The sequence below is a fragment of the Alexandromys fortis genome, unplaced genomic scaffold (assembly GCF_014885135.2).
Source record: "Alexandromys fortis isolate MF-2015 unplaced genomic scaffold, M_Fortis_MF-2015_v1.1 scaffold_150, whole genome shotgun sequence".
NCBI lineage: Eukaryota > Metazoa > Chordata > Mammalia > Rodentia > Cricetidae > Alexandromys > Alexandromys fortis.
In genome coordinates this window covers 1,770,884-1,842,972 of record NW_026068027.1, presented here as the reverse complement: position 1 = coordinate 1,842,972, position 72,089 = coordinate 1,770,884, and the positions used below count along the sequence as shown (strand labels likewise).

General features: G+C 42.9%; 1 protein-coding gene across 2 annotated transcripts; it reads left to right on the top strand.

The window, feature by feature from the left end:
- The first annotated feature begins 40,275 nt into the window (after positions 1 to 40,275).
- On the top strand, positions 40,276 to 64,040 carry Cd163 (CD163 molecule). Of its 2 annotated transcripts, none has more exons than XM_050164140.1 (17): positions 40,276 to 40,416; positions 41,334 to 41,417; positions 42,460 to 42,780; positions 44,479 to 44,802; positions 47,322 to 47,642; positions 48,368 to 48,688; positions 51,407 to 51,721; positions 51,820 to 52,134; positions 52,854 to 52,949; positions 53,032 to 53,346; positions 54,943 to 55,266; positions 56,609 to 56,920; positions 57,256 to 57,285; positions 57,459 to 57,566; positions 59,134 to 59,223; positions 60,329 to 60,382; positions 63,862 to 64,040. In XM_050164140.1, the coding sequence occupies exons 1-16, from the start codon at positions 40,371 to 40,373 to the stop codon at positions 60,349 to 60,351; spliced, it is 3,345 nt and encodes a 1,114-aa protein (XP_050020097.1). In that variant the 5' UTR covers positions 40,276 to 40,370; the 3' UTR covers positions 60,352 to 60,382; positions 63,862 to 64,040. The 2 variants fall into 2 exon arrangements, with proteins under 2 accessions (XP_050020097.1, XP_050020096.1); XM_050164139.1 differs by having other exon boundaries at positions 60,246 to 60,382.
- Positions 64,041 to 72,089: the final 8,049 nt, after the last annotated feature.

The following is a 72,089-nucleotide window of genomic DNA, read 5'->3' as shown; positions in this document are numbered from 1 at the left end:
AAACAGCCTGGTATTGACATAAAAACAGAAAGGAGGACCAATGGAACTGAATCAAAGACCCAGATATCAATCCATACACCTTTGAACACCTGATTTTTGACAAAGAAGCAAAAAAATACAAAATGGAAAAAAGCATCTTTAACAAATGGTGCTGGCATAACTGGATATCAACATGTAGAAGAATGAAAATAGACCCATATCTATCACCATGCACAAAACTCAAGTCCAAATGCATCAAAGACCTCAACATAAAACCAACCACACTGAACCTCATAGAGAAGAAAGTGGAAAGTACACTTGAACACATTGGCACAGGGAACCACTTCCTAAATATAACCCCAGTAGCACAGACACTGAGAGAAACAATTAATAAACGGGACCTCCTGAAACTGAAAAGCTTCTGTAAAGCAAAGGACATGGTCAACAAGACAAAACAACAGCCTACAGAATGGGAAAAGATCTTCACCAACCCCACATCAGACAGAGGTCTGATCTCCAAAATATAGAAAGAACTTAAGAAATTGGTCACCAAAAGAACACATAATCCAATTTTAAAAAAATGGATTACAGACCTAAACAGAGAACTCTCAACAGAGGAATCTAAAATGGCTGGAAGACACTTAAGGAAATGTTCAACACCCTTAGTCATCAGAGAAATGCAAATCAAAACAACTCTGAGATTCCATCTTACACCTGTAAGAATGGCCAAGGTCAAAAACACTGATGACAACTTATGCTGGAGAGGTTGTGGGGAAAAGGGAACACTTCTGCATTGCTGGTGGGAGTGCAAGCTGGTCCAACCCCTTTGAACAGCAGTATGGCGATTTCTCAGAAAATTAGGAAACAACCTACCTCAAGACCCAGCAATACCACTTTTGGGTACATACCCAAAGGATGCTCAATCATACCACAAGGACATGTGCTCAGCTATGTTCATAGCAGCATTGTTTGTCATAGCCAGAACCTGGAAACAATCTAAATGCCCCTCAACCGAAGAAAGAATAAAGAAGATGTGGTACATTTGCACAATGGAGTACTACACAGCAGAAAAAAATGACATCTTTAAATTTGAAGGCAAATGGATGGATCTAGAAAACATCATATTGAGTGATGTAACCCAGACCCAGAGAGATAAATATCATATGTACTCCCTCATAAGTGGATTTTTAGACACAAAGCAAAAAAAAAATCCTAAGAGAGACATACATGAATCTAATGTACATAGGAAGTAGAAAAAGACAAGATCTCCTGAGTAAATTTGGACCATGGGGATCATGGGAGAGAGTAGGAGGCAAGGGAAGAGGAAGGGAGGGAAGCATAGAAAAATATATAGCTCAATAAAAACAATTTTTTTAAAAAAGAAATTGAGTTTGCTTTACTTCCCCATTTTCTGCTTCACCAACAAGGCTGGGGGAGCTCTTATTTCCTACTCACCTGGTCCACTCAGTATGACGTCAGCAATATAAAGTGCTAGTGTGATAACTTGTGGAGGAGTCAGGCTCTCAAGATTCCTGTGAACTGAGTTATGATAAAGGGACGGGAAATTAATATGCTCATTGTGTAGAATAGTAAAGAAAAATAAAATAGTAACACTGCTGACTTTACCAGCTGAAAGCGAATTGCTTCTGGTGGTCCTTAGAAGGACACGTATTGGAAAATTTATTTGCACGATCAACAGCTGTATGCAATGTACCAGAAGGTACATTATTACATGCTTGAGTGAGGAAGCCACATCTGGCACAACAGCTGCAATTGAAGTCACTACATGAGTTTATGGTAATAAAACTGTCATCCACGGTCCACTGGTCTTCTGCGTAGATCAAATAGAATCATTAAAGAGAGGAGTGAAGGGATTTATGGGTGTGCAAGTGTGCATTGCTCCTAAGAAAGTGTGGTTAGTGTGTGTCGAGTAGTGTTTAAGTGGGTGGCTTTTTGGACTTCATTTTGCCTAAAGAGGTTTAGGTAGAAAATTGGTAATACTGATCGTGAAGCTTATCCTTAAGCTTCTGTTTCAGACGATTGAGAGAAAATGAATTTTCTTCTTGTTCAGAGGAAGACAGCTGACATGTGTACTCGTGTGTATTTACAGAACAGATAGACTAGATGGTTCCTAAATGTTTTCTACTTGGTGCAAGTCACCACTGGTTACAGTCAACAGTCTGAACCGGGTGTGCCTGGTTTAGTTTACTTTTTATTTTCTGCTGACTGCAGCCTGACTGAACTTTCTGAAGGAGTCCTTGGCTTTGGAAAGTTTCTGGCTTTCCCTGGTACTTTGTGACCTCCTGACCCCGCTCAGCAAGGGCTTCCAGGCAGCAACCTGAAACTTGAGGAGGGCAGCTGGGGAAGCGGCCCAATTCCCCACCCAGGGCTCTCCGAAGGCCTTCTGCTGGAGGCTGTGCCTCCCGGAGAGCTTGGAATATTCCAAACATATTTGTCTTTCAAAGTTTCATTCTAATTGGAGGCAGGTGGAGAGCCACAGGACACAAACTTTTTAAAGACCGCAATTTTCATTTGCTGTTGGGAAGGAAAGAAAGCGAGAGTAAGAAAACAAAGCAATTAAAAGTTTGGCAGGCCCTGAGGTAGTGCGGCTTGCGTCAGTTTGCTGTAACAGGGCCGCTCCTCCTCGGGGAAGCCCAGCCCGGGGCCGCAGTGATGAAGTCTGAGTTTGCTTCAGTTTGCATCACGGTGCCAAGCTCCGTTGTTTGTGAGAAGCTGTTCTCCCGGCCCAGGGGAGACACTCTATGTCTGCTCTCTGCCTTTCCGCGCCTCACGGATTGCAGGCCCTGCTTTGTGTGTGTGTGGGGGGGGTACCCGACACACTCTAGCCCCCCACATCACTGTATGAGCCTTCATCAGAGCCTAGTGGCTGCACACTGAGGCCCTGCCAAGCCTGTGTCCACTGCCTCATCTGAAGCGTCCTTCTCTCTCCATATGCACAAAGTTCCATGTACCCCACTTAGCATAGGCCCCAAAAGGCTAAGCCTAGGAATTTTGGTATCTCATGCCAATTAATTGGTAGGAAACACATTTTCCCAGTTAAATCTGCTTATTCCCAATATTCCTTTAAAGTCTGGTCCTCTTGAACAGAGGTATTTCATGTCTCCCCATGTACCAGGAACTGGACAAAATCTGCCTCTTAGAAGCCAGTTTCCTAGGAACTTGAATATCTGCTTCTAAAGGTATTTCTCTGTGACTAAAAGTTACTAAGTTAGGGCTGGAGAGATGGTTCAATGCTTAAGAGCACTGACTGCTCTTACAGAGTACCAGGGCTCAATTCACAGCATCCACCGGGCAGCTCACAACTGTCTGTAACTCCAGTTCCTGGGAATCTGATGCCCTCACACAGACACACACACACACAGGCAAAAATGCCAATGCATAAAATGCACATGAAATAAAAATAAATAAATCATAAGAAAGTTATCAAGTTAGATTTTTTTCAAAGCCATGAATTATGTGTCTCCTTTTATTCTTCTATGTAAAGCATTGCTGTTACTGCCACTTCTTCCTGTGCTGCCTGCCACAGCTGCCGGAGGGCTAGCTGCCAGGAAGTGGCTCTGTAAACTGAGCAGATCCAGAACGGAGTCCTCCACTTAGCCGTAGATTTTTCCATGGACAAAACACAGTAGGATGTTTACTTTCAACACAGCATGTGTGTTTCTGTTACACTTCTCAGTGTCCAAGGAAGGGCATAGCTGTATGAAGCTTTAAAGCCGTGGTCTAGAATGCTAATTTAGCAGACAAGGATGCTCAGAGAAGGAGAGCAAATTTAAAATGCAGAAGGGCACAGAGAAGACCCAGATCTGCTTCTCTTTGAGTTGTAAATTGAGGCGAGAGCAGCAGTAGACACAGAAAAATTGTGAAAACCAGGTTGTTTCCTGAGTCTTGTCAATAGTAGACGAGCAGGTGACAGATGTGTGCGTTAAACACTTTAAGCGTGACTATTCCTTTACAGGCATAGAAGCTGAGGTTTAGGGCCAGGATGTAATTCAGTTGGTAGAGTGCTTGCTTGGCATGCACAGGGCTCCGAGTTGCACGTCCAGCACTGCATCAAACAGGCATGGTGGTTCACAACTGTAATCCCAACACTCAGACCTTCAGGCAAGTGAACCATAAATTTCTGGTCACCCTTAGCTATACAGTGCACTGTGGGCTCGCTCTAGCTGTGGGTCAGCTCCAGCTGTGGGCCCGCTCCAGCAATGGGCCAGTTCCAGATACACAAGCATTGTTTTAAGTAGAAGAGGTTGCAGTTTAGAGAAGGTGGGTTGTTTGGCTGATGGCACGGGTTATTTGGAATTACATACATTGAAATCAGGCAACACTATCTTACAGTCCAGCCTGTCTCCAGTGAGACCCAGGTAAGTGACTTCATCCTTCCTAGGGGTCTAAGTTTCCCACAGAAAATGAAGTCTTAGAAGCACTGTTCCAGATTCCTCCCAGCTCTGTGTGACCTAACGTTCCTCTATCGAGAAAGGAAGGCTCTGCCGGCTCTGGTTATGAGACTGTGAAGCACCATCTTCGCCACCAACCTTCTGGACCCCTGTGCAGTCACATACTCGCTCTCTCTCTCCATTTTCCCCTTCTTCCCTCTTCTTTGATAACTTTGGTATTTTCTGTAGCCTGTTTGATCTTGTGCACACCCCTATTTTTAAAGAGCCTGTGGAATATTCCTTTGCACTATGTAAATATATGTCACTGGGATTGGATTAATAAAAAAGCTGACTTCCAGCAGCTGGACAGGTAGAGGTTAGGCGGGACTTGCAGAAGAAGGGGAGGAGTCTCAGAATCTTGAGGCAAAGCAGAGAGAAGGAGATGAACTAGCCACACTGAGAAAAGGTACCGAGCCACGTGACAGAGCATAGATAAGAAGCATGAGTTAACATGTAAGAGTTAGCTAGTAAGAAGCCTGAGCTATTGGCTGAGCATTTATAATTAATAATAAGTTTCTGTGTGGTTATTTGAGAATTGGCTGGCGGAACAGAAAAGTCCACCTATAAGGGCCAGTCTACCCCTTTTCTGAAAGCACAATGGTGGGCATGGGACCCTGCCCACCACTTCAGTGCATGAGGTCCAGCTACTCATTTTGTCTCCAGTCTCTGAAATGGGTATAAATCTTTGCTGACTCGGGATGAGGAGGCAGTGGTGTCAATACTGTGTCTGCTTCCGCACTTCAGGAGTGCTACAGAAGTTGGAGGTGAAGCCTCAAACCTAGATAATCAACATCAAGTTTCAAGAACACTTTTTTCTACCCAAAGAGTTTAAAGGAGAAGGAATCGCTTATGTGTGGTGATAATTTCTTTGTGCTTTCATAAATGAAGTTTGCCTAAAGATCAAAGTGCTGAGCTAGCCACACTAGTTAGCCACTGAGACCAGGCAGTGGTGGCGCACACCTTTAATCTCAGTCCTCAGGAGACAGAGGCAAGTGGATCTCTGTGAGTTCAAAGTCACCCTGGGCTACATGAGATTGAATCAGTCTAAAAGAGGAGCAGCCAAGCAGTGGTGGCTCACATCCTTTAATTCCAGCACTAAGGAGATGGAGACAGGAAAGGATATGGCTGGGTGGAGAGAGGAATATAAGGCAGGAGGAGACAGGAGCTCAGGATTCAGACTGAGGTTTCATAGAGACGGCATTGAGTCTGAGGACTTGTAGAGATGGGATACCCCATTCGGTCTGAGGATTTCATAGAGGTAAGAACTAGTGGCTGGCTGCTTTGCTTCTCTGATCTTTCAGCTCTCAACCACTAATATGTAGCTCCAGGTTTTTGTTATTAAGACCAATTAGAAATCGTGCTACACTTTTAGGTATAGGCCCATATTCTCCAGCACCTATATTAATCTATGTTAACCTGAATCCAAGAAGTATTACTGCTTACAGATTGGGAATCTATCTACCCAGCCAGCAGTCAAGGGACTGATGCTAATCCAGAAGCCGGGGTGGGGATCACTGAAGAACAGCTCAGTAAATACCCGCATACAGCTTTTCCTGCCTACAAAGTCTAGAATCGGTATCAAAACAGTGGCAAACCTGCACTCCTTATTTATAAATAATACACGTGGAAAAAGCTTGGCAATAGATATGAACACCACCAGTTTTCTTTCTTCAATGGAATTCTTCTATGAAGCTAATCAAAAGACTGGTGATTCGTATTTTAAAAATACAAAAACAATGCTGAAGTAGCTCCGCGATTCGTACATCAAGGTTTGAACTGGAAGAGAGGAGATCCATGGCTGTTACATAGCTCCCTATGTGTATAGGTGCTGCTTTAATATGTGGCCTTCTCACGCACGACACTTCTGGGCATGAGGCTGGGTGCAGCTCTGGCCGAGTCTGCTGGGTTCGTGTGTTAGCTGTCCCAGGCTGGGAAGGAGAGCATGCTGAAGGGCACCTCTCTCCATCTGGCCTTTCTGGAAGTCTGCCAAGGGGCTGGCCAGTTTAGGCTCCAGACCCCCAGGAATTTTTGACACACTTCCCTGAGGAACATCATACATAAGATTGATAAAACTAGTGCTGGGCCAGGCCCGAAATCCAGTGCACGATCCCCAAAATCTAAGCAGATTAAGCTTAGATTGCTTCCAGGGATGTGGGAGGAGTTACTGTCATGATTGAGAAAGTAAAGGGGGGCGGGAGTCCCAACTCAGAGGTAGGTAGAGTGCGTGCCCAGCTGGCACAAACCCTGGGTTCTCACCTGCCATTGCAGAAATATTAAATAAAACCATTTCAACACTGCAGTGCATTGGACAACATTTAGGATATGCTAGAGGAAAGGATATTTCAAGGAAATATTTCAATAAAAAAGGAAGCCACTTGAAGCCAGAAGCACTCTGGGCACACTGACCAAGGCCCCCAGAAAACACAGCCGAGTAGTGTTTTGGGGAAACTACGGCAAAACAAACTACAATGTGTCTTACATATACGTCCCTGCAGAAAATAAAAAGCCCCAAGCGGTGCAGAGAAGTAGTGCCTGCTGCGACTCTAACTCCCGTAGACATGACAGCTGAGAAAAAGTGAGGTTTGAGAGGAAATAGAACGAGTCGTTTCCTAAGTGTTGGGATTGGATAGATGCATAAAACTTGACAAATACATTTGAGCTTCCATTAGTTCTGTTAGTCTCGTTAATTATGTCAAAAAATTCCTGGCTGTCAGCCAGTGAAAACTGCAAACCAATTCTGCAGGTAAGTGACACAAGGCAGGGAGTAGGGAGAGGGAGAGGGAGAGGAGACCTTCAGAGTGACCGATCGCTGATGAACAGCACCCCTGAGCATGCTCTTGGCCTCAGACCGCACCGGCTACTCAGCTACCCACTGGCAGGGCCCAGACCCCCTCAGCTGGCCACTGCAGGCTCCTAGTCCACCGAGCAATTTGCAATGGCTGTGTCCGGTGCAAGGGGACTGGCACCCAGTGGGGGATATGGGCTTGCCTTGGCCTCCCTGGCCCTCAGGCTGGAGGGGCCATGGGGACAATCCCTGTCTGGGAGGGTGGAAAGGGCTGCAGGTTGTGGATCCTTCAGGGCTTCTAGGATGTTCTAACAGGATCTCAGCTTTAGTTCATACAGCAATACAAAGCTCTAGGAGGGCTTGGCTCTCCTAAGTAGCCGAGTGTGGTGGCACACGCCTTCCAGAGGCAGGGGGATGTAGCGAGTTCAAGCCCAAACCAGCCCTAAAGGGAGTGGAGAGAAAACTATGTGAACACTGACTTTCAGTGTGGAGTCTCTGAGGTGCTTCTGGCTCAGGTTCCAGCAGGCTCGCCTTTGTACACCAGCGGAAGCACAGCTCCATCTGGTGGAGGAATGGACAACCAGCCATGGGCTTTGGCCTGTTGTTTCTCCCCTTACCTTCTCCCTCTGTATCCTTCCTTCTCTTCCTGGCTCAGGATCAAGCCCAGGGTCTTGTATGTACCAGGCCAAGAAAGATTGAGAAAGGCAATCTCTAGCTCCAGGCCAGCCTGGACTACATAGATTCTGTCTCAAAAATAAATATCATTAAAATAAGTGTGGCTGAAGGGCACAATCGCTGTATCTAAGTGAACCATGCATGGAAACTCATTGGCTTAATGTTTAGATTAGGGAAGGGGGACCCCTAGCCTCAGGACGCAGTCAGCTCTGGGAGAAATAATCATGTGATCAAAGGCTAGGATAGGAAAGAACGCTGTGATAAACGGATGGTTAGTAATGCGATCGCGCTTATGTAATGGAACCCCCAAACAAAGTCCTCCCAAACGTCTGAGGACGTGTAGGTGGCTGAACCCGTGAGCCTTCCTGAAAGTGCTTTACCCAGGGCTCACGGAAGCACCTCCATCTCTCCCTCACTAAGTGTCGCTTTCTCATAGCCGTTTTTCTGAACCTGTGGCATAGCCTTAAGAGTTTGCTTGAGTCATGTGAGCTGCTTCACAGTCCGCGGCAAGCATAAGCCCCTACCTCAGTCTTTCAATTGGAAGACACGCCCAGTTTTGTAAACGCAATCCTCTACCCGTGGGACCTGGGACAATCTCAAGTTAGGAGAGCTAGTGGATATTTGCTGCAGAATCCTCTGACACGAGGAAGAGCACCTTTCACACCTGTCAGCAGGCGCTTAAATCTGTCGCCCTTCTAGCCCCTTCTCTTTCGGTTCAAGAAACTAAGATGGTCTTTCTTTTACACCAAACTTGAAGTTTCTTGCTTGTGATATAGGGTCACAAAATAGTCCAGTCTCAGGACTTCACACTGCACAATTACAAAGCAAGCAGGGGCAGTTTTATAAACTGGGCACAGTGGTGTTCCTGTGTTTTCCAGGATGAAGGAGCGACGTGAGTCCAGGGACAGCTGGGTTATATAAAAAGACACCATCTCAAAACAAAGGCCAGTCCCCAACAACACCGACAACGAAAAGCCAACAGAAGGTTGAAGACAGAATGCCAAATAAGTCAGTGTTGCTTGTTACTCTAGATACATTTGTTTGCTACTGAAAATTAAAGCAACACATTTAGATTTCTTTTTCTGAATAGCTGCTATAAAAAATGTAGGGTTTTTAAATGTTTTATTGTTTGAGAATTTCATAACAAATAAAATAGGTTTTGGTCAAATCCACCCACTACCCTCTCCCTTAAACATTTTCCCACATCCTCCTCTCATCATTTCTCACCTCCAACCTCGTATACTCTTTTTTTTTACTTTGGTTTTTTTTTTATTGGGCTATATATTTTTCTCCACTCCCCTCCCTTTCTCCCCCCCCCCCCCCCCCCCCCCCCCCCCCCCCCCCCCCCCCGCCTCACCATCGTCCATGATCCCCATGCTCTCAAGTTACTCAGGAGATTTTGTCTTTTTCTACTTCCCATGTAGATTAGATCCATGCATGTCTCTTTTAGGGTCCTCTTTGTTGTCTAGTTCTCCAGGCTTGTGAATTGTAGGCTGGGTTTGTTTGTTTGCTTTGGTTTTGTTGTTGTTGTTGTTGTTTTATGTCTAAAAGCCACTTATGGTGAGTATATATTATATTTGTCTTTCTGGGCTTTCTGGGTCTGGGCTACCGCACTCAATATGATGTTTTCTAGATATATCCATTTGCTCATGCACTTAAAAAAAAAAAAAAACCGCTGAGCTCACCTAGTGAATCAGTCTGTGCATGAATATAGGGCCATCCACTGGAACATGGACAGCCTATGACAGGCAAGAACTTGAAAACAAAAACAAAAAACTTACTGTCCATTCCAGGAGCCATCAACTGCCTATCATAGCTCCTCAGTTAGGAGCCGGGCTTTGTGATGCCCTCCCCCTCCACGCTGGATTTTCTCCTGGCTGGATCTCGTGCTGAGCGTTTAAGTGTGCGATGGCCCAGCCGCGGCTCTAAGGCCGTCCTCCACAGCTTCTGCCTCTTACAGTGTTTCTGTTCCCTCTCCTGTGCCTTGGGGACAGTGAGTGTAGGTGTCCCTTTTCTGACATCTGAGCAGTCCAGTCTCTTGTTCTCCTCGCTTCACCCAGATGTGGGTCCCCATGTTTGTCTCCATCTACTGCCGGCAGAAGCCTCTCTGATGAGGGCTGGGAAATGCACTCATCTGTAAAGATCCGTATTTAGAAGGCAGTTTAATGCTATGTCCACTTAGCGATTAGAAAGTGGTTGGTCGCTCCCATCGTGATTTACACCCCCTTCAGGCCAGTGGGCATATCTTGCCAGGATGGTTATTATTGTGCAACAATTTTTAATAAAGCATTTATGGGTACACATTTTTCGTTTTTCTTGAATAGATAGGTCAGAGGGGAGCAGCAAAATCAGACAGTAAATGTTTCCTTGTAATACTTTAAAAACCAGAAATCCTAATTATCTTTTCCAGTCGTTGCATCTGACCAAACTAGTCAACACTCTCTTTATGTACCTTCAGGTACTGAATTTGGCATCAGTCTTTGGAAGATGCTATGACAGTGCAGGTCTGTATCCCAGAACTTAGGAGCCTGAGGTAGATGGACCGTGAACGAAATAGAGGCCTGCCTAAACTCCACAGTGAGGTCTTGCTTCAAAAGTTCAAAGAGGAAGAGATCAAAAGAAGCATTTGAGTGAGGTTCTGGGTACGTAGCATGGTGCAGAGGGCTTGTCTAACATATGAGGACCCAGCTGCCATCCTCAGCATGGAAGAAGCACATCTCACGGGAGAAAAGATGTGGAAATGAATGGGAACAAAGTGTATGGGCTTATGAGTTATTTTACAGGGACAGCAGACACAGCCTGGCATTAAAATTCCGGTCTCACTTCTCTGAGTGCCTTAAATGGAACTCATTTCATTGGACACTGTGCTTGGGTGAGTTTTTCTTACCAAAAGGTACTATCGTGACTAGTGTGGTTGCAAAGCTTTTGAAGTATATCCTAAGAGTGAGCCCCATGGGCTGAGCAGTGGCGTGTCGTAGGCAGTCACAGTGAATGTATGCTCTGGTGGAGGAAAAAAAGACAGGGCTTGCCTGCTTTGGGGGCATGTGCCTCTAATCCCAGCACCTGAGAGGTGGAGGAGGCAGGAAGATCAGAAGTTCAAGGCCAACCCTGCCTGTATAGTAATCTTGAAGCCAGAATGGCCTACAGAAGACTCTATTTCAAAATAAAAATAATAAATAAAATAAAATAAAATAAAATAAAAAGGAAGGAAGAAAGGGAGCAAGGATACAGTCCCAGCCTGGTATAGATATGTGCTCACAGTGATAAAGGTCTAGATCCAGTCCTCAGCACCACCAACCCCCAAATGGAGAATGCTTCCTCTTCTCCAAACAACAACAAACACATGAAAGAAAGAAAGAAAGAAAGAAAGAAAGAAAGAAAGAAAGAAAGAAAGAACTAAACCGAAACAACAATTTTAAAAAATTATAATAGCACTAAAATCTATTCATCTGATAAAAACTATCCATCTGAATTCCCTTAAGACCACAATCTCAGTTATTCTTTTCCAAACTACATGAAAATGAATGAAAAACCCATAAATTCACTTAAAACTTTATCAAGTAAGCTGGGCAGTGGTGATGCACGCCTTTAATTCCAGCACTTGGAAGGCAGAGGTAGGCGGATCTCTGTGAGTTCAAGGCTAGCCTGATGTGGAAAGTCCTCTGTCTATGTGCTACTTTTATTGGTTAATGAATAAAGAATTGCTTTGGGCCTATGGCAGGGAAGAACAGAACTAGGCGGGGAAAGCTAGGCTGTATGCTGGGAGAAAGAAGGGCAGAGTCAGGGAGAAGCCATGGAGCCACTGAAGACAGATGTGCTGAAACTTGGCTGGTAGGCCACAACCTTGTGGTGGTGCACAGATTAATGGAGGTGGGTTAAATTAAGATATAAGTGCTAGCCAAAAATAGATATGCAGAACACAAGGAAAAAGACTGTCAAATCTTGCCAAGACAGGCTAAGATGATTCTGAAAACTTTCCTGCCTCTGAAAATGATCTGTCACTTACTCTAGGCCTTAGCCAAAGTTGGTTGCTCCAACATTGCAAATAAGACTTCGGATGATTGCCCAGGTAGCATGTCTCTGTCATTTGTTGCACATTTTGGAAGTTTTTTTGTTTTTTGTTTTTTTTTTTTTAGATTTCCTGCTTACTCAAGTAACATTATTTCCCTTCTCAGATCTTCGATGGGGTTGAAGACTAGATAGTTGTAGTTACTTTCCTCTCATGACTTGGTCAAGTTATTTATTATACAAGACTTAAACTCATTAGGATAGGATAATTATCCTATTATTAACATTTATCACATGTTTCTTGCTTGATATATTTGTTCTTATTGTATTTAATTTTGTATTAGGCTTATAACTCTCTTATTTAAACAAAAGGAGGAGGTGCTATAGGAATTCCTACACCCAGTAGCCTTTAAGTTACCTGCCCACTTGGGTGTAGCCTCTTATACTATTTATGCCGATATAAAGCACACGTCCAGCATCTTTTCTGGCTGCGGGATTTGGTCGCTGCCTTCCGTTCCAGCAGAGGATTGTGAGCAAGCCCATTCACCTCATACAACTTACTTAGGGCACCTGTCACTTAGTGGATGCTTCAGTCTTGTCTGATAGTCTCTCCCTGCCCATAGCAACGTCTGGATGGCCCTCTGGAGGGAAAGCTACCTCTGTCCTCTGACAAAATCCTTTTCCTTCTGTTCTGGCCTGGGGTGGATCTCCTGGTAGAGAGGAAGGGAGGCTAATACTAGGACTGAGTTCAGCTGTGAAGGTCCTTTATTAACTCCCTACATGTGAACCCACTGAGAGAGACAATGGAGATCCACGAGTGAGGTGTGCACTGCCTTCAAGTCATTAGCCAGCGTTCAGCCTGGGCCTGCTCCGCACACGAGTACAGTGGATCTGTACCAAATACGACCTCAGATGAGACAAAGACCAGGCTTATTGTCACATCATTTTATCCCAAGAAAACTCATGCCTCAATAGCAGTGCTACCTATATTAATGTTTGCTACTGAAGGAAAAATATTCAGTACTTATCAAATTTCATAATTTACATATACATTCCAAGTAGACATCATGAAGAAGAGGCTGAGTAGTGTTGAGACTGGGGTAGAATCAAGATTTTTGGATCTATAGCAACTGGAAGTTTAGTTTCATATTTCTTGTTACAGAAGACAGAATAAAATTTAAGAATCAAATCAGCAGCAATAGAGATACTGTAGTTTGTACCATGAGAGGCAAGTCAGCACTTACTGGGGTGGTCCAGTGTGTGCTTGCCTTCCTAACTGGAATACTTAACCTGCATCCATCTCCTGCGACTTGTGGCCCAAAATCCAAGCTAGCTGAAGAATTTGACATAGATCCCAACATCCAGTGGAAAGTTTCTGCACCCCATAAGACTCTCCGCTGACACGATAATCCAAATCAAACCAAATCAAACTGAATTAGAAAAAGTCCAGGTTTAATGGATACGAACGCTCCTGGATGGCTTTCCAGCCCCCCAGAGAAGAGATGGGGAAGGAAGACCAGAAAACCACGGGTTTGTTGGGGGGAGGGGCAGTTTAAATACCCTGTGGGAGTGGTCTTGAGCATCTCTGGGGAGGGGTCATCATTTGATGGGCTTTCTCAGAGGCGGAGTCTGGACTGAGGCACTTCCACCTAAACATTCCAGACTCTTTAATATATGGATGTCGGAGGCTGCAGTGTGGCTTTCATCTAAACATTCCAGACTCTTTGGATATACGGACACTGGTTCAGGTCTGGCTACCTCCTGTGGGCATGGGATGATGTAGGGAGGGGGAGAACTGGGGGTTGATGGGCTCACGCTCAGCAGGAGGTGTGGCTGGAGAGTCATCCAGTTAACTGCCATCATGGAGACCTCAGGTATCTGAGGGAGATGAGAAGGCAGGTTGCTAGGAGAGAAAGTAGATTGCTATTACCGGCCCTATGGATGGGGCTAGTCATGGGAAGGGCGATTAACTGCCAGAAAGAAGGGGACAGAGAAGTGCCCTGGTTGTACAGGAGAGACAAGGGTGAACGGGTAAGATGAGAGCAGAGATGCCCTTTAAAACAGATTTTAGCTGCTGGGTAGGTGCCCATTTGAGCCTGGAGAGGTGGTGCCAATGGTGAAGTCCCATGAGCTGGTGCAGGTGCTGGTGTTATCTGGAGGGTCCTCTGTAAGTTGGTCTTGGCCCAGACAGCAGGAATGACCTGTAAAATATGATTAAAAATGGGTGGGATTTATCAAACCAGATTTCTTGATACAGCAGCAGAACTTTTCCCAGGAACCTGCAGGTGTCTGTAAGACAGCTAGAACAGATTTACATCTTGGTGTCAAAGCAAAAGGCTATGGCTTTAGGTTTAAAGGCGTGAACATTTCAGAAGACAAAGGAAATTTAAAAATTCGAACCTCTGACATTACATCTTTAAAAAGCCTGTGAAAGAGGCACACCTGTCTGCTCTTTTAGCAGGAAATTTAACTAATTAGTGAGCTACCAGTACATCACCCAGATCTGAGAGGGGGGAAAACAAGCATATTGTGGGCACATTATTTACACATATTTTTCACCAGACAGATGAGTAAAACTTTTTCACAGGAAACTGTGTCAGCTGATCAACTTAAAGGAGTAGGCTGCAGGAGCCAGGAGAGCACACAGGTGGTCCCATTGAGGACCAGATCAGCAGATGCTATAAGGGAGAACAGACACTAAGGATGGAACACCTATGCAGCTCAGAGTAGAGGGCAGGGAGAACGGATCCGTTGCAGGGAGAATCCCAGGGTGACCAGATCATATGCCACGAAAGCAAAAGTGCGGACAAACCGCAAATAGTGAGACGGGGGGGGGGGGGGGGGGGGGGAGTATCTAGAAACCACGGGCATATGGGGGTTTTGTTTACTTGACTCCCATGCCGACAAAAAGTTTTAAGCATTAAGGGCATTTGGTGTCAGATAGCCCCAATTTAAAAAGATGCAGTTCAAGGGCATCAGGCCTCAAACTGCAGGTGCCCACTTCACAAGTCTGTGCCAGGATCCAAAGCCAGCCTTGTGCAATGTGTCCACTGTGGTAGGCTTTGAGTCAAAAAAAAAAAAAACATAAAAACAAACAAACAAAACCCACGAGGTTGGGGGTGGAATGTATGTTGGAAATTCCTTTGAACAGAACGTCTTCTGAGAAAGGGATACCATAGGACAAGGCAGGTCCTCGTCCTGGTAACAGGTTGGGAGCCTGGCACAGCCGTGTCTTTCACAGGACACCCCAAAAATCACAGGCGGTCTTGGGCCTCTAAGGCAATGACTTGGAAAGGACCAGCCTACCCAGTCCAAAGCCGATCTAAACCTAGCGGAGAGCAGGAGCAGGGGAGAAGGCTGTTTCCCCAACACGTGGCCCTGGGCCCGTAGGAGAGAAAACACCCCCTCAGTGGGGCCTCCAGATGAAAAGTTTCTGCACTCTGATAAGTCTCTCCACTGACACAATAATCCAAATCAGACCAAATCAAACAGAATTAGAAAAAGCCCCGGTTTAATGGATACCAACGTTCTTGAATGATTTTCCAGTCCCTCAGAGAGGACACAAAAAAGGAAGACCAGAAAATCACAAGTTTGATCTCTGGGAGGCAGTTAAAATGCCCTGTGGGAGTGGTCTTGAACACAGGGGTTCATCGTTTGGCAGACTTTCTCAGGGGCAGATTCTGGACTGAGGCAACTCCCAGGGGAGGGGGCTTGGGGCGGAACTTCCACCTGAACATTCCAGACTCTTTGGCTATATGGATGCCAGGGGTCAGAGCGACACTTCTACCCAAATATCCAGGTTTCTCATTATTTTTTGTGTTTTGCTTTCTTGGGCCTTTAGAATTTCTATGTAACTTGATTCAATGTGCAAATTCTACACTCAGTGGTCCTAGGAAACATTATCCCAGACACCTGATAGTAAATCCTGACACTTTACAGACAAGGTTGGGAAGAAAGATTTCTATTGAAAGGGCCAGGAGCTGGTGACATCAGTGTAAGCCCATCACCCTGACACTCTTCTCCTCAGAGGAGTCAGCTGTCCGCTCAGCCAAGGGGTCCACTGCATGACCATGGTCCTTGTATGTGGAGGACATTTACTTGTGCTCCTCTTTAAGAAGGCTAAACGTGGATAAAAGGATTGATACTGTTTACAATAAAAATACAGATGGTTCTGGTGAGCCCAACTTTTGTTAGCTCATATGGTAACAAAATCTATGGCATGATTAGATTAGTAAAACTTTACTTCCCACAAAAATACGTTTTACAGACATGGTGATTCCTCATTGCGTGTCATTTAGCATCAGTTGTCTTGACTGAAAGAGCACCTGACTCACCTGTGGAAATCATGTGTAATCCTGCCAGGAGGAGCAGCCTTCAGCAGCTCAGGGGTTGAGGCAAAGTCATGGAGTTGGTGGACAAATCGCTCAACTTGACGTTTCTATCTGAGGGTAAAATTTAATTCTCTGGGGCCGGTGAAGAGAGAAAACACACACACATTTAGGGTCTCTCTATCATTTCTCTTCAGTTCTTTTCTTACCTCTTTCCAGATGTTTCCCTTCTGTCTATATTGATGTCTTCCTTCAACTAGCTTTATTTTTTCCCTTACAGCTTATATACCCCAGCAAAATCTTTCTAGCAATATAAAAAATTACAATATGGTTACATTCTAATTTTCAAGTGAATGATTGTAATGCATATGGGTGAAAAAACGTTTCCTTTTTCCTTTACATGGTTAAACATTTTATGTATTACAGGTAAAAAAAAATAAAAACAAGTCCCAAGAACCTACATACATTCACACCCAAGCAATTCATAATAGATTATCAGAGTGCAAGCAAGCAAGATATTTTCCTCAGCTGGTTCTCTTGCTGACAGGCTGCATTTTTCAGTTACAAAGGAAGCATCAATCACTTTATTATTTATCTCAAAAGGTAGTCTTACAAAAAAAATCTTAAAAGAATCACAAATCTAAGCTTTAATATATGAAAAACAGTCAGTCAGCTCTGCTTTAAATCCTCAGGAATGCATACTCATGCAGAAGTGGGTACAAAGAATTAATCATCACCTTTGGTCACCAACCCATCTTAGCAAGAAAGACACGCCAGCCAGCAGTAGCCAGGCTACTGTTGTTCCTGCTTCCCGACCTCAACAAGTACCTTGCTCAGCTATTAACAGTTTGCCTTTAAATTGTTTTCCAAGACTTTTTTTTACCTCAAAGTCATGAGCAAAAACATTTTAACCTAACCTTAAGTCATTTTTTAAAGCTTTGTTTCTGGTACGATGCATCCTGAAACCTGTGAACACATCTCCCGATGTTAAAATTAAAAGAACTTGAGCTATTTGGCTCTCGTAGACCAGGCTGATCTTGAACTCAACAGAGATCCGCCTGCCTCTGCCTCCCGAGTGCTGGGATTAAAGGTGTGCACCACCACTGCCCGGCTCAATTGTTCCTCTTCATTAACCTAAGTCACAGTCTCCACGTCTCCTCAAGAGAAACTAGTTGTGTGCCACTTCCTTGTTCTTATTTTCTATCCTCTGCCACTCCTGCTACATCAGGGCAAGGGCGGCACTATATCCTGCCTTTTCCTGTATCCGTTATTCCTCTAAGATGACCTCTATCATAATCCCTTACTGTATTTACTAAAAACCCTTAATCACTAAAATTCTATTTAAACTAACACTATTGCTGCATAAAATCACTGCTTCAGTTAAACAGTGCAGCTTAAGAGGAAATCACCTTCACGATAACCCACAGGTAAACATCTTGGGTAGAACGGGAACTGGGTATTTCCATGAGATAATCACACTACATCAAAGGCAGTGAGGATTTCTCCATACCCGTTTACCCCGTGCCAGACTCCAGAGGAAAATGACAGCGACGGCAAATGTGTGAAGGCGCAGCAGGAGCAAGAGACATTGCGGAGCCGAAGCCCTTGGGGCCTTGCCTATCCACCATTCGCCCACCAGGGCTTTGCTTCCTGGTGGACTGACCTCCCGGACATCAGTTGCCACCTGCTGCTCCTCTGGCATGGCCACCGGCACACCTGTTTCTACTTTTTTATCAGTTTGGTCCTTTGTATACGGGAGAGATGCAGATACTGTTATGTGTCCATCAGTTTTGTTTTTATTGGGGTATAAGTCTTCCTGGCCCTGTGCTGTGGTTCACATTGACATTTATTTACATAGCCTCTGTGGGATTCACAATGTAGAGAACAATATCAAGTATGGGCCAGACACCATCATTTTTAAACCATTTCTTAAGCTTTGAGACTAGACAAATCTATAAGTTGGACTTATTTAAAGCATTGGTCTTATGGATTAAATTCCTGTATGTGTGCATACATGTACATACATGAATATGTAATGTCCTTGAATCTATATTTATATTCTCTCTCATCCCAGTGACAGCCCATGGTTGTGTACAATCACAATCCTTTTCTCGTTCTTTGGCTTTCTCATACATATTTTATCCCCAGCAGAGTCTTTCTTCCTGATAAATTCCCCGAGAGTCTTCACAGCATTGCTCTTCCTTGCTAAGAATAAGACTCATATGAAAAATAAAATAGGAGGAGTAATATTGGGGTATTGCCCTGTGTTTCATTAAATGTGTATTTGTCTAAAAGAAACTGGAAAGAGTTGACATTTATACTGAAAACAGCATCTTTTAAGAACCTCCTAATAATCTCAGCAGCACATCTGCCTGTATCTGTACATAACCTGTCTCTACTTGCACAGCATTGCTGGACTCACGCTGACTTTCCACCAAGCATCACTCCCTCTGGTGGCCAACCCCTCAGGAGCAGCACCGTGCCCAAATGACGTGTTCTTTCTCACTGCTTTGCCCTTCCTGGACACAACAGGTGGTCAGTAGGAGTCCTCGCCGTCAAGGCAGCTGGCCTAAGTCCACAGTCTGCTGCGTGGAAAGGCATCCCTGTACTTGTTTTCTTATTTCTGTGGTTTTGTCTAATTTTTGTACTTCTTAGGTTGGTGGGATTAACACAACACCACTCCTCCATATGTATTAGAAGGAAACAATGCCAGTATATGATAGAAATACACATATATTCATTTTTCAACATTTATGACAGCCACGCTATGGAGTCAGCCTATGTGCCTGACAAATGGCTAGAGAAAACATGGTGCATATGTTAATCCCACCAGTCAAGAATAAGACCAGTGCCACAGTTTAAAGCCAAATTTGAAGCAAGCTTTAACTAAATACTGGCCAGGTGGATGGACTCTGGCCAGATTCATACCACGATTCTTGGGAAATGTCCCAAGTATGGCAAGGACTTAAGAAGGAAAACCCATAATTCATTGCATTTCCCATCAGGTCCAATCAGAGGTAAGCATACATCCTGACATATTTCCACCCCATGTGATGAAGCACATCTGGTACAGATGGGTCAAGCACATTGTTTAGGGGAGTGAAAACACGTGACTTACTATCTCCATAAACAACAGCCTCCAGCATTCCAGGAGCTTTCTGTCCTTGGGCAAGGGACTTGCAGATCAGAGGCATTTTTATTTCATTTAGATCTCTAAGGCACAATAATTAAAACTTAAAATGTAACTTTGGCTCTCACACATACACAATGGAATATTGTTGAGCCATAAAGAAGATTGAAATCATGTCATTTTTCAGAGAAATAGGTGGGGCTGGAGATCATCATGTAGGCAAAATAAGGCAGACTCAGAAAGGTGAGCATCGCATGTGTAGAATCTAGAAGGGAAAAAAGATACAAAAGCAGAAGGGGAATCAAAGATCTTCTTCCACCCCCACCCCATAGACTGAGCTGAACTGAAAAGGTATAACAACAGGTTTATTTAAAAATAAACTTTAAAAAGCAACTCCAGTTCTCCAGTCCCAAAGGTTAAGGCCAGAGAAGCCGCACCCCCGAACTAAAGCAAGGAGAACTTATAGGCTGTAGACGAGGGGTTTTGACGTGTCCACCACAAACCGGATTTGTGCTCAAATGTGGTCAAACACTGTCCGCATAGGTGGGAGTTTGGGCTGCTGGCAGCAACAGCAGAGGAAGTTGCAATAGTCGCCAAGAATACAGAACTGAGCTTTTTAGGGCCTTTCCTTTGTTTGAAGGCTGAGGGGTGTTTGTGGTTTAGAAGGGGGGAGAGGGAGGGAGAGAAAAAGGGGGAGAGGAAAAGGAGAGGGAGGGACGGAAGGAGGGAGGGAGGGAGGGAGNGGAGGGAGGGAGGGAGGGAGGGAGGGAGGAATGGGGCGTTCAGATCATGCAGGGCTGAGCCGGAGGTCCCTACAGAACAGGGGACTCTTGAGAAAATGAGAGTCTGAGAAGGGGAAATAGAGATGACAATCAAAGTGGATTGAATGTGTATAGGAAAAAGACATTGCCATACTTATTATTATGTACAATTAATATAAGTTAATAAAAAGAGAAAAAGCTAAAATTACATCATTGCTTTTGCTATTATAAGCAAAATGTAATACAATATGATTGTAGTACTATTACTAGAAAAAGAAATAGAAAACTTAGAAAGTGACTTCAACAGAAATCATAGATTCACGCCAAATGTTTATTTTAGAAACCAAAACTGTAGTGGATGGGGAAAACAAGAAGACAGCTAAAAAGGGTGAAAGCTTCTTACATTTCAATACCTCTATTTTTGCGATGGATGCTGCAAAAGTTGATTTTGACCCCTTCCCCTAGAAAATTGACTTTATTGTATTTTAAAGTTTTCCCTGAGACCTGTTCTCAACACAGTATGCCGGGTGTGTCTATAATAAACCTGAAGGAATATTAATGGCAGTGAACATTCATTTCCAAGTCACTCTCTCCCAGAACACTCCACGGCAACAGCCATAACTGCATTTACTTACCAAGCACTACCTCTCCTGAAATCCAGGTTTCTAAATCCCTTTTGCTTGGTGCAGCTACGTGGATTTCCCTGTGTAACTTTACCATAATTTGTGCAAGACACAAATGATGTGCAGGTGTGCCACTGTCAGGTGAGGCCATCCCTTTTCTCTGTCCTGTATGGACATATCCCTGGTAAGCACAGTGTGACGCTCCTACGTGGGTCTGGGAGAGTGGAATAACACAGATGTTATGTGTGATGCAAATGTGTCATATAAGAATGGGAGAAGCTAAGCATGGTGCAGAAGATCAGAGAATGTCACACAAGAGAAACAGGAGGGCTTGTGGAAAAGCAGCGGGATCCTGGGGAGAAGACAGTTCTAAACCAATGCTGGTTAAGAGGCACTTTTTCTCCATACACCACCCCTCTCCTACTCTCTCTTTCTCTCCCTCTTTCTTCCTCTCTCCCTCTCCCACACATACACTCACTCATGTAGATGGAGAGACTGAAACTAGACGAGACCCCAGGACATATGCCTACAGCCTGTCTTCCAGGAAGAACCACCAACTATGTAATATGCAGGCTAGGGGGTAAACCCTCCATGTTTTAAATAAAAACAAACACGAAAGCAGCAAGTGTTTAGAAATAGCATGGAATAATAGAAATAATAGGATTTTTTTCTTCTTCACTCACATTTGAATGCTTAACATACACTTTTACATTTTGTACAAGAAAGAATTTGGAACATTGAAGGGTTGATTCTGACCCTATATCCCATTCAACTCCATCCTTGCTTTTCTGTTCACGTAAGGACCTGCCACAATTCAATAAGATCCAATGAAAACCATTCCACAATATGGGTGGAGCCAAAACACAAGCCCCCTTATCCCAAAGTCTTAACTATTAGCTCACACAATCCTTCCCTGGATCCTGGAATCCTCCACTCCCTAAATCACAGTTCCATATCCATTTCCTTGACCTGTTTAGGAAGAGGTCACAGCCCTCATTTCCTCATGCCTTCAAAACATACTTCCCCTTCCTGCCTACTTTCTCCTTCCCTCACTGAGGGAGAGGCAGGGGCCAGGGAGGGAGACTGGGGAAGGAAGAGGAGCGTGCTAGAGGTGAAATCTCAACCACAGATTCTCCTAAACAATGCCTCAGCACTTCTTCTCAGGCTCAGCCTTGCTGACTCCAACAGGCCATGCCTCTGTCTTGCTGACACACGTTTCCCCTTCTCTGGCCTCCCAGGGCTGTCTTCCCTGTTCCCTGATCTCATTAGGAAACAATGCCAGGCACCGTGTGGGTGTGATTTCTCTGAAAGTCCACATATCTAGCTGCTGTAACATCTTGCACAAAACAGACAAACAGTTGAGTAAAGGTTTATCTCAGAAGCATTTCCACTGAATAACTACAGCTAGCCCCATTTGTTGCCTACTGTAAAAGCTGGGTTTGTTTCAATACCTTAGATAGCAGGTTACCTATTCTTTAAGTTCATGGGTGTTTTTCTTCCAGAATTTCCCCTTCATACTCAAAAGATATCCAAATTTTATATGTATGTGTTCATTACTTATTTCGCACATAATTAATGTATTTTTCTATACTTAGAAAACTTGTACTGTATTAGTACATGTTCAGCTTCTTCTTTTGCCCCATTCATTATGACTTATGCTTACAGGAGAGATTGTTTCTCAAGCCATATCATTCCTCTGTGCCTCTATAGCCCTTTCTTTTCTCTTCAGTGGTGAAACTGAAGTGCTCAGGTTTGCCCCTCCTTCTCAGCCACTGTCAATTGTCTTTTGTGTTTTCTGTAGTGAACATTTTCGTTTTGCTATAATGGTTCTAATGTTCAGAGCTTTCTAACCTCACAGAGCTTGCAGCCCCGCTCTTGTTATTATGTCGCCTTCCTTTTCGTGATTGTTTATAGCCCACTAGTTGTTAAAGAATCTGGAAATATTTAGGAAGACAAAACATACAAACAAAATGCTCTCCCCTCCCCTGTTGGGGGAGTTATTTCATGCTGACATTCCTTTTTTATGCATTAATAGCTCACATATATAATGCTCTTTTTTATTCATTCAGTCGGTGTGGGTGTGTAGGTGTGTGTGCAAGTGTGCACACATGTGTGCATGCACACGCATGTGTATCTGTGTGTGTGTGCTTTCTTTATATTTACACATGAAGGACATTCTGAATAGCACCCTTCTCAACTCTAGTCTCCAGAAGAAGTGTCTTTGCTGTAGCATGGATACAGTTAAGCCGAGTCCCATCCATGTGTTTTTTTTTTACATGTTCAACTTATGGAATATTTGGATATTTACAAGCCATTTCTATTCTCACAAAAGATGTGCTCACATTCGATTTATTGTATACCCTGATCAGTTATTGATATCATCTCCAAAGAGACTTTGTAGTGATTGCTTTCAAACAAAAGACACGTTCAAACAAGAAATGCGAATTTTTCAGGCTTATTAGTAAGTGCAGGTACAGACATTTATTTCTGAAATTGAGCAGAGAGCTCCATTAAAGAATGCCGAAAGTGCACTAGAGGGTGCCTGAAAGATGTGGCATCCAAACCTTTACAGTAAGACAGGAACACCACATAGCCTTATGGGAAAAGCAATTGTTGAAAGAGCTAATCACACTCTAAAAGAGGTGCTTAGAAAACAAGAAGGGGGGGGTATGAGGACTCCCAGAGATGGATAACATAATGCTTTACTAACTTTAAATTTTTAAATGCTAACGAAGCAGGGGTAGCAGCTACCGGAAGGCGTTGAACTATAGGAAAAAACTGCTGAGTGGAGTTGGTCTGTAGCACAAGGATGTTTTGACAGCAGAATGAAATTAAGGAAGGTGTTCTGTTGAAGCTGAGGTTATGCTTATGTTTCTGCAGAGTGGTGGATATCCTTGAAATGAATAAAACCTAGACTCAAGCAAGGAAAGTCCTCCGGATGCCTTAGCTGCTGACATGGCTAACACAAGTCTGGGAAAAAAAGACAACCTCTGAAGCAGACAGCTGATTTGAGAAGCAATAATTTGGCTGACTAGGGAGCCTTTGAATGCTACAACCCTCTTCCTTGCTATGCTATCTGGACCAATCATAACGGGTTCTTCTATCCCCATCCTCCGGTTAACAAAAGGGTTAAGTTGGAAAGATATGGACATTCCTATTGTGGTCTATGACTTCTCTTGGTTACCTGGTACTTATGACCACAGAGGGCCTGCTAAGCCTGAGGAAGAGGGTAAGGAAATCATAAATTATACCGTGAGAGTGCAAGCAGTTCCTACGTGTATGGGTAATGGGACTCACTGTCTAAATAGAACTTTTCAAATCTGGTTATCAATAGTTAATCATAATACTAGCCAGGATTTTCATAACACACTTTGCATGCTCTATGCATCTGATTTTAGAGGACAGAAGATTAATGCTATTCGTTCCATAAATCTGCCATTTTGTGAGACGTGGGTTACCAACAAGGAGTTTTACGGGGTACACTGGCAACAATGTAAAGGTGAGAACCGTGAGTGCTTATTAATATCTCCCATGGAGACATCATCGATTGGAGCCTTTACAGCTCCCCTCAAGGAAAATATTCTCACTCAGAATTAAGATGGCACTGGGATAGTTTGCAGAAACTGTGGAAATTAGCTCCACTGTTAATGAACCTATCCAATGGCATGGAGTCAGGATGTCAGGTCCTATGTTACAATTTGGTAATTCAGTTCAGACTAATTTGTGGACATTGGCAAATACCTTACACCCTCTTAAAGTGTGTAAAGGAAAGTTAAACATTAATGGTGGTAAGCATGCTTTGTCCTTTAGATTAAAGCCACATCTTTGGTGCATGGGCACCATTACCTTATATATTATCGAAAGGGCCTATACAGGGACACCCTAAAAACCATGGCATCACTTGTGAACATTGTACTCTTCATTCATACCTGTATTAATGCCAGTATTTTATTCGATGCTACTTCTGAAAATTTATATATTCTTAGAGCAAGACCAGCAGTCTGGATGCCAAGGAAGCCGTCGAGGCCATGGCAAGACCCATCTGTGCTGATTCTAGTCCAGAGACTCACTGAAAGCACATGAAGAAGAACTCATTGGATGATTGCATTCATCATTGCTGTGATGATGGGAATTAGGGCTCTGACTGCTACCGCTGCAGCAGCTGGATTGGCGCTTCATAAAGAAATGCAAACTGCGGAGGCTGTCAGACTGACATCAGCATGCTGCAGAACTCTGGGCCCGACAGAATAAAATAGCTAGTGAGATCGTTGATGAAGCTGACGACTCGGGACAAGCTGTGCTACTTTCAGGAGAAAGAGACTTTGAGAGAACAAATTAAACTAAAATGTGATCGGAATATTACCTCTTATTCTATGAAGGTTTAGTGAAGGCAAGTACAGTTGGGGAAAAGTTAAAATGCGTTTGTTGACTCGCCCTAATTCTTCTCAAATGATTTATGGATTGACAACAAGAAATTAATCAAACTTTTTCTCATACGTTGCCCGACGTATATCTGGAATGGATGTGACGGCAAGCCTTGCAGATACCATATCTTCATTTAATCCTATGAACCATTTTAATAGATTTCTCATCCTAGTGATTGTTATACTGGTTTGGACTATGATAACTTTACTGGCTTTGAAGCATATTCTTGTTCGACTACATAAGAACGTGAAACAACACGACAGAGAAAAGAAAACGGATGTATTCACTGTGTGAACTATCCATACACAGTGCCGTCAGAAACCAAACTCACGCCACATGAGAAGCCCTCCTTTTAGGGTCATCCAGGAGACTTGCAAACCATTAGAGGCTATTACCCTTGGTTGCCCCCAACCCCAGAGGTGGAAGTTAAGTCCCTACTGCTGAAGAGACCATGCACTTCAGACACAGGGTCCAGAGACCCCTCAGTTGAATCTGTGCTGAAGGCCTCCTCCCTGAGGACTAGCTTTTATGGTACCAGAGGGCCATACAAGCTTCCAAAGAATGGAAGCAATCAACATTCCTACTTAGTTATGACACCTATAAACGACAGCAAGGATCAGCATGGCAGAGTGACCTCAGGGTGCAGTAGTGGCATGCACACTTTGGCAGTAACCAACAGCTCTCCAATTGGATTTAAAATTCATTCAACCAGAGGAAAGCCATGCCTGGTACTGGCCACCTAGTCAACTCTCGACAGCTGGTGAAGTTAGGGATCTTACAAGACTATAGCTCTCTCCTCTCTACACCAGCACACTCCCTAACTCATTCTCAACAGTTGTCCTTATATCCACAGACAAGTGTCATCCTCACCCCTCCTCAAGAAAGCATCTCTTTGAGACAGATCGAGACCGTAGAGACCATTACAGAAAGCCAATCAAAATGCAGAGTTGTGGACCCTGTTCCCTGAAGGCTCAGGGTCTCTGAACACAGATGTCAGGTGACTTCTGGACCAGCAAGTCCACGGGATTCTTGAAGCTTCTTTTTTAAATATCTACATTTGAAAATAATGCCTTTTATTTTCAATTAAAGTATGACTGCATCTTTCTCCCTCTTCCCCTTCTTCCCACTCTTCCCTTTACCCCTTCCATATATTTTAGTTGTGTTCCATTGAATGATCTTTCCAAATTTTATGGGAATTTTTTCTTCGATACATACTTCTTTTAAAAATTTCATTGTTGAAAAAGTACATATTTATATTTTCACATATGCCTGCTTGCTTCCTTAGAATCTATACCTATGAATGAATTCTTAAGTATCTGACTTGCACATGTAATCATATGCTACAAGCCACAACATTATACAGTAAATGCTCAGCCATCTTTTCACCAGAGACTTATCAGAACCAAGGGATCTGGTAAAGGCTAAACCAAAAGCAAGGCTTTTTACTGTGATTGCTTTGTGAGTCAAGTGGCTGTCCTTTGCTGTAGATTTTTAGCTGTCGCTGACTTCCTCTCTGGTACATATTTGGGGATTAAATATCCACCGTTCAGAACTGTTTCATGAAAACGGTTTCCCACTGCCAGGCCTTGCTCCTCTCTCCTGGGTAAGCACAGAGATCTGCCTTCCTGCAATTATCTTTATCAGCAGGCATTTGGGTCTGGGCATAGAGCATCCCACTGAAGGTGTTCACAGATCTCTGAGGATGTAGAATTACTACCTGCCCAAGCTGCTCTGGTTTTACCCCACAGTCAGAACAATTGATAACAGTATAGTCCGAAACTGATAATTTAGAGGGCTGGGTTTCTTCTTTATTTTGAGCAGTAAGTCTAACTTCATACCAAGGCCGATAGAAACTACAGTGTCTGGTGTATGTCTGTCTGATCAAGAGCCGTCAGCTTCCCCTTGGTTGCCTAGTTACCTCTCAGCCTCTATGCATACTGGGAGAAGAGAAGTAGTGCTCTGATTTAAACAATCCGTCCCTATTCATAATTCTACTGAAAATAAACAAAGCTCTTTACTAACCACCTAAAAATGAAGTGTAGAGCAAAACCCTTCCCTTCTAGAATTTCCTCATGTTTTAATTCCTCTCTTAACTAACTTTCCCTCATTAAGGAGTTCGCCGGATGTGTACTAGCCACTCCCGTGTGTGTGTGTGTGTGTGTGTGTGTGTGTGTGTGTGTGTGTGTAACCTGCTAAGGCTGGGGAATTGCTGGTTTTAAGGCTCTACATGACTGGGGACATTGGTAATGAGGGGGACACGGAGGAACAATATAGAATTAAGAACAATGTAGACCTAGGACAGTGTTGAGCAAGGACAACAGTAACGGGTGGAACCATGAGAAATGATGGGTTGAAGAGAGAAGAGTAAAGAAACATGGACAGACATTTCCTATTGTGAGTAGATTTCTTACCCCTCAAATATTTGCCCTCAGATTTCCTGCCCCCCTTCAGCGAGCCATGGCATCTTTAACTGAACCCTGAAAGGAGTCTTTGAGGCAAAAATCTTTAAGGCTCGCTAAAATAGTAAACACGTGGGGCATAATCTGTGCTGTGAACATTTTGTACTCATTTTTATTATGAGTGAAAAAAAAGCTGAGCTTTCCAGCAAGTGACTGAATGTTATTCCTGGGTTTCGCAAACCTCAGCCGCTTTTTAAAAGGGGAAGGGACACAATCCTTAAAATATCCTCTAAAGAAGATCTCTTTCTGGAAACACTCATCTCTCTGCTGACAACGTTTAAGGAAAAACCTCAAGGATGTGCATGAAGTTCATGTGGCACTTTGGGAATTCAGTATGAGATTAACCATGCTTGTGGCCTAACACATTGTCCTTTCCACTCTAGCAGATATATAATATTTCTACAAACAGGGTTTCTCCCGCCAGAGCAGCCTTCTCCTGGACAAGCTGCTGAAGCCTGAAGACAACGAAGTTGGGGAAGCTGGTGCACCCGCCCTTCAGCCACTACACCCTCACTCCTCAGGCAGCCACAGGACAGTGATCTCTGAATCCCGCCCAGTTATCTTTGCTCGTTGGTACTGGACCTTCAAGGATCCCAGTATTACTGGGAGTGTGGATTTTCCCTTCTTCCTGACTCCTTCAGTCTAATCAAACGTTTCTAGCCTCTGTCTGGTCTTGTGTTCTTCATGCCAGAAATCCATTGTGCAATTGGCCTCATCCGAGTTCCAAGTTTCTTTATACACAGTTTTCTAGTGCTGAGCACGCTTGTTTAAACGGAAATGAAAATGGCGGAGCCATCAAAATGACTCCCTCCCGAGGCTCCTTCTTCTGTGTAGCATAGAGTTCGGGAAAACATTTAACCTATGTTAGCCTGAAGGTTCCTATCTGCGGGAAATACATTATTAGCAAGCTAGTAAGGGGGTTGGGAAGATTAAAAGAGGGCTTAAAAGCACGAGCCAACACCCCTGAGAGAAGGGGTACTCTGCAAGGACCAGTAGACCTGAGTCCCACAAGAGTCTTAGCTTCCCTCCCTTAGTTTATGTTTTTTATATGTGAGATGCAGTCTTTGTTCCTGGGGCTATGGCTTGTTGTTGGGGTTGTTTGGGGGTTTTGGGGGGACATGGGATTTTTTTTGAGACAGGATTTCTTTGTGTAATAATCCTGGCTGTCTTAGAACTCACTTTGTAGACCAGGCTGGCTCCAACTCACAGAAATCTGCCTGCCTCTGCCTCCCTGTACTGGGATAAGAGGTGTGTGCCACCACTGCCCTTTAGGCTGTTTTCTTTGCATATTCAAATTCTGGTGTTTTGTTGTTGCTGCTTTTGCTAGGGGTGAGGGGAGGGGAGGTGTACTGAAGTTTTTATTACCCAGACAGACAGTTCCACCGACAGACTGGTGGAAGTAGTGGGTAACACCCCCATCCTCCACCCCACAACCCTTACCACCATCTCACCATGGGGGCCATTTGCAGAGGCCCCCGTATTTCCCTGGCCTCTCTCTCTTCCCTAGCCTTCGTCCTCCAGCCAAGCTGCCGAAGACTGCAGACAAGAAAACTAAGAAAGCTGTTGCACTTGCTCTCAGCAACCGTAGGGAGCAGAGAGTGAAAGAGGGAGTGGGCACAGCCATGCTGTTCCATCTTCAGCTGGGAGTCTCATCTCCTGCAGCCTGACCTCCACAGGTGGGAGGCTGGACATCCCCACAGTCAGGCTTCCCCTTGGTAGTGGCCCACAACCTCCTTGGGCAGCGGGTCACCTTGCTTTTACCTGGAAGTGCTGCCCCTTGCAGATTTTTCTTAAAAAATTTTAAAGAAAAGTTCTAATACTTTGTAATAGGTTTTCTGTATCCCAATAACAGATTTCTCCTCCAACACAGTAGACCCAGATCAAGCCAAATTGAAAAATTGGAACAGGTTTATTTGAGCAAAGCAACTCCCAGGTGGCTTCTCCAGTCCCAGAGATCGAGGTTGGAGAAACCACATGCCCAAACTAAAGCAGGGAGATTATATAGCTATAGACGAGGGGTGATGATGTATCTACCACAAGCTGGGTTTGTGCCCAAGTGTGGTCAAAAGCTGGAATGCCGAGGCATGAAACTGGGCAGCTGGTGGCAACAGGGGAGGGTGTTGCAATAGTCCCCAGAAATGCAGAAACTAGCATTTTGGCATATTTTCTTTGTTGGAGATTCTCTGAGGGGTGGGTTTGGAGATAGCAAGAGAGACAGGAATGGGACTTTGCCGATCATGTGGGGGCCAGCTTGAGGTCCCAACTGAACACTTTGCACTTTTTTTAACTGTTTTCCAGAATTAATTGCTTTTAAGTAGTAAGATGATCTCTGAAATGTCTCCTCTTCTTGAATTCTCTGTTCACACTGGTACTCTGCCTTCTTGAACAATTACGGCACCATGTTCCTAAGCCAAGATGTGTGCCATCTACTGTGGGCTCCTCTGTTCACATATCATTTCTGTTTTTAAAACTCAGTTACCCCAACCTAGTAGAAGTGGGATCCTTATCTGGTCAGCTTGCTGTGTCCTTCTGCTTCTGCCATTCTGTAATCCTTTCTGTTTACTGGATCTACTTTTTCGATGACATATTTTTATATCCATGTCTTTTATTCTTTCAACTTAAATATTCAGTTCCTAAATTAAAAATAGATTAACTAGGGTTGAGTCATTAGATTATACTTGTAGTCCCAGCACTTAGGGAAAGAGGGTGGTGAGTTTGAGACCAGCCTGGGCTGCATAGCAAGAACCTGCCACAAATAAACAGATTGAAAGTTGAGTGTTTGCTGTGTGCAGGCTGGACCACGGAATAACCTCACTACTAAAGTCAACGTGTAGCTCAGAAAACTCTCTGGAAATGTGTTGAAAGTCCACCACTTCAGAGGAGTCTCATGGTAATCTGCAATGTCCTCCCTTTAACATTCCTGAGATGATGATGGTGATGAACATTTATTTGTTCCTGGAATTGTTTAAAATGGGGTTCTATACCATTGCTGAACTAGAAATTGCTTTGAATTATGAGGAAAATAACAATATCTTATGATATTATTCATAATCATCCAAGTTCCATATAAGACATTCAACCCTTTTGTGGCAGGGGTCCTACCTTCTACATCTGTCACAGTTGCAAGCATAAATTAACTAAACCATGTTAACTAATCTGAAGAATGACTAGATGAATACACCCATAAAGGAAATTCTGTTTTCTTCATACTCATTTCGACATTATCTTAGAGCAAGATTCACTTGAGGGGAAATATGTGTGTGTGTGTGTGTGTTTGTGTGTGGATTTATATAATATAATATATACTATTACCTTTAAAATGAAAATTTAGAAATTAACATACATTCTTTTATTAATTAAAAGATTATTCAGAATTTAATATTAATTATGAGTTTAAAAATTATTGCTGTATTGATTGAATGTTAGTTTTATATAAATTTTGCTTTGATAATTTTATAAAACTTCTAGGGCTTATGCTCTAGATATTTATTTGTGTTTGCATCCTTTGTGGTTCTCCTTAGAGACTTTCAGCGTACAGTCTTACCTTCTTTTACACCTATATTCTTTTTAAAAATTATGTGCCTTTTGTTTAACTTTTTGTTTAACTTTTGGTCTAATAGTTCATAGATTTTAAACTACTTATCTAATAAATATCTGTCAAATTGTTAATATATATTGAGATTACATGTTAGTATTTGTGAAATATTTATATTTTTACTTCAGAATTGGTATATTAGAATTTTTGCTATAATTTTTCATGATTCAGATAGTTTTATATTTATATCAAATTGCCATGTCAACACACACATAAAAATTATATATAAAAAGTAGTATTTGAACTATATTTAAAACAATATATCAATCACATGTTAAGAATACTTAAATATTAATACCATTCAATATTTTAAATAAATAAATTCAGGTTTAGGTGAGATTCAATACTTGAAAGCAATTCCACTCAAATGATTAAAATTATGTTTTCATAAAGTAATATGTTCATGCCTATAGCCTCAGCATTCTGGATTTGGAGGCAGAAGATCAGGAATTCAAGGCCATCTACCTTGACTCTGTAGATGGTTCAAGACCAGCCTGGACTGTGCAAAGGAAACACAGAAGCAAGGCTAGGGAGGTGGTTCAGTAGATAACATAGATAACAGTGCTTACTGCACAACATAGGAACCTGAGTTAAATCTCCATCACTCATAACATGACCGTAACATCCATCCACTGCCACGATGGTAACCTATACAAGATCAAGCCAACAAGATCAATCAGCATTCCGTCAGAAAACACTAACTAGATGCAGTAGGTCACAGAGAGAGACAGACACAGAGACAGAGATACAGAGAGACAGGGAAAGAGACAGGAAAGAAGAAAAGAGAAAAGAGGTAGGGTGTGAAGAGGAAGGTCTGTCTTGGCAGCATTGCAGGGGAGTTAGGAGTGGATATGATCATGATACATTGTTTACATTCATCAAAGAATGAATAAAGAGAAGTTTTAAGAAATAACTATTTTCCTTGTCTTAAATGTGTAATTAGGAACAAGCTAATGGCTAACATTGCTTTAAGACACATCCTACTTCATTCCTGGAAACACTGGCTTTCCCTGTACTCAAACCTGACTCTTTGCCCAGACTCGGACTGGGCAAAGACTCTGACTATTACTGGAAACTGCAGGGGTTAGCTAAGAGCACAAGGACTTGCCCACTTGCCGTCAACATCGTTCCTGTTAGAATATTTCTGATGGTCTAGAAAGTCAGCAGAAAGGAGTCCCGTCTAAAGTAAATATTGGTGTGTTAGAAAACAAGAAGAACTCACTTCTGTTCAATACTGCAGTGTAGTTAGAGTTAGTAAGAAGTCTAATAAATTGTTGGGCAATGATGGGAGAGTTGTGTAAGGGAAAGCTCTGTTCCTCTCTTGGGTAGTGATCACAACTGGGGAAAATGACCACAAGTAAGCAGGTAGAAACCACATTAAATTTTCTCTCCCCATCTCCCCTTTCCCCCATCCCACCCCACCCCCAGTTCCCAGTTTTTGCCCGGCAATCTTGTCTACTTACAATATCCAGGAGGATAACTATATGTTTTTCTTTGGGTTCACCTTCTTATTTAGCTTCTCTAGGATCACGAATTATAGGCTCAATGTCCTTTATTTATGGCTAGAAACCAATTATGAGTGAGTACATCCCATGTTCATCTTTTTGGGTCTGGATTACCTCACTCAGGATGGTGTTTTCTATTTCCATCCATTTGCATGCAAAATTCAAGATGTCATTTTTTTTTAACCGCTGAGTAGTACTCTAATATGTATATATTCCACACTTTCTTCATACGTTCTTCCATGGAAGGGCATCTAGGTTGTTTCCAGGTTCTGGCTATTACAAACAATGCTGCTATGAATATAGTTGAGCATATACTTTTGTAGTATGATAGGGCATCTCTTGGGTATATTCCCAAGAGTGGTATTGCTGGGTCCTGGGGTAGGTTGATCCCGAATTTCCTGAGAAACCGCCACACTGCTTTCCAAAGTGGTTGCACAAGTTTGCATTCCCACCAGCAATGGATGAGTGTACCCCTTCCTCCACAACCTCTCCAGCAAAGGCTATCATTGGTGTTTTTGAGTTTTTGATTTTAGCCATTCTGACAGGTGTAAGATGGTGGTTGGGATAAAGGAAGGGTAGATATGGGAGCAGGGAAGTATATATCTTAATTAAGGGAGCCAATTTTAGAGTTGGTAAGAGACTTGACCCTAGAGGGGTTCCCAGGTGGCCAGGGAGATGTCCCCAGCTAGTTCCTTGGGCAGTTGAGGAGAGGGAGCCTGAAATGCCCCTATCCTATAGTCATACTGATGAATATCTTGCATATCATCATAGAACCTTCATCTGGTAATGGAAGGAGATGGAGACAGAGACCCACACTGGAGCACTGGACTGAGCTTCCAAGGTCCAAATGAGGAGCAGAAGGAGGGAGAACATGAGCAAGCAAGTCAGGACCGCGAGGGGTGCACCCACCCACTGAGACAATGGGGCTGATCTATTGGGAACTCACCAAGGCCAGCTGGACTGGGTCTAAAAAAGCAGGGAATAAAACTGGACTCTCTGAACATGGCAGACAATGAGGCCTGCTGAGAAGCCAAGAACAATGGCACTGGATTTTGATCCTACTGCATATACTGGCTTTGTGGGAGCCTAGGCTGTTTGGATGCTCACCTTCCTAGACCTGGATGGATGGGGGGGGGGGAACACCTGGGACGTCCCACAGGGCAGGGAACCCTGACTGCTCTTTGGGCTGGAGAGGGAGGGGGAGGGAAGTGGGGGAGGGGGAGGGAAATGGGAGGCGGAGGCGGGAAAAAGGCAGAAATTTTTAATAAAAACGAAAAAAAAGATATAAAAAAAAGAAAATAAAGAAACCACATTAAATGGTGAACTGGTTCCCTGTCTGTGTCTTCAATCTGCCATTCTGCTCTTATCCCCACAGTCCCTACTATGTCATTCACTCATAGTTCATAGGAAACATATTTAAAAATCAATAGCAAAACTCTTCTTACCAAATTCAGAAATCCTGAAAGATTTTTTTCTGTCTTGATTTTACTCAACATATCAAGACATTCAACACATTGACTGTTGTCTTTCTTTTGTTTCTGTTTATTTTCTTGAATTTGGGGCTGGATCCTTCTGGATCTTATATATCTGGCTCTTCTCTCCCAGGAGAGTGTCTATAAACTCTAGTGGTGCCCTATTAAGGCTTCTAGGGATATAGTCATGGATGCCTACAGTATGCTTACACCAGGCAGACTTATGGTTCTCTGAGCCCTAGCCAGGTCCGTGTCACACAGGAAACTCTTTTGAACTGGGAGGTGTCTCTGTGATAACTAGTAACCTTGTGCCTAGTGTTTTATTAAGATAGCAACTTTCTGGAAAAAAAAAAAAGAAAAACCTGGTGAAGAGGAGAGCTGGGTTCAAAGGTTCAGATATGTTGATCAAGCGGGACACAAAGGAAGTCAGCATAGTACAATATGTGAGATGCCAGGAGCAGAGTATTGGTTACATATTATAGAGCCATGAGGCAGGTGCTGCCAAGAACCAAGAAAGGGAAATGCTGGCATACTCTCACTCAATGGGTAGGGGAAATGCTGGGCCACTCTCACTGAACAGATAGGCAGAAGCAAATGAGAGAGAACTGCTGAATCCTGTCGGATGACTCAAGCAGACTTCCAACTCTCATATACCCAATTTTTTGTTTTGTTTTGTTTTTTTTTTTTTTGAGATAGGGTCTCTTTATGTAACCCCAACCCATCCTAGAACTCACTACTTAGACCATGCTAGCCTTGAACTCACAGAGCTCCTCTTGCCTCTGCCTCCTGAGTGTTGGGATTAAAGGCATACACCAACACACCCAACTATCACATACCAATTTAAACTCTTTTTTTTTTTCATTTTAAGTTTGCTCCCTCTCCAAGGTCCCTTACCATAGTTAAAGATAACTCAGTTGCTTGTTCTAAATTCTTGAATTCTCTTCTCTTCATCGATGATAATGAATGAGCACTAATCAGTGCCTTATATACCACCAAGATATATTTTGCACTATCTACATATTCTATTCTTATATTTCGAGTACATACGATTGAATCAGTTATAATTTAGGGCTGCAACATATGGGTCATTATTGCCACATGAATATATTTTATTTATTTAACAATTTATTTCCTATAATTAAACATTGGGGAATCTATCTTTCACGTATACCCCCTCATCTCTATCACAGTTCACTTTTTACTACACTTTAATTGGTGTTTAATTCGTGATATTATCTCTACATTTGAACATTCTTACTTTCCAATACTGCAGCCACATTCATCGTTGAAAGAATTTTGAGCATATCATATCACGTTTGTTTTCAATACCTTCCTTGTCACTTGATGTTCTTTATCTATAAATGATTGTTGGAAGGTAAGGTCTCCTGTCTTGAAGCAGGCATTGATATGGAGAGATAATCAAGACAGCAAATGAAATCCAAGCAGAGCATATGGTGGAACAATTCCTGGAACTGTTACTTGAGAAAGACTTTGTCATGAGGCACATGGGACAAAGCAGAAGTCCAATTACTCGAATCAAGCATAAACTATCAATGAGTTTGGGAATCAAAGCCAATTCTCAGTCAGGAAACAGACAATAACCAACAATTTATATATAATAAGCATATATTACATGTGCCAACGTCCACACTTTACAGATTCTAAGTAAATAGTTGAAATTGCAAAGGCACAGCCTCGATTTAAATTCAACATGATAGAGTACCAAAGATACTGAGATAAAGGTCAGTATTGGATTAACTAAGACTGAAGACAGGGAAGTGTGGGATATTTTCCATGAGGAAATTAGATACAGGGCTGAAGAAATGATCAAGATGATCAAGAAGTAAGAGTTGACGAAGTTGAAACAAAAGAGCTCTGACATTCTACCACATGGGATAATCAGGTCTACACAGCCATCCTCCCTGGACTGCAATAGAATAGAAAGCTAGAAAGCTAGAGGGACTGTTTATCCAGTAATTAGTAGAGCCTAAAACGGACAAAAGAAAAGAAGAAACATTGAGCTGGGGATGCAACAATCCCATCACTCGAGAAGCTGAGGTACAGCATCAAGAGTCTGTTGACTTCTAAAAGTTCTCTCAGCTTCTATTAAATGTCCCTGATAAATTCGAGTTGCTTGTGATTCCTTGAAGCTCACTGAACTTGGTGTGAGCAGTTATTTTTGAATTGTCGGGTTGATCATTTATCCTTAAAGCTTTTGTGTTGGTCACTGTCACCTTATTCTATTCTCTTAGAGACATCTTGCTTTTTTGGATGTTCTTGATCTTTGTGGTCATATAAGGACATTTGAATATAAAATGTGTAAGTCTTTATTCCATACTGTGTCGTCTGACTTTTACTGTAACCATCCCTCTACAGAAAGCCTGTCTCAAATCCTAAGCAGACTGTCTATGGTCCCTGCATTCAATGAAGCACCATGCCAGGCCCTTAGCTCAGGACATTCTAGCTGACGCCAAAGTTTGCATATGAGTTGCTGTGAACCTTATCTGCATCCTTTATTTGTAATTGACCCTGTAGGCCTATCCATATTTGCAATTTTTCCTGACAATGTCAGAACAAGTTAGCTAAGAAATTTCTCAGAATGATGGGGGAGCCACTCTAGAAACGGTGGATTTAGGGGTGTTCTCCAGACAGCTTCACATAACTGTGGAATGATTCAAACAGAATCATTCATCCTGCCAGCTGAAGGAGCATCAAAGCTTACATCCAAGGTTATGAGGTATTTATGGTGGTGACATTCTTCTGTTTAGATTCAGGGAGAATTTCTGTGGATCTAAAGATACCAGGGCACCTGGTATCTGCTGTTCTGCTGAAGTCACTCTTCTCTGGTTATTTTTCTTTCTTTTCATTGAATTAATTTTTTACTCTTTTCATATATGTACATATGGTATATTGCATGCACATGAACACACATGTGTAGGTATCCATGTACATGGGTTAATACACACATGTGGACACCTGAGGCTAGTGTTGGGTATCTTCCTCAATCACACATCACCTTGATGCCCAGACTCTTGACCTCATTGCTTTGACTTGTCCATATCCCTGCTTACCTGGGCATTTCAGTGTGTCTGCCCTCAGTGCTGTGATTATAAACAGGGAATTAATGTGTCAAGAAAAAGAAACCATTACAGGCATTCACTGAAATTCATCCCATGATACCTCAACTTCAACAATACTGAGGTGGATAAAGTGTTACATAATTTGGCCAGTGTTCAAGGCAAGTGAGACACCTTGGTTTGACCATTTAAAGCCAACTTTGACAGTGGTGATAATGAGAAAAAGACTTTCTAGGCAGACATTGAGTGTTCAAGACCTGTTTTTCAGCTATGTCAACAGCAGACACAAGGGTAAGTGAGCTACCTCTGATGAATTTGAAAGACCCTGTTGGAAGATGGTGATTAACAAGAATCTTAGCTGTTTAACTTATGTCTCATAGCTATTCCTGTTTGTCTAGATTAAGATACACACAATATGATGTATCCTGAATAACACAACCCCATCTTTCCATGACTAGTAAACAAGCAAGGATCAATGTTACTCTTTACCATTTGAACTAGCTGTGAACTTGTTACATTAAAAATAACACACTATTCAGCCTTTGACACCCACCTGAAAGGGCCACCAGGTGCTAGCTGGTAGTTGTGTTTTCAGTCGAACAAAGGCTCCTGTGCTTATAAAAATGCTGCTCACTTCTAGGGCTGTGGAAAGCTGATATGATTACTCTTCATTTGCCCAGAGTCCTTGGGTTGATATACAAGATCCTAGTGGATTACCAATTATAAGAAATCTTAATATGAAGTGTGGACTGGAGTATGGTTTCAGCAGAGTCAACAAGCAGGGGAAGAAATAAAAAACTGTAAAATTGCTTATGAACACGTATCTTGGGTCATTATTTGAAAAAGAATGTACTCACTATTGGTGTATTCAAGCAAGGTGATTCCATGACTGTGGAGGTCATGGTGGAAAGCTGAAGGGAAATTAGGTCATCATGAGACAGAGGGAGGTGCTTCTCTAAGGAGTCATGGTTTTGACTGATGTGAGGAAGGGATCCCTATAGATAACCACAATCTCCATTAATTTAAATAAACTCTCTCAGATTTCCCTTTAAGTGTATGCTTTATCAGAGAACAAGAAGTATGCTCAGGAAATTAAGTAGGATTACAAAATGTAGTAGAATTCTAATATTAAAGGAAGTAGAGGATGTCTTGAATCCAACACGTATGTTAGGAGACAGTGTTTATGGGTGACAGCTTTAGTGTTTGAGTAAAGTCATCTCTGACATAGGAGATGAAGCATTTTCAAGGACAATGTCATTGGCTAGGGTGATGTTGTGTAAGGAATTGGCATCACCCACTAGTGATGCCATCTAGATGTGGGGCTAAGGTATCACTTTCAAGAGGAGACCAACTTAAACTGATGTAGACCTCTAAATCATAAGCCAACAAAAGTCACAAACCAGTTGTGACTGTCACCAGAATGGGGGATAGATGTGCCTGACTGTTTGGAGTAATTTATGTTCAAAAAGGATGCATATAAAAAACCCAAAGTTCAGTTGGTCTCAGAGGAGTGTGGCCTCCTTATGGCCACCAACTCTTATGGGATAAGATAAGATTGAAAATGTGTAAAGAGCAGGTAAGGCCTAAGACAAGATGGAGAGTTCTAGAGACTTATTTGTTGAGCTGAAATTCAAAAAGGTATGGGAAGACATGCATCGGGTTCAACCATTATGAAAAGTCTATTGAATCTATCTTCTAAAGATCCAGCCTGGGTTATTCTCAGTAAAATGTGTGACTTGGGTTGCTTCCAAAGTCACAGTTCAGGAGGGAATAAGATGTCCTGGCAAGGCCTTTTTCTTTGGCTTTATTATGTTTGGAGATTCATATGGTTGTCATTTATGCTTTTGACACCTTTGACATGAGACTCCTAGAATATCCTACCATGAAGACAAGCTTTTAAGTGATGCTCAGTGGTTTACAGTAATGAAGAAGTTAGGATAGCCCCCTTATCAACCAGGGTCTCCAGTGCCAATAACGATGGTCTCAAGGGTTGCAAAGCATGCAACTTCTTCGATCTTGTTATATACTGGGGACATTTTGGGGAAAGGGTAGAAGTCAACAGCTTCTAATAATTTAAATTTATAAACAAAATTAATGAATGTAAAACTGAGTATGGTGGCATATGCCTGTAGTACCAGTGCTGGAGAAGCTGAGGCAGGAGCATTGCCTCAAGTTCAAAGTCAGCCAGGCCAATCTGAGTGCTACACTGGAAGTCCTTGACTCTTCCGTTATGGAGTCATTACTACTCATGACCAGCCTAGTGGTGTGCTCCATCCTTCAGAAAGTGCAAAGGCTGCCTGTGTGCTACGTTCATATGATCACCCAATAGACATGTCCATCTCTGGAAATCATGCCAAAAGTGAAAATAACGACAAGCACCATATTTTCTGTGTTTTCACATAATTTAACAATGTCTTTATTACTGTTTTTTGAATGTGTTTAAATTATTAGTCAAAACAAAACTAAAGTGTTGGAAGAATAGCTCAATAGTAGACACTTGCCTAGTATCTTCAAGGCTCGGGGTTAAAACCCAGCCCTGAATAAAGGTAATAAACTTCAAAAATTAAAAATAGGGCCTTGAAAGATGGCTTAGCCGTTAGGAGTATTTGCTACTCTTATAGAGGATCAAGTTCTGTTCTCAGCACCCACACGGTGGTTCATAATTTCTTATAACTTCAGGTTCAGCGATTCCAATAACCTCTCCTGGAATCTGTGGATACCCACACACATGTGGTACATATATATATATATATGCAGGCACACACCCAACATAAATAAGAAATAATTAAAGTATTCAATCAACAAGAGTATGAATGAATATACTTCCTAGTTTTTGTAAATCTATGGAAAGTGTTAAATTTTCCTTTGGTTGTTTTATGTCCCAAGGAGTGGGGGAAGAGGGCGAAGGCAAAAAAGAGTTCCCCTTTGAGTTTGACTCCTCCCTCGTGGAGCTTTTCCGTTCTTAAGAACGAGACGATTATTTTAAGAATGAGATGATTGTTTTCATCCATGGTCCTCCACTTTCTTACGGAGAACACTTCTATATATGCAATAGCACAAGGAGACAGAAGAGCCATCGAAATCATTCAACTTTGGAATGGGCAGGCTCAGAATGGTTCTTCTTGAAGATGCTGGATCTCCCAGTAAGTGTGTCTCATTTATATTTATCCTTTAGTGGGGTTTAGAGGTGTTCTGAGAGCAAATGGATGTGGCTAGCAAGGAATGGAAAGGGGCATTCAGAGTGTTTGTCATCAGTCGTCGATCCCAACCCGAAATCATAAGGAAGGAAGCAGTGATTGTACTAGTTTTGTGTAGTTGCTGAGATGAACGATCAAGTCAGAACCTGAAGGAAGCAGAACTGCCCTGAGTATGATAACAGGAGTTGTCAAGAAAGATAAAGTATAGGAATCAACATTTATTAAAAGTTGATTTACAGCAGATGTTTGTAGAAGCAAGTCAATGCAAAGTTCTACTTCATGGTGTGCGTGGACCAGCTAACATCATCCCTCAGTTTTACATGAGTGTTGAATTGTGGCCACTGTGGAGCAGAGAGATGAAATAGTACTAAGCATATTTGATGCTGTGTGTGGAGATGAGAAGGCTAACTTTTGGGTATTTGGGATGCCAAGTAGACTGTTTGGCACCCAACTGAGAATGTAAGCACCGTTACAGTCGTGACATGAGAAATCCATTCTCTCGTGAACTTACTGTCTAACTGTGTGGACCAGGTAGACACAGAGAGTAACTGATGCTGAGAAGGTAGAGGGACAGAAAGCTCAGACTACTGTCCTGTAGTGTACAGAGAGCATTGCCACACCCAGTTTCACTGATGCCTCTTTAAGACCTGCCTTTAAAATTCGCTTCCACACTCAGTATTCTCGCAAATCCCCACTTGTAGGCTGCATGTAAGTTCGGGGTCTGTATCTTTCCTGTTTGCCACCAATTTGGAAGGAAGGGTCTTTCTTTTTATTGGTTTGGTGTTGTCAGATTCTAAACCCTGAACCTCTTCCTCTCCGGAATCTCTCATTAGTAAGCTTTGCTTCTGTCCTTTGTCTTATAGGTTGCAAAAGGTTTGTCTGTTTAGGGATCTTCATTGTGGCCACAGTCTCGCTTCTCAGTGCCTCTGCTGGCACTATTTCTCCTGGTGAGTATTTCATCATATTTACTTATGGGCTTAACCCACTCTGATATGAATTGTCAAACAAAATTCACAATTCTATGTATGTTAAGTATCATCCGTGCTCCACAGAGTTAGACACTTGCAGATCTCTTTGCACTCTGGTATCTAACAAGTGCTGAAAATGTTAGTTTCTTCATGGACCCCCATCTTTCATTACCATGTTGACTCAGACATTAAAAGCACACAATAAAATTCTAAGCAGAAGACACTGAGTTGTTACCATGGTCTTCACTCAAATGAAACAATCCCACGTTACAGGAAGATTGAAAGCAGTGTGTGGCAGGCTTAAAGAAAAGAGGAGAAGAAAGCACAGATTTTGGGGAAAAGAGAATTCCGAAAACACTTTAATTAATTCAAAACCTAAATTTTACATTAAAAAATTTATTGCAGAAAGTCAGGCTGGTAGGCCCACTGGGTTCCTCAGTTAAGTCAAAGTAACAGAAAAAAAAAGCATCTGAGGTAATCTGAGAAAGGGAAGGAGGAAACGGTTTACTTTGTCACCGAAGGTAAAAGGAAAATAACTTTCTTCCTTTCTGCTTAAAAGACTAGTTTCAGGAGACTTCAGCAGCTTTGTAAATTTTTATATAAATGTGTGAAATGGATATTTAATCCCCTTCAACTTGTTTTTCCATCCCCACATGGTCACTGTCAACTTTATTTCTATTGAGTTTATGACAGGAGAAAACACACGGAGCTCACCCTGTGACACTCTGGGCATCTTCTCCTAGAAGGTATAAACCGCCACAGCTAAGGCTACACAGCCACAGAACTAAAATCCCATAGATTACCATGCTGTTAGCTTTCCCAGGTTTGCCATTGTTCTACTTGAAGCCTGTGGTACTAATGAGTCTATCCGGTGCTGTAAAAATAGCATTCTCCTATGATCCCACAGTGGGCTCAGGATGGTCTCCACTCCGACTCTAAGTCCCATGTAAGTCGTCTAAAAGCACAACCTGCTCTCTGAACTCCGCTTGGCCATCATTGCTGTGTTCAATTGTTATTGCAGGAGGAATGAAAAAGGAACTGAGACTGACTGGTGGTGGAAACAACTGCACTGGGAGAGTGGAACTCAAGATCCATGAGAAGTGGGGAACAGTGTGCAAGAACGGCTGGGGCATGAATGAGGTTTCTGTGGTTTGCCGGCAGCTAGGATGCCCAACTTCTATTAAAGCCCTTGGATGGGCTAACTCCAGTGCAGGCTCCGGGGACATCTGGATGGATAGGGTTTCTTGTACCGGGAATGAGTCAGCTCTTTGGGACTGCAAACATGAGGGGTGGGGAAAGCATAACTGTACCCACGAGCAAGATGTTGGAGTGACCTGCTCAGGTAAGGATTACCTGCGTTCAAAGCAAATCCCATGCACGTATTTCTGACTCGTCCCTCTCTTGGAAAAAATGCTGGGCTGAATTCTAGCACAATCATTCCCTGATGCTGTGGTTTTATGCAAACTATTTAATCTTTCTGAGCATCTGATAACTCAGTGATGACACTTGCAGATCTCTTTGCATACTGGTATATAACAAAAGTGCTGAAAATGTTAGTTGCTTCATGGACCCCCATCTTTCATTACCAGGTTGACTGAGCCATATTCATTTCTTCCTCCTCCTCCTCATTTTTTTAAATTATTAATTTTTATGATGGGAAAACAAAAGTAGCATTTACAACAAATTTCAAAGCCACGAGAAAATCTTTCCAGGCTCTTACCTGTATAGAGAGTTGATATTCAGTTCTGACTTCCGTGGAGTGCGCTCTGCTCTCATTTTCTTACCTGATGAAGAGTGAAATTCAACTTACTTTTTAGAAGATTATAAACTTAAAAGTGCAACCAGAACCCAATAAGAGGAAAGGAACCAATAGCCACTGGAGGCTCCCTGGTTTCATAGGAGTCTGCGTATGTGAGATCCTTCACCCTAATTGCTGCTTAGTCTGCAGAGTCTACCTCTTGGGAGACGACAGCACACAAATCAACAGAAAACCGGCGTCAGGCCACTCCCCCAACCTCTGTGCTACTCACAGCTTAGCTTCACGATCTTTCTAGGTGATCAGTGCTAGGCCCGCTACTGAGTCACAGATCACTGACATATGAAGTGGGCTATGATGATAGCATGTAGTGCTTCAACATGTAAGAACCGAAGACTGTGGCATGTGCTGCACTTATGTATACTTTGATTATGACATCTTACTCTTATTAATTGTTATTACTAATTGCCCATAATGAAAACTTATGTTAGGGTCATTTGTTGGAGCTTATAGTTCATAAAATGTAATTTCTTGTTCAAGAAAGAAAGTGCTTCTAAACATTTTGTCCAACTGCACCTTCTCAAGTGTCCCCAGATTTCAGCCAAAGTCTCCCTTCTTCGTGTATTTTACTCTTCACAGGAACTCGTGGCATGAGAAACAAATTTCAGTTTAAAAAAATGAAAACAAAGCCTCCTCTTTTTGCTGAAAATGATAGTAAATTCCTTGGAGAAAAAACAAACTTTGATTCAGAAAACTGAAATAAATTATTTTCTCAAAATTTTAAAAAAAGTGATAGCGCATAATGTTTTGCAAATTGTTGTGTTTATTTAGGCATTTTCATCTTTGCTTTTTCTTATTTTCTAATTTCAAATTCAACATCAATTATTTATTCTCAGAACTCTTTTGCTATGGAGAGATTAAAATGAGGAATCTAAGCATTCAGTAAATAACCATTTTCTCATTTTCAACAACTTGATTAGAAGGCCAATTTCCTTTTTTCTGCTTCTTTTTCTGTATGTGAATATTGAGCCATATTGACCTTTTCTATAACAAAGAATATTTTGATCTATAATACAATTCCCTTGGAAAGTGGATGTAAAGGAGAATCCTTATTGTGCATTGGATTTTAGCAGGTCAAAATTTTCCATTATGCGGAAATGGGCAGTATCTAAAAGCTAAACACTATTTTTTAAGAATGTCATCAAATCCCAAGTATCCAGGGAACCCTAAATGATTCGTTGCTTATGAATAGACTTCGCTTCCTAACCTTGGTCTTCTCTCTAGATGGATCCGATTTGGAGATGAAATTGGTGAACAACGGGGCCAACCGGTGTTTAGGGAGAGTGGAAGTGAAGTTCCAGGGAAAGTGGGGGACAGTGTGTGACGACAATTTCAGCAAAGACCACGCTTCCGTGATCTGCAAGCAGCTCGGATGTGGAAGTGCCATTAGTTTCTCTGGCTCAGCGACATTTGGTGCTGGTTCTGGACCGATCTGGCTTGACGATCTGATGTGCAGTGGAAACGAGTCAGCTCTCTGGGACTGCAAACACGAAGTATGGGGAAAGCACAACTGTGACCACGCTGAGGATGTTGGAGTGATCTGCTTAAGTAAGGACGCCTCGTGGCTTTCTGTTCTCTGGGACAGACGAAGGGAAAAGGTGCCGGGATTGTAAGCCCGAGTCCTTGAGAACATAATGAAGTCCCTGAACCTCTCTCTATCAGCTCATTACTGTCTCATGTGGGGTCCCAGCTCTAACGTTTGTGCATTCACTAACTGACATCAGGAAATGGAAGTAGTTTAGGGAGCCTGGGAAGTGCTGAAGGGATGGCTTGTTGAATAAGAGAGTCCTTACTGCTCCTACAGGGGACTTGGCCTCAGTTCTCGGCACCCATGTGATGACTCACAACTGCCGATCACTCCAATTCCACAAGATCTGGTTCCTCTTTCCCTGATCTCCAAGGGTACTGCCCACACATGGTGCATATACATATGCTCAGGCATACAATACACATGTAAACAATTCAAAATAAATAAACAAGCAATTAAAACAGTTATGAGGAAAATGACAAATAACGAGATATAGTTCCATCATACGGAGAGAGTTTAAGAAAATTACGATGGAGGTTGAAGACAGGGTAAAGAGAGGCAGGGGATGCTGAGGTGGAAGGGTACAGAGGGGAGGGTTGAAAAAGGAAGGGGCAAAGAGAGGAATGGCAGAGAGGTTAGAGGGGTCAGTAGTGAATTTTTAAAGCTTTTGTATATTCAAATATTATATTACATTTCTCCCTCATGACCCCTTATTCTTTCCTTGTCTTTCTCCCTCCTGTTAGTATTCTCTGTCCTTTTAGACTATTTTATTCCTGCTTTCATGTCATTTCTAGATAAGTAGTAGAAGATAGGTAGATGATGATGATGATGATAGATAGATGATAGACAGACAGACAGATAGATAGATAGACAGACAGACAGATAGGTAATAGATAGATAGATAGATAGACAGATAGATAGATAGATAATAGACAGATAGATAGATAGATAGATAATAGACAGATAGAGAAATAGATAGAGAGATAGATAGATAGATAGATAGATAGATGATAGACAGACAGACATATAGATAGATAGATGATAGATGGACAGATAGACAGACAGATAGATAGATAGATAGATAGATAGATGATAGACAGACAGACATATAGATAGATAGATGATAGACGGATAGATAGATAGATAGATAGATAGATAGATAATAGACAGATAGATAGATAATAGACAGACAGATAGATAGATAGATAGATGATAGACAGATAGACAGATAGACAGATAGATAGATAGACAGACAGACAGACAGACAGATAGATAGATAGATAGATAGATAGATAGATGATAGAGATAGATAGATAGATAGATAGATAGATAGATAGATAGATAGATAGATAGATAGATAGATAGATGAAACAGATATATCGGATAGCTCGAGATATAAATATAGGAATACCACAAATACATAATTTTATGTATCTATAAAAAAACACAACTGAAATAACATTCACTATTTGTATTTCTGAGGTTGGTTTAAAAGCAAACCACCCTCCTCATCATTCTCAGTCATAATCCTTTTAACCACCTCGACCTGCCCCTTCCCAAACCATTAGCTCAAATCCATAGAATTCAGTAATTAAAAACGGAAGTGCCAGCACAGAGACTTGGATTACCCATAAGAAAGCACTGCCTCAGCCTGGTGATGCTAACACTTGACACAGGGACCCAGGCTGTCAGCATCAAGGATGGCTCTTTAAGGGGTGTTGATTGGGGGAGGTAAGAGGAGTGGGTCGGTCCCTTCCCCCACTGCTCTGCCTTTAAACTAAGAAGTTTCCTATTAGTTTCTTTTCCATCACTGTTGTTAAACACCATGATCAAGGCAACTTATAGAAAGAATGATTTATTTGGGCTTAAGGGCCCATCACAGTGGGATGCATGACAAGGGCAGACCCGGTCATTGAAGCACCAAGCTGAGCACTCACGTCTGAAAATGCAAGCACAAAGCGGAAGGGAAACCCAGGAGTGGTGTAATGCTTTCAAACCTCAAAACCATCCCCCGAGTGGCATACTTCCTCCAGAAAGGTCACGCCTCCTAAGTCTCCCAAACAGTGCCACTAACTGAGAGGCAAGTGTCCAGACATCTGAGCCTGATGAGGAACAGTCTCATTCAGACCTCCACAGAGACTCACAAAAGGGCCAGGCGCACAGCAGAAGCAGGGTAACGTAGACAGACCGTGTGGTTAACAGTGAAAGCAGATGCTGAATATTTACACAGACTGGAGTTCGTGGTAAGAAACCTAAACACAGGCAGATACATTTCAACAAGTTAGAGTAAACAATTCTACATCAGTTGTAGTGACCGGACAGGCACAAAACTGTCTCCGAGGCACTTCCCAAAGTAAGTACTGTCCTTGCCTCAGGCACTTCGCCTTCTCTCCCTAGCGACTCATAACGGTGCTGTCGAATGACTGCCTCTGTCCACGTCTCCACCCCTTTCTTTGACTCAGCTAGAGCCACTTTCAGCCACACTACCCTCATTTCCCTTTCACGAAGTTGCTGCTGTTTGTTGTCGTTGCTGCTGTAGAGGGAGCAGATCTGAGCCTGAGACTGGTGGATGGAGCGTCCAAATGTTCAGGAAGACTGGAAGTGAGGTTCCAGGAAGAATGGGGGACGGTGTGCGACGACAGCTGGGATCGTCAGGATGCTTTCGTGGTGTGTAAGCAGCTAGGCTGTCCAACCGCTATCGCCGGCGTTGGCCGAGTTAATGCCAGCGAGGGATCTGGACCCATCTGGCTTGACAGTGTCGCCTGCGAAGGAGATGAATCGGCTCTTTGGGAGTGTAAACATCAGGAATGGGGAAAGCACTACTGTCATCACAGAGAAGACGCTGGTGTGACGTGTTCTGGTGGGTTAAAACGAAAGCTAAATCCAGGAGGGAAGAACCTGTGTTCATTAGAAAGAGGAAGAAGTGGGAGCTTTGAGTCGTGGACATAATTCATTCATTGTTGGGAATTCCTTCACAGCTCTGAAAAATCTGGCCCATTCTTCATGGGAGGGATGCTTGGCTCCGTTCTCCATTACTAGGAGGAGTGCTTAGAACCACACCTTAAATTCTAAATCTATGTGGAGCTTGGACAGTTGGCATAAGGGACTATGATGAGCGGCGTGCCTGTCTGAATGTGTGTGTTTAGCTTTTTTAGTCTTTAGAACTATGTACCATTTACGGTAGAATTCACAGCCTACATTTGTTTATTAAAACCTCAAGAAATAGGTAAGCAAAAATTGAGTATGGTGACACACGCCTACAATCCAAACCACTTGGGAGAAAGGCTAGGGCAGAGGATGGTAGATTCAAACACATTTCAGGCAACTTACTGAGACTCCATCTCAAAACTTAAACCAAAAGTACAAAGTGGCATCAGGCATATACAGCCCTTGTCCAGTGTATGTAAGGGACATTATCGAGGTTCAATCCTCGATAATGCTAAGAAACAAGCAAGCAAGTAATCGGAGGTAGGTAAGTCATAGTTTCCATTGTCTGGGTATCTGGGAAGGAGGGGAGGATGGGTGTGTTTGGGGACACGGTGTCTCCCCAGGTTCCTTCAGCCTGTGCTTATGTTTCTTCGGCAGATGGGTCGGATATAGAACTGAGACTTGTAGGTGGAGGCAGTCACTGCTCCGGAACTGTGGAGGTAGAGATTCAGAAGCTGGTAGGGAAGATGTGTAGCCGAGGCTGGGACCTGAGTGATGCTAATGTCATCTGTAGACAGCTTGGATGTGGCTCTGCACTCCAGATATATGCTAAAACCTACTCCAAAAGTAAGGCGACAGATATGTGGCTCTTTCCTGGCATCTGCAATGGAAATGAAACTTCTTTTTGGCAATGCAAAAACTGGCAGTGGGGCGGCCTTTCCTGTGAACACTATGATGAAGCCCAAGTTACCTGCTCAGGTAAGACTTTGTTAAGAAACAGCTTAATTCCAAGGATGCTATGAATGTTGTGCACATGGTTTATTTTGTTTGGTGTTTGTTTTTCCTTTTGTAATTTTTTTAACTCATTTTACATACCAGCCATAATTTCCCCTCCCATCCCTTCTTTCTTCCCCTGCCCCCGACCTGGCGCCCCCCCCCATCCACTCCTCCAAAAGGGTAAGGCCTCCCATGGGGAATCTACAAAGCCTGGGGCATTCAGCTGAGACAGGACCAGCCTCCCCGTCATGCATCAAGGCTGAGCAAGACATCCCACCATAGGGAATGGGCTCCAAAAAACCAGTTTATGCACCTGGAATAGATCCTGATCCTACTGCCAGGGGCCCCACCAGCAGACCAAACTACACAACTGTCTCGCACATGCAGAGGGCCTAGTTCAGTCCCTTGCAAGCTCCACAGCCGTCAGTCTAGAGTTCATGATTTCCCGTGAGTTCGGTTCAGTTCTCTGTAGACTTCCTCATCTTGGTCCTAACTCGTCTTGCTCATATATTCCCTCCTCCTCCCTCCCTTTAAATGGACTCCCAGAGCTCAGCCTGGTGCTTGGCTGTGCATCGCTGCATCTGCTTCCAGCAGGTACTGGATCAAGGCTCTCTGATGACAGTTAGGGTGGTCACCACTCTGATTACAGGGGAAGGCCAGTTCATGCACCCTCGCCACTATTGCTAGGAGTCTTAGCTGGGGTCATCTTTATGGGTTCCTGAGAATTCGATTTTCAAGACAACGTTACTTTGCGTAGCCCTGGCTGTCCTGGAGCTAAATCTACAAACCAAGTTGGCCTCAAACTCACAGTTTGTGCCACTATCGCCCAGATATGGCTTACTTTGTATGCTTTTTAAAGCCTTATAAATCAGGATGTGCAGGCGCATTGCTTATACTAATCATAGAACTGGAATTTATTTTAAAAATAAATCTCATTGCATTATTTTTTGGAAAGGAGTAATGTATTTTAACTCATATCATTATGTCTGTATTATGTTATGTAATATATTGACAGACTACGAATTATCCTTCAGCTGAAAATGTAACGGGGACATCTGAGGAGATGGCTTAGTAGGTAATGCACTTACCACACACTCATAAGGACCTGAGTTCAGATTGACAATGCACATAAAAAGTCAGGTGTCACAGTACACACTTGCAACCTCGGACTTGAGGTTTATAGCAACTATTCTCAAAGTTAGCAAGAGAATGCTACCCCAACTTCCCAGGCTTCTTCTTGTCTAGCTGCCTTAATCTGATGTCAAAAGGCACATTTACAAGTGCCAATAAGCACGGAACCAGTCTTTGCCTGTCCATTCTTGGTCTCTGACTTAAGGCCGTTTGAAACCTTAAGGCTGAATGAAAGATACAGAGCAGAAGGCTGCCTGGCTGGTAGGCTTTCTGCTTTTGTTGTGGGGGACCAGTTTCATCTTCTGCTTTGGCTGCATTTTATAACCAACTTAGCTGAGGGACAAGACACTCCGAGTGTTTCAAATGACAGTTATTTTTCCTTCTGGTATACATCATTTACGTTGTTATTGAACAAAAGGAGGAAGTCCTGGTTTAACTAGTTCCTACACTTCTTCTTCATACAACACAAAAGAGATGCCAAGTAACAAGAACTAGAACTAAGATTGGAATGGGCTCCTTGTCAGGTGGAGAGATTCGGCCCCCAAGACAAAGGAGGGTTTCCTTTAACACCCAGCAACCATTCCAGCTTCTCGAAAACACAAACAACTTCAAATTCACTTCTTTTACAAAGTACATCTGAGGTCGGGCCTTCTAAAGAGCCTGGGTCCTTCACAGAGGTCTGTGTGGATCTTTGAGGCCGCCTGCGGCACGGTACAGATGGACAGACAGCTCTTGGGCCCTTGCAGTGTTCATACTCTCTTGTTCTTTTCAGATCATATGTTGTTTTTCTTACACTAAAATACCTCCGGAAATGTGCCAGATAGGACTATTTGCTGCGTTAGAAACACAGATAGCGTGGCTTAGCAGGCCAAAATTTCACTATTAAAGTGAATTCCTATCCAAATGGAAGACAAAGAACCCATCTCTTTTGTTTGCATTCTAAAGCCCAGCTACACTAAATGACATACAGGTTTGTTCGCTCTCTTGGTCCTAGAGGCACAAGGTCTGGGAGGCTCAGCGCTGCCCCTTCCCGCTGGCAGAGCAGAGGAAGCGCAGTGCTGTGTGGTGAGAGGCAGAGCATGCGCAGTCTGTCTATCTGTCTAGAAAGCCTATGATAAAGTCCTGTCACAAAGAAATGGGAAGAGGACAGCAAAGTTCTGGACAGCAAGTGTAGTGCATTCTCTTAAACATCTTGTGTTCATTCAGTGTTCAAAATGGAAATATGTTGAAAACCAACCGAGCGGGGGTTGATAAGGATGAGGCAGACTTGGCAAGCGGGCTGACGAGAGCCAGTGAACAAGCTGTGTGTCGTAAATAACTGCAGGTGGCATACTGGAAGAGAAGAGCAGTTCTGATCTTGGCTTTAAAAAAAATAAAAAGTTCTAAGAGTTTTCTTAGGAGGACCAGTCCATTGAGAAACGTGAGATTGTCAATTTGCTATGCTCAGTCTAGACAGAAGACCCAGGAGGCGCCGTGTGAAAAATCACCGCGAACCCACCATGCCCCTAATCCCGCCATGGGTGAAAATGTGGACATGGTACCTCTCACAGAAACACTGTTATTTTTCAGGTCACAGGGAACCCAGATTGGTTGGAGGGGAAATTCCATGCTCCGGTCGTGTGGAAGTGAAACACGCCGATGTGTGGGGCTCCGTCTGTGATTTTGACTTGTCCCTGGAAACTGCCAGTGTGGTGTGCAGGGAGTTACAATGCGGAACAGTCGTCTCTATCCTCGGGGGAGCACATTTTGGAGAAGGAAGTGGGCAGATCTGGGCTGAAGAATTCCAGTGCACCGGGAATGAGTCTCATCTTTCACTGTGCGAGGTGGCGCCCCCTGTAGAAGGATCTTGTAGCCACAGCAGGGACGTCAGCCTAGTCTGCTCAAGTAAGATGTGGAAAATGTCTTCAATTTGTGCCTGTGCTGTGAAGGGGAGCGGGCTAAGGAGTCACAAATGTCTTTTCTAAAGGCCCGTCTCCTTTCAGGGTACACAGAAGTCCGCCTGGCAGGCGGCAAATCCTCCTGTGAGGGAAGAGTGGAGATCAAGGTGCTCGGAGCCTGGGGGGCCCTCTGCAACTCTCACTGGGACATCGAAGACGCCCATGTCTTATGTCAGCAGCTTAGATGTGGAGTTGCTCTCTCTACTCCAGGAGGAGCACCTTTTGGGAAAGGAGCCAGTCGGATCTGGAGACACATGTACCACTGCACGGGGACTGAGGAGCACCTAGGGGACTGCCTCATGACTGTCCTGGGTGCACCGACGTGTTCTAAAGGGCAAGTGGCTTCCGTAATATGCACAGGTGAGAGACTGGAGAGCGGAGCCAATCAGAAGCCTCTCCGGAAGTGATCCAATCAGGAACCTCTCTGCGATTATCCAATCAGGAGCCACCCCGCAATGATGGGCTTTAGAATCAGATGGGCGGGCCCAGATGGGCAGGCCTGAGGCAAGGATGAAGCAAAAGGAAAGGAAAGGGCCTATTGGGGTTCGTGAGACACGTGCTAGAGTAGTAACTTCATTTGTCTTCTTAGAATGTAAGTGAACTTGATTTTCATCGGCCTCATTGCTGTCTAGGGTTTACTGCAGTGGTTCTCAACCTTCCTAACGCTGTGACCCTTTAACACAGTTCCTCAAGTTATGGTGACCCCCAACCATAAAATCATTCCTTTGCTACTTCATAACTAAAACTCTGCCACTGCCACGAATCATAATGTAAACATCTGATATGCAGGATATCTGATACGTGGTCCCTATGAAAGGATTGTTCGACCCTCCCCCAGAGGGGTCACAACCCGCAAGTTGAGAACCCCTGACTTACTGTATCCTAAGCTATTCCAAGCCCAGGCTTCACTTCCACGTGGTCCATCTGCCTCCCCCCTCTCTCTGTGACCCGCCCACCTTCCTCCTTCCTCTTTCTGAAGGTGTGTTTGTCCTCAAATCACCTGGAGGACTCTCCACCTGACCCACGTTCTTCCTCGTAACCTTTTGATCTTATATGCCTGAAAATGTTGGTGTTTGCAGGAAACCAGTCCCATACATTGGAGCCATGTAGTTCATCGTCTTCGGTGCAAACAACAAGCTCGACCGTCCCAAACAAGAGCGATGTACCCTGCATAGGTAAGAATTCATGAGCTCACTGTGCAAAGGATCTGAGTCCTTTTGAAATGCCCTTCAGTGTTATCCTCATCTCTCTTTCCAGCAAGCGGACAGCTTCGCTTGGTAGACGGAGGCGGTCGCTGTGCTGGGCGAGTGGAAGTCTATCACGAGGGCTCCTGGGGCACCATCTGTGACGACAGCTGGGATCTGATTGATGCCAGTGTGGTGTGCAAGCAGCTGGACTGCGGTGTGGCTATTAATGCCACGGGTTCTGCCTACTTTAATGAAGGAAAGGGGAATATCTGGCTAGATGAGGTCAACTGCAACGGGAAAGAATCTCATATTTGGCAGTGCCGTTCACATGGCTGGGGGCGCCATAACTGCAGGCACAAGGAGGATGCTGGTGTCATTTGCTCAGGTAAGTTCTGTGCATAGCTCCAGGTCACAATTGTATTTAAAGTGACTAAGAAGCAAACGGCAGTGAATGTCAACCGATGGAGTCCCCAGGGAGAACTGTGCAGGTCACCTGGCAGTGTTGGCAGCAGCAGAATTGCCTCCAACCACTGTGGGGACGGTGTGCCGTCAGCTGGGCTGTACAGACCGACGGGACCATGAGATGATGCATACACCTAAGACCTGACTTGAACCTAGACTGGAATGTGCAGGCCCTGAGACTTCTCACCATATTTATGAAATACACAGCTTATGTGTCAGTTAAAATCCAATGAGAAGGGCTGGAGAGATGTCTCAGTGGTTGGGAGCACTGACTGCTCTTCCAGAGGACCCAGGCTCAATTCCCAGTACCTACATGGCAACTTACAACTGTCTGTATCTCCAGTTCCAGGGGACTCAACACCCCCCTGGAATGCACAGCAATGCACATAAAAACAAACAAACAAGTGAGAATTGAATAATACTTCCCAAGTGAAAATTATTGTAATTTAGGGAGAAAATCCAAATCCTATCATTGAAAAGAACTCAGAGGCGTAACAAAAGAGATGTCTCGATGGGGGGACATTTTGGTGTTAGGGAGAAACCTGATGCCAGGGAAAGCCCCAAGAACCCACAAGGATGACCCCAACTAAGACTCCTAGCAAGTGGGAGGGTACCTGGCCATCTACTATAAGCAGACTGGTGAATTCCCTAATTGCCATCCTCTATCCAGTAACTGATGGAACCAGAGGCAGAGATCCACAGACAAGCATTTTGCTGGGCTCCGAGAGTCTTGCAGAAGAAAGGGAGGAGCGATTTACGAACCAGGGGGGTTATGATGGGGGAACCCCAGATACAGCAGACCTGAGCTCAGGAGATCTCATGGACACTGAACCAACAGTTGTGGAACCTGCATGGGACCAACAAAGGCTGTGTGTGTGTGCGTGTGTGTGTGTGTCACAGTTGTGTAGCTTGGTCTCTTAGTAAGGCTTCTAACAAAGGGAGCAAGACCTTTCCCTGGCGCTTAGCTGACTTTTGGTAACCTGTTCCCCATGCTGGATTACCTGAGCCCACCTCAGTGTAAGGGGAGGAACTTGGTCCTGCCTCAACTTGAGATGCGATGCTTGTGCAAGCCCATGGGGGGACTGCCTCTTTCTAAATGAAGATGGAGAAGGAGCAGATGGGGAAGGGGAGTAGATGAGAAAGGAGAGAAGATAAGAAAAAAGAAGGGGGGGGGGGAAACTAGATGGGATGTAAAAATAAATGGAAAAAATGTTACTTAAATAAAAAATATTACAAAGGAAAGAAAAGAGCTTAGAGGAGGTTCTGAATCTCCCAGGCGTCTCAGAGCACTGACAGCCTTCAAAAGAGAATCCTGAGTACAAAACTCCAGATCCAAAAGCCAGATATATAGAAACTAATACTGTATTTCATTAAGATCTGCTGGTTTATGCAGAGATCTGCTGGTTTAACCAATTGCTAGGAGTTGACATACTGTATCTATTACAGCCGTTCTTACATTGGACAAAAAGATGTTTTCTTCAGAGAAGCTGTGAAATCACCAATTCTTCTTTTCTCCCAGAGTTCATGTCTCTGAGGCTGGCCGCTGAAGTGCCTAGGGAGAAGAACTGTGCAGGGCGCCTGGAAGTGTTTTACAGTGGTATCTGGGGAAGTGTTGGCAACAGCAGAATGCTTCCAACCACCATGGGGGTGGTGTGCCGTCAGCTGGGCTGTGCAGACAACGGGATCGTGAACCCGACATCCTCGGACAAGACGCCATCCAGGCTCATGTGGGTAGATGACGTGCAGTGTCCTAAAGGAGTGGACACCTTATGGCAGTGCCCCTCATCTCCGTGGAAGCAGAGACCGGCCAGCCCTTCCGAGGAGGTCTGGATCACCTGTGACGGTGAGCACCCGCCGTCCGTTTCAATAAAACATGAAGTTTTATTTCCCTGAGCACACCGGCTTGATTTGTTAGGTCTCGTTAAACAAGAGTGGGTAACTTCCAGACAATAGTTAGGCTTGGAATAGTTGGTTTTATATAACTGTTATATTGTATGTGTATATATCCACATACAAGATCAATAACCATTATCCCAGACCTTCCTGTTTCTGTACCTGAAAGTTCTATTTGATTGCTTTCTCTAAGAAAACCAAAAAGAGAATACATGATTAATGATTGGATTCTTGAAAGGCTTACTTTCCTTTTCCCGCATTTTTTCAAATATTCTCTTGACACATCGATAGTAGGAAAAACTCGCAATGCTTGAGTCTGACTATTGCTGTCCCTATCACTCTTGTCCATGTGAGAAAATTTGAATTTCCACATTAATAATGTTGACCTCATTCACTTGCAGTTTCTTGAGTTGCACTATGACTCTTTAAATAATATCTTTAATAATTTTTTGAGAATTTTATACAATGTATTTTGATCATATTCACCCCTCTGCCTCAGCTCCTATGCTGTAGGCTGCATTTGCACCATAATAACGGTGTCGTTTGTTGTGCAGAAGCTTCTGTTTTATGTGTTCCATTTGTTAAGCGTTTGATGGAATATATCCACTTTGATGAAAAGGCATATACTTTTGTTTTAAAAATTAGGAGTATAGAATTTTTTAATTCACATTAATTTTTATATATTTTATTGATTCCTCAAGAGTTTCACACATGCATGTAATGCATTTTGATCAACCCCTCCTCTAGCTCCGCTCAGATTCAATCCTTATCTTCCCTTCTGACTTCACGGCCTCTTTCTCTTTCTGCTTTTTCATAACCCATTGGGTCCAATCTGCCACCTATATACTCATGGGTGTATTTACTCATGGGTGTAGGGCCATCTACTGAAGCATGGTCAACCTACCAGGAACCATATCCCTAAAGAAAACTGACTCCCCAGCCTGCAAGAGCCATCAGTTGTCAGTAGTTCCTAGGTAGAGAGGATTCATCATGCCCTCCTTGCTCCGTGATAGGATGTGGACCAACTTGATCTTCTGCAGACAGCCACAACTGCTGTGAATGCAATTGTTCTGCTATATCTTTCCCAGCCTCCGGTCCTTACTTCTCCCCGCAAGGATGGTCCCTGAGCCTTAGTAGTGTCATGGAGATGTCTCATTTATGGCTGTTACTCTCTGTACTTTGACCAGTGCACATTACATAGTTTGTAAAGCAATTGAATCTCTGTTCTCCCATAGCCTTCCTGACGCTTTCATCTTCTCGGGAATAACCCAGATGTCTGTGATGTTTTTCAGACAAAATAAGACTTCAGGGAGGACATAATGACTGCTCCGGCCGTGTGGAGATCTGGCACAAGGGTTCCTGGGGCACTGTGTGTGACGACTCCTGGGATCTTAATGATGCTCAGGTCGTGTGTCGGGAGCTGGGCTGTGGTCAGGCTGTGAAGGCACTGAAAGAAGCAGCGTTTGGTCCAGGAACCGGGCCGATATGGCTCAATGAAGTGAAGTGCAGAGGGAACGAGTCTACCCTGTGGGATTGTCCTGCCAGACCATGGAGTCACAGTGACTGTGGGCACAAGGAAGACGCTTCTGTAATGTGCCTCCCAGGTGGGTGTTAACAACCTGGATTGAGCAGGACTCTTCGGTAGCAAAGACAAGCCAGGCATCAAAACATGACGTGCTTTATGTTTGGTCTGGCAATAGGGATGTCTGATAGGAAGACAATCATGTAGAGGAAAGATGAAAACATTTTCTGTTACACAGTGGCTGTCACAGAGGACAAACAGACAACCTACATATCTGTGTGCAAGAGACGAGCAAGTTTTAGTTTAGAAAATGTAGTTCACTTGCATAAGAAGCAGTGAAGGCTCATACAAGGAAATATTGATATTTGGTTTATCTGTGGCCCCCTGAATTGAGTCTCTTCCTCTTTCCTCCTGCAGGAACGCCTCCAGAATCAGAGCGTGGCACAGGTATATTGTGGAATTTATAAGCATGGGACTGCATTACTTGGAATTGCTCATGTTTAAAAAACTCTGGGTCAGAAGGAGTTCTAAGGGCTGGAGTTTTGCTTCCGGGCTCTTGCAGGTGGCCAAAGGAAGCAGCTGAGAATTTATCATCTTTCTTAATATTTACCTTTCCTTAGGGCACTCCATCCTCATTGCTCTCCTGATCTGTGGCGCCATTCTATTGGCCCTTGTCTTCACATCCCTCTGGTGGGCTCAGAAGCGAAGGCAGATACAGCGACTTACAGGTCTGTGCCAAGTCATGATCTCTCTAACATGCCCAAAGGATTAAGGGGTTCTTGAACTAATTATAACTAAATAAACAAATAACTGAGGGGTGAAGTGACCAGAAAGTGGGGAGTCATAAGAGGTTTGAGGAGTTCCTTAGAGTATAAGCAGCAAAATTTTCTCAGAAGAAAAAGGGGGAAAACTCTAGTTACCATAATATGCTCTGCATTCTATGTGTTTAATTGGAGTAGTTAATTAATGGAGCTGGTAGTTTATAGTGAATATACAATTCATGATTTAGAATGAAGGTTTGTTCATATTTTATTTTCTCCAACCATAATAACCTTGATGTGAAATCACCTTATTCTATCAAGCGATGTATAGGGTCTAAAAGTGAAGAAAGGGATAATAAAATAATTTGGTTAATGGTAGAAGGTAGATAAATGGCAATGTAGCGCTTTATTAATATGAACAAGAATCAAAGTGATAGCGAGGAGAGAGAGATTATCTGATGTTAAAAACGAGGTAGAAGGCTTCGAAGAATCCTTTCTGACAGGCTCTAATGATGGTTCAGACAAGTGGACGAGAGACATCCCAGAGAAAGAGCGCGTGCACAAGTGCGGGGACAAAGACATCCCAGAGAAAGAGCGCGTGCATGAGTGCAGGGACAGATGAGACATCCCAGAGAAAGAGCGCGTGCATGAGTGCCGGGACGGATAAAGGATGACACAGTTGTCATCGAGTGAAGTGAGGATCAAAGAGAGAAGCTGCTTGCCGGGCTAGTGCAGAGAGAAGGAACCAGTTTTGAATGCTTGCGTCTGAGGGTCCAAGGCTGCCTGGTCATTAGAGCAGCACGTGAGGGAACTGAAGTGGTCCAGCTGTACCTGAAAAGGCCTTTCAGCAAGGGCGTGCGTGATGTATGTCACACCTGTGTAGCTTGGTCCTCTATGGGACTCCTGAAGCGGGAACAGAGGCTGGCTCTGGCTCTTTTGCTGGCCTTCGGGACGTTACTTCTCATGCTGGGTCACCTTGCCCGACCTTCATACAGGGGACGATGCTTGTCCCTACTGCAACTTGATAGACCACGTTTTGTTGATACTCATGGGAGACCTACCTTTTCCTGGATGAAGACCGGGGAGGGGATCGGGGGATGGAGAATGGGGTAGAGGGACAGGGAAGGGAGGATGGAGGGGGGCTGTGACCAGGATGTAAAATAAATAGATGAATTTTAAAAAAGAAAGAGAAAAACGCGCCTGCATGAAAGGTTGGAGTAGGACCCCATTAGGACCCCGTTGTTGACAGGAGCAGTTGAGATGGAAAATGGAAATGGCTTTATAGAGAGCATGGGATGGGTGGGAGGGAAGAGGACACATTTTCAGCCAATCAGAGGAATGTTGTCTTCCTTGGTAGGGAAACGGGTTGTTACATCATGAGAGTAGGGGCAATTGTCTGTCTACCTCATCTAAGCAAACTGGTTGAAAACAAGGTCACAGGTAAAGGTCAAGACTACTCAAATTGCTGGTGAAAGGCTCGTGTGAAGGAGGATTGGGTTTTTGCTCTTCCATAACCCATGACTTCCGTTCTCAGTTTCCTCGAGAGGAGAGGTCTTGATTCATCAAGTTCAATACCAGGAGATGAATTCGAGAGCAGATGATCTGGACCTGCTGAAGTCCTCAGGTCAGTGGGTTGGTTGTGTAAGCCTAAAGCCTGAAGTTTCAAACAAGAGCCTGCAATTGAGGTTGAGCACCCTATTCCGATTAATAGTTGAGAATGGTCTAAAAACCCTGTAATGGAAAGTTTGGGGGGCATGGGAAGAAGGAATGAGGAACAAGAGAGATGGTCCAGCCCATTAATAGCTACGCTGGCACCCAAAATGTCAAGAAAGGCAGCCGTGAGCTAGAAATCATTTTTCGAGAATCTAAGTTGCCATCATAAGGAAGTCTCTATCTAGCCTCAGAGGTTGATCGCCAAAAGGGGTGCACCGACCCATCGGCATTGGGCCTCATTTTCCGGAAACAAAAGTTCATTTTCTAAAAGACTGTGACAACGGCTATTTAAATTTTTTCTTTCACTTTTTAAAAGAGAAAGGCTGAGTATACTTAAGGCCCAAAACATGGTGTTATGAAAAACACAAAGGCGCTATTAAAGCTACTAAAGCGAAGCAAGTGAACATTTCCATCGTCTCAAGTAGGAATCCTGCCCACAGCACAGTGTTGCCGCTACTGCGCATGTGCTGCACAGGAGTGCCTCCATCCACTCACCCAGCTCATCTTTGCATCCTCTCACCTGCGTCTTTTCCTTCAGAGTTTATCCCCTCCCACTCCCTCTCATATCCATCCTTGAATTTGATTTTTATTATATTTTTCTGGAAGTCTAAAAGTTCACGTTTTTCCATACTCCTCACAAGGACCCCATTGCCACCCCCAGGACCAGCCTTATCTTTCATTCTAGAAGAGATACCCTAGTGTTCAATGTCCTTGCCCCATGAAGGAACCTTCTAAGAGGTACTTGCCTCTGTCCTTCAGTCCGTTGCTGCTGCTATGTCAGATACATATTTAAGGAACAGGGACGATGCTGGGCCCTTAGCTCACACCCTTTGCCGGACTAATTGAGGGCAGTTTTTAGATGCTTAAAGAACTTCTCAGATACTTGAGGCCAGGGCTGACATATATTCCCAGTAATTACCTTCTTCCTTCCAGAGAATTCCAATGATTCATGTGATTTTAATGCTGATGGACTAACATCTCTGTCTAAATATATTCCTATTCCTGGAATAAAAAAGGAAGCCATTCAGAGGCACACTGAAAAGGAAAATGATAATTTATAATCCACCGAGGTAAGTGAATCATTATTCAAAAAGGGAACACTCCTTTTGAGACAGACAACTCCTCTTGTAGTAGAAAGAATGCACATATATGTATGTTTCTGAATGAATATATGTATGTGTATATGTTTATAAATATGTATCTATGTTCAGATATAGATCAACTCTTTGTAAATATGACCCAACCATTGCTAAGATCTGTGTGTGTGTCTGCTTATCAAGAACAATGATATACTATAAAACTATGGAGAAATAAGGTAAATAAATATTTTTGAAACATTACAGGGATCCTGTCAGGCATTGTAACATTGTATAATTTATGCTATGAGAAAGCTTGTGCAAGATACTACAAATGGCAGAAAATTAATCTACAAGGTTTAGGACAATTATAAGGAGTGATATTTAAATTAAACCTTATCCATTTGTTCTCTGCTATGTGATCCAAACCCAGATGACCCCCTAGTGCCAGAGATTGCACGGATCTATAAAACAGACAGAGATAAGTACAACAGAATGTCTCGGGAATGGACTCAGAAGTATGCCATGTGATGCTACCTTAAAGTCAGAATAACCCGCATTAGAGCTGGAATAAACTTTAAATTACTGTTCCTTTTTTGATTTTCTTATCCGGCTGCTCCCCCTATCAGACCTCATCTTTTTTAATTTTATTTTTGTTTACCTCCCTCCATTCATTCACACGCTCATCTGGGAAGACTTAAGTTCTTCCAGCTTTGGACAATAACTGCTTTTAGAAACTGTAAAGGAGTTAACAAGAGAACAGTTGCCCAAGATTCAGAAATTTTTTTTAAAAAAACTGGAACATGTGTATTATGTGGCCAGTGTCTTCACTCTAACTTGGTTATGAGACTAAGCCAATCCTCACTGCTCTAACTTGCTGAAGAAACCATCTGAGGGGGGGGGGAGATGGATGCTCAGCTGTCACATCCAAGTTATACTTTTTTAAAAAGATGGTGAAATGCGTTGTAGATTCCTTTCTCTGTTTCTTTTAATTTAGTAATTAAAGAATATAGCTGTATAGAAATATTATATATGCTCTGTGGGAAACACAAAAGGAGACAAAGAGTAGAAGATAGAGCTCTTGGAAAGTCTATAACTGTAAAATGTTGGGCCGAGGTGGAGCTTAGGGGTAGTGAACTTGTCTAGTGTTTACCAGGTCCTGAGTTTAATAACCAACACTATAGTGAAAAAGAAAGACAAATACTTATGCTGTAAGTGTTAATGTCCACAAAATAGAAGGAATTGATTATATATGCATATGTACATGATGTTCAAAGTTTCTACATTGCATGAACAGTGATTACTGATAATGTATCTTTATATACATTATACATATATACACACACATACAAATGTCTAAGGAACAGTTACGCAAAGCTACATTAAGTCATTTTGCACAGGATGACTTGAAATAGAAATGTGAAGGCATTGGAGCATTCAGAACCCCAAAATCCATGTAAAAAAGCCAAGGATGATAGTGTACACCTGCAAGCCCAGCCCTGGGGGAGACAGGTGGATCCCTGAGGACCATTGGCTAACCAGCCTAGCCAAGTCAATGAGCTTCAGGTTCAGTGAGAGACTATGCCTCAAAATGCTTTAAGATGAAGAGAAATTCAGGAAAGATAGTTGACATAAGTTTTGGGTTTTGACACTTATATGCACCCATGTGCACACACCCATACTAGCAAGTACTCACACAACTAATAAAAAGACAACAGAGATAGAATAAATAGAAAATTTTTAATGTTCAATTTGTTCAACATGTCTGCTCTGTTCCCCTAAGAGAACGTCCTCGCAGAGCTATCCCCTTCTTCTGCAGCCCCCTTATTCTGCTACACTCTCCTAAAGGGGAACATCCCCACCCCAACCCATCCCACCCCCGCCTGCAGAAAAACAGCAATCTCCTGTCTCTCCATTGAAAAGTAGTTACTTTTTTTCTGCTCAGCCTTGCTTAATCTCCCAATGTCTCAGCAAGGTTTTCTTCTGCTCAGTGCCCTAAAGGACATCTCAACAAGGTTCCTCTAGTCTATGCTGGTGAACAAAGATCTTCACCCAAGACTCTTTTGAGAAAGAGATTTATTTGGGAAGAAGGAGTCCAGGAGAGCGGCTGCCTCTGACAGGATGGGAAAGGACAGCCCACAACTGAACAGGCTGAACAGGCAGAATCTTATATAGTGCATTTTTTTTTCTTTTTTTGATTTTTGAGACAGGGTTTCTCCGTAGCTTTTTGGTTCCTGTCCTGGAACTAGTTTTTGTAGACCAGGCTGGCCTCGAACTCACAGAGATCTGCCTGCCTCTGCCTCCCAAGTGCTGGGCTTAAAGGCGTGCACCACCACCGCCCGGCATATAGTGCTTCTTTTTTTTTTTTTAATTATTAAAGATTTCTGTCTCTTCCCCACCTCCGCCTCCCCTTTCCCTCCCCTCCCCCAAACAAGTCCCCCTCCCTCGTCAGCCCAAAGAGCAATCAGGGTTCTCTGCCCTGTGGGAAGTCCAAGGACCACCCTCCTCCATCCAGGTCTCGTAAGGTGAGCATCCAAACTGCCTAGGCTCCCACAAAGCCAAAACGTGCAGTAGGATCAAAAACCCATTGCCATTGTTCTTGAGGTCTCAGTAGTCCTCATTGTCCGCTATGTTCAGTGAGACCTGTTTTAACCCAGGCATATAGTGCTTCTTAAAGGCAGGGTTTTCCCAGGGAGAAGTTTTTCTGCTCAGGGATTGGTTAGTTTAGTTAGTCAGGGACAGAGATGACTCTGATTTCAGGACCAAATTGTGTTACTTTCACTGGCCCTTTTTAGCTTTTTTGTCTATTTTCAGGGCTAAAGCGTATTTCTTTCACTGTCTCTGTTTCTAGGGCCAATGTATGCTTCTTTCGCTTTGGTTTCAGAGTCAGGGTGTTTTCTGTGGTTCTGAGTTCAAGGATAATGTGTTCTTTTCACTGGCTCTGGGTTCAGAAGTAGGGTGCTCAGGGATTGGCTGGTTTTCCTGCTCAGGGATTGACTAGTTTTCCTGCTCAGGGATTGGCTGGTTTTCCTGCTCAGGGATTGGCTGGTTTCACGTTTCAGTTGATCAGGGACAGAGTTTGCTCTGGTTTCAGGGCCAAACTGTGATTCTTCCACTGGCCTTTTTAGCTTTCTGGCTCTAGTTTTGGAACTAGGGCCTATTTCTTTCGACTGACTCGAGTTCCAGGGTCAAAGTGTGTTTCTTTGGCTCTAGTTTCAGAGTCTAGTTTCTCAGGGACTGGGTTCAGGGCTAAAAGTATTTCTTTCATTGGCTCTGGGTTCAAAGCAAGAGTGAGTTGCTTAGGCTAGCCCTTTTACCCACCAGTTGTCACATACACTAAAGCTCATAACTCTCTGTGGTTAATCCTCTGTTCAGCAAGGGTAGTATGTTTTCTCATATAAATGAGTTTGGATATATATGGTATGATATGATGCATTCTTCTATGTAAAGAAATGACCTTTTTCTACTTATAGGCTAGGCTGGCATTTAAGAAACCGTGACATGACAGCTACCTAAATGGAGCAAGAACCCAGTCCCCACACAGATGACCCCAGCTGCATCATCATGCCGCCTTTAGCCTCCTGGTAGTCTGCTGCACTTCTAGAAACCCTATTTGTGAATTTGACCACTTACTAGAGATGGGAGATTTTGAGGAGATTAAATAAACAATGTTTTTAACTGACTTACCTTCACTTGTTTGTTTCTTTGTTTTGTTTGCTTGTTTGAGATAGGACCTCACTGTGTAGCCCTGGCTAGCCTGGAGCTGGCTTTATAGATAGACCAGGCTGACCCAGAACTCACAGAGATCTGATTGCCTCTGCCTCCCAAGTGCTGAGATTAAAAATGTATACCTCCACACTTAGTTTAACCTTTTTGTCTTGATTTTTATAAATTTCTGATCGAGTTTTTCTGACTTTTTAGGGTTTCATGAATATAATATCATCCTTTCATTTAGCATGCTAATTTTCAAATATTATACACTTCCTTCTAGTTGATTTTAAGTAATAAATTTCTTGTAACCCAATTTGAAAAGTCCATTTTTACTTGGATATTTTTTAATAAATGGGTGTGGCTATCAAGTCCATACAGAAGCTGTGACTGCCTGTGTGGGGTCTTTAAAAAGAGAAAATAGGGCAAAGGGGAGGGGCACGAGAGCAAGAGTGGGGCAGTTAGGAAGAGGTTTAGAAGTGAGAGTAGGGGTTAGTGTGGCCACATGCATCATAGCCAAGTATGATACGTCTAAAACTGAAATTAATAAAAAAAAAAAAAGGAAAGCAGGTTGTACTATGGTCAATTCTTTTTGTGCTATAATTCTGCTCTCTGACAAGGAATGCAGAAAGGTACCTGATAAGGAAACTACTCAGTGGTTTAGTTCCTCAGTCCTCAGGAAGTATCATGAAATCCAAAACCAAGCATACACTCTGAGGCTTCTATATAAATACAACTACTAAAAAGTAAGCTCATATATTACAAAAATTATCATGGTACTATTTACATAAATATAATGATAACTATTAACATAAAGACAATATTTAAATCAATCCAGTACTAAGCTTAGCATCTACAAACTGTTAAGTATACTAGTCTTTTATACAATTTATTTCTTAGTTAGTTATATTTAAAATTACAAAAACATTTATCATGGAAATATGATGCTTTGATATAACCATTTAATGTATACTAATTAGCCTGATCGCTAGAACAGGCTCATTACTTTGCATGTGTTTTTCTGTCCTGAGAACATGTTAAAACCTACTTTCCAGCCAGGCGGTGGTGCTACATGCCTTTAATCCTAACACTTGGGAGGCAGAGAGAGGTGGACCTCAGTGACCTAAAGGCCATCATGGTCTACCAAAGCAAATTCAGGGCAGCCAGGACTATTACACAGAGAAACCCTGTCTCGAAAAACCAATACAATACAATACATACACACATAAAACCTACTTCTCAGCCATTTTCATTATATAATATATGAATATATATATATATATATATATATATATTAGACTGCCTTTTACAGTTCAAGCTGGGGAGTCCATAAAATGGTCTTTCGCATGCTAGAGTGACTGAAAACAATGACTAGGTCCATAATGTTGTGTCTTAGCAGCCAAGTGTCAAAGGCCCAGAGTATTCCTGGAAGACCATGCTGGAAGGCTGGGGAAGCTGGGTTCTTCTGTCAGTGAAGAATGACATCCACAGAGCAGAAGCACTCACATTCAGGGAGACAGGCTGGCAGCCAAAAGCAATGACTCTTTCTTCAGGCTTTCTTGTCTGGGCTGCTGCCAAGAAGTGTGTCTAAGTTGATTTCATATCCAATCAAAACAGCAACAAAACTTACCCACCATGCTTGCACATCTTCAGCTATATGAGAACATGATATATATTAATATATATATATATATTAATCCTGTAGCTTAGAGGTGACCATCAAGCTTCCTAATTCATATTTTTCACTACTCATGTAAGCTGGTTTTGCTTACAATTGTTCTTTTGTTCTTTTTTATTATTATTATCAATTAATTTTTTCATTTATTTTATGTCTGGATCATAGTTTTCCCTCCTTTCTTTCCTCACGTTCCCCCTTCTCTACCTTCCCCCTGCTCCCCCTCCTCCCCTCCCATTCCTCTTTAGGCTCCTGTTCAGGAAGGGGCAGACCTCCCATGAGCATCAACAAAACATGGCACAACTTGAGGCCAGAAACAAGCTCCTCTCCATGGACCAAGGCTGGGCTAAGCAACCCAGTATGGGGAATAGGTTCCCAAAAGCCCGCTCGAGCACCAGGGACAAGCCCTGACCACTGCTAGAAGCATAAACAGACCAAGCTACACAATGGTTACACACATGCAGAGGGCCTAGATTGGTCCCATGTAGGCTCCCTAGATATCAGCCCAGAGTCAGTGAAATCCCAGTAGACCAGGTCAGCTGTCTCTGTGGGTTCCCCATCATGACCTTGACCTAACACCCTCTCCCACCCCACCCCACCCCCATCCCACTCATATAATCTCTCCTCCCTCACTTCAACAGGACTCCCAGAGCTCAGTCCAGTGCTTGGCTATGGATCTCTGTGTTTGCTTCCATCAGTTACTAGATAAAGGCTCTCTGATGACAATTAGGGTAGTCACTAATTTGATTCCAGGAAATTGCCAGTTCAGGCACCCTCTCCACTATTGCTAGGAGTCTTAATTGGGGTCATCCCTGTGGATCCCTTAGATTCCCTGGCACCGAGTTTCTCCCTAACACCAAAATGTGCCCCCCCATCAAGATTTCTCTTTCATTATTCCCCGCTCCCACTATATACCTCAAGACCCAGCTATATCATCCTTGGGCATATACACAAAGGTTGCTCAATCATACCACAAGGACACTTGTTCAGCTAAGTTCATAGCAGTATCATTCATAATAGCCAGAACCTGGAAACAGCCTAGATGCCCCTCCACCATAAAATGGATAAAGAAAATGTGATACATTTACAATACAGTGGAATATTACTTAACTGCAAAAAAATGACATCATGAAATTTGCAGGCAAATGGATGCAACTAGAAAAGAAATCATCCTTAGTGAGGTAACCCAGACCCAGAAACACAAACATGGTTTGTACTCACTCTTAAGTGGATATTAGCTGTAAAGTAAAGAATAACCAGGCTTCTCAACCATTTTAAGGGCTCAATAAATTGTTACAAATCACAGTCACATGTGAAAAAAATGTATCTCTTGAATTTATTCCTCCTACCTGTTGGAGGAGGCCACTTGTTGGTTCCTAGCTGCTCAGCCCCAAAATAATCACACAGAAACTATATTATTTAAATCACTGCTTTGCCCATTAGCTCTACTTATTTGCTAACTCTTACATCTTAATTTAACCCATCTACATTCATCTATGCATCACCATGAGGTAGTGGCCTACCAGCAAAGTTTCGGCACATTTGTCTCCAGTGGCAGCTCCATGGCTTCTCTCTAACTCTGCCCTTCTTTCTCCCAGCTTTCAGTTTAGTTTTCCCCACCTACCTAACCTGCCCTGCTATAGGTCCAAAGCAGTTTCTTTATTCATTAATGGTAATCACAGCATACAGAGGGAAATCCCACATCACCTCTCCTTTTCTGTTTAAATAAAAAAAGAAGGTTTAGACTTTAACATAGTAAAATTACATAAAACAGTTATCAAGCAAGAATTACAGGTACAATATTTATATCTGTTTTATCTTTTATCATAACTAAGAAAAACTATAACTATAAATTCTTCAACTCCATCAAAGACTCCAAAAGGATATAATATTACCCAAATAAATAATAAGTTCATTGTAAGCAACTTCCAAAAACTCTAGAATTGAAAGAGACATCTCACTGCTTGGAAGTCACCCAAAGGTCTTCTGTACAGTTGGGGCATCCATCTTTGGCCTACAGGCCCATAGTATCCAGCAGACATTTCCATGAAGCAGGAAATTTCAAAGATTTCCTATATAGGAAATAACAAACCTATATTAACAGTTTGTCAGTCAATTTATTCTGTGCCCTGTAGAATGTCTAGCAGACTTTTTCTATTCTTTCATAAGGTAGGAACCCTGAGAGTAGTGGTCTCACCACCTTTAGGCAAATTCAGCGTCATTTCTCTGTGGGTCCTGCATGTATTGTTCATTCAGCAGTCCAGGCAAGAGCAGTTTCCTGCCCAAATGGCTAACCAACTCCACAAGGAGCCTCTTCAATGCCCATATTCCTCCTGAAGTAACTGATGCTATGCTGCCAGGAGAAGATGTGTCTCACTGTCATGAAAAGTCCTAAGTTCTTAAAACATTTTAAATGCTATATTCTGTAGTCTTTGAAAGATTTGAAGAATCCTTATCCATCAAAAAATGCATCTCTGAGCCGGGCGATGGTGGCGCACGCCTTTAATCCCAGCACTCGGGAGGCAGAGGCAGGCGGATCTCTGTGAGTTCGAGACCAGCCTGGTCTACAAGAGCTAGTTCCAGGACAGGCTCCAAAGCCACAGAGAAACCCTGTCTCGAAAAACCAAAAAAAAAAAAAAAATGCATCTCTGAACATGACTACAAGCTTGACTATTATAGATGTCTTTCTATTTACCTATATTTCTTAATTATACATTACATTATTAAATGAGTCGCACAATCACAATACCTTAATCAAGAGCAGAAATATACATATAACAAGATTGACCTTAAATTTGCATCAATAAACCAAGATCCATACCAATGCAAATCTCTATAGCATAACCCCCTTAAATGTAAACAAACATTTATAGACAATATTTGAGAATATGGGCATAGTTCTCTCCAAACTGCTTCCTATTTTTTATTGGATGAAGTAATTTTTGAGGGGTATTCAAGGCAACCTTTCAGGGGTTCTTGTTTCATCAAACCACATTAGCCTGGAATGAATCCACAGCTTCTCATCCTCTGTGGAAACAAAAGAAGAATCTCTTTTTCAAAGCAACATATCTTTAGACTCAAATTTTGGAATCAAGATACCTCTATGTTGGTTTAACTTAGCAGTCCATACAATGAAATGTTTCTCTGTACTTAGGTCCTTCATAGTCAAAAAATTCAAAGAAAACATAATAATATACATGATTCAGACTCTCTGTGAATTTTCCATCTTTACATGGCTTATTTGTTTTTACTCTATTACTTTTTAATACTTATTTTATTATCTTTATTCATTTAATGTATGACTGTCTGTACTCTTGTCTCTTTAAAAACTTTGTTTTATTTTTTATAAGCCATTTACTTCTTTTTATAACTCTCTAGCTGCAGCAAGCATGGTAGTCCCTTTGTTTACGAGCCACCCAAACAGCAAGGAGATCCGATCCAGGCACCAGGAGAGACATCATTGGGGTGAGTGAGTTTCTGACCCCGGCAGCAGCCCGGGACAGGGAACTCAGATGTTCCTCATCCCTCCTACACTTCCTGGTCATCCTCAGGGGCTATACTGCCCGATACCTCCTCTCTCTTCCTATCCCACTCAGCTTGCATCCACAACCCTCCCCCCTCCGTCTGACTCCCTCCCCTCTCTAACCACATAACATCTCCCAGCTCAGCCTGTTCGGGTGCTGGGATAGAATCCGAATCGGGAGGGCAAACGGGAGGGTGGTATCTCCTTTGTCCCAATAGCCTGCCTGCAGCAAGCAAGGTAGGCCCTTTGTTTAAGAGTCACCCAAGCAGCAAGGAGATCCGGGCACCAGGAGAGACATCACTGGGCAAGGAGATCCGATCTGGGCACCAGGAGAGACATCGGGCTTGCATCCACAACCCACCCAGAGCGGTGCTGAGGAGTTCCATCTGGACGGTCGTCCATGTTTGGGTGCTGAGGAGTTCTAGCTTGACTGGACGGTCCCTGCTTCTACACTGAAGAGATACACCCAGAGACTCAGTCACAACAAAGACTGGACCAAGACACCAGGCCTCTCCTGGCTCCATTTGAAGGAGGAGATGGGAAGGCGCCAATGCAAGACTTCCTCCAACAACCTGAAAGGCAACATGACTTCACCCGAATCAAGGGATCCCGAAATAAGAAGTGTACACCCTACTCCAGAAGAATTAGAAGAAATCGACTCAAAAGTGAATTATATGAAAATAATAGAAGACCTTAAACAAGAGGTGAAAAACTGCCATAAACAATTAGAGATTACAAACAAAAAGGTAGAGGAAATGAATAAAGATACCCAAGAAAACCAAGAGAAACAAGAAAAAGCAATCAAACAGGTAAGGGAAGCGGTTCAAGACTTGAAGAATGAAATGGAAGTAATGAAGAAAACACAAACCGAGGGAAGGTTGGAGATGGAAAATCTGGATAAACGAACAGGAACTACAGAGACAAGTACTACCAACAGAATACAAGAGATAGAAGAAAGAATATCAGACACTGAAGATACCATAGAGAAAATAAACACACTGATCAAAGAAAACAGCAAAACCAACAAATTCTCATCACAAAACATTCAGGAAATATGGGACACAATAAAAAGACCAAACCTAAGAATAATTGGAGTAGAAGAAGGAGAAGAAGTGCAGCTCAACGGTCCAGAAAATATATTTAATAAAATTATAGAAGAAAACTTTCCCAACCTAAAGAAAGATGTACCTATGAAGGTTCAAGAAGCATATATAACTCTCTATACTCTTTTTCCTCTCTCTCCCAAGCCTACATACATTTCTTCAACACTGTGACCCATTTAGAGGTCTTTTATGTCTGAATTTGTCTTCATTGTGTATCTGCAATTATTTTCTGGCCAGAAGTGCTTCTTAAAATGCTAAACCCTTCTTATGAACTTAAGCAGCACCATTACTAAGGGAAATATGGCACAGCCTGCTTGCCCCTCCCAGCCCAGCATGGCGGAGCTGTTTGCTGCCCCTGAGCGCCATGCTCACAGCCCCATTTTTAGGCACCCAGCCAGCCTATGTTGCCATTAAGCAAGTTGTACCATTCTCTTCTCAAACTCCATTTAAATGCTCCATAGAAGGACCTCCTAAAAGAGTCAGTTTGCACTAGCAGCATGACCCAGAAAGCTGGCATTTCAAAAAGGCACAGCTTTTCTTCTACTGCTGCTGAATCAGGAAAACCTCTCTTAAAGGAGCTGCAGCATTAAGCCGTGCTTAACTCTGTTTTCTTTTTCTTTTCCTTTCTTTCTTTTCTTGTGCCTAGAATTCCTTCCCAACATCTTCAGGTTTTAAGTGGATTTTAGTTGGCCATGTAGGCACCAAATTGTTGTAAGGAAGGCTACTTGTTTGTTCCCAGCTATTCAGCCCTAAAATAATCACACAGAAACTATATTATTTATAATCACTGCTTGGCCCATTAGCTCTAGCTTATTATTGGCTCTTACATTTTAATTTAATCCATCCCCATTAATCTGTGTACTGCCATGTGGCTTTTTCCTAATTAGTGTTTGAGAGAAGAGGCACCACCTTTTAGTGATGGAGCTGTCCCTGGACTGGTAGTCCTGGGTTCTATAAGAAAGCAGTCTGAGCAAGCCATAAGGAACAAGTCAGTAAGCAGAACCCCTCCATGGCCACTGTATCAACTACCACCTTCAGGTTCTACTGTTCCAGTTCCTGTCCTGCCTTTCTTCACTGATGAACAGTGATGTCGAAGTGTAAAGCAAATAAACCCTTTTCTCCCCAACTTGCTGTTGGTCAGGTGTTTCATCACAGACATGGAAACCCTAACTAGAACACATCCCAGTACATCTTAAAGACTCTGGTAACCACCACTCTTCTCTACTCTGAGTTCAATATTTTTATATTCCACACTTACATGTGACTGCGTTTATACATTGTCATTCTGTGCAGGTTTATTTCGCTTACTATAAAATATCATCTAGACCTATCATGCTGCAAGTGATGATTCCATTCCTTTTGAAGACTGACCTGTGTTACACTCTAAATAAATATCACATTTTCTTATATCCAGTCAGGTGACAATGAATGTTTAGGGTCCCTTCTGAATGTTGGTTGTTATGAGTAGTGCTGCAGAGACCATATGTGTGTAGCTAGCTATCTCTTTCTCACACTAAATCAGAAGAGGAATTGTGATGTCAAACAGCCCTTCTGAGGTTCTGAGGAAGCCCTGCACATTTTCTTGTAAAGACGGCCCTGTTTACACTCTCAGGAACGGGTCCTTTTCCCACACCAATACTTGTTTCATTTGGTGTGTTGCTTTTATTTTTCTATTTTAAATATTTTTTAAAT

Coding starts and splice junctions, on each gene's coding strand:
- Cd163 (XM_050164139.1), top strand. CDS start 40,371: ATGGGCAGGCTCAGAATGGTTCTTCTTGAAGATGCTGGATCTCCCA. Junction 47,643..48,367: donor CGCTGGTGTGACGTGTTCTG/GTGGGTTAAAAC, acceptor TTTCTTCGGCAG/ATGGGTCGGATATAGAACTG. Junction 55,267..56,608: donor GGTCTGGATCACCTGTGACG/GTGAGCACCCGC, acceptor GATGTTTTTCAG/ACAAAATAAGACTTCAGGGA.